Genomic DNA, 72,089 nt, shown 5'->3' with positions numbered 1-72,089 from the left:
CCCCTTCCCACCTCTGACTGATATTTTTGTCACCTCTTAAATGTAGTAGTCTTTGTAAAGTTCTTTCCTTCTGTGTGTTTACCCTCTAACCCTGTATGTCAGATACAACATTAACGTCTTTTGCATAATTTTCATAATTTTTTGGAAACTCATTTGGCCTCCAAAACTTGCTATCTGCATGACTGCTGACAAACTACTTAAACTCGTTGACCTCAATTTCTTCATATCTAAAATGGGAATAATAATGAACAGTGTCTTAAACCTTTGTTGTATTTAATGAGAAGATGAATGTGAAGAGTTTAGTCTAATACCTGACACTTGGTAAATAGTCAAATATTAGCTATCATCTTTAGGTTGGAATTATCATTTATTACCATCTTCCTCATTTTATTCGGTCTTGGAAGAAAATCCTAATGCATAACTTCACCATCCTCTAATATGCAGCATTATTATTAAAAACTCTGGTAAGATACTATAGTTAATAAATTATAGTTAATATTGCATATTTGAAAGTTACTAAGAGATTAAGTCTTTTTTTTAAGATTTTATTTATTTATTTGACAGACAAAGATCACAAGTAGACAGAGAGGCAGGCAGAGAGAGAGAGAGGAGGAAGCGGGCTCCCCACTGAGCAGAGAGCCCGATGCAGGGCTTGATCCCAGGACCCTGGGACCATGACCTGAGCCAAAGGCAGAGGCTTTAACCCACTGAGCCACCCAGGTGCCCCTAAGAGATTAAATCTTAAAATGTCTTATCACAAGAAAAAAAATTCTAATTGTTGTGGTGATGTATGTTAACTAGACTTCTTGTAGTGGCCATTTTGCAATATATACAAAGATTGAATGTCGTACACTGTAACTAGTATGTTATACGTCAGCTATCCCTCAGTGAAAAGAGAAGTCCAGTGCATTCCTTACATTCCTATGTAAGTAAGCTGTTCCCTTTCTCCCCAGTTTTCTCTCTATCACTGATGTTTGGAAAAGTCACAATGACTTACATGCCTTGTTTGCTTCTTCTCTCACCCATGGTGGTAGGCACTCAATTTAGCACTTTCGATCTGAACATTATTTTTTTTTCCAGTTCTGAGGATTTTTCTTGTACTACTTTCCTGATCATCTCTTATATGATTTTATTTTCTCTGCTCTCTTTCTGAAACTTCTTATTGGGTGGTATACTTTCAGGTTTGGCTCTCTAATTTTCTTATCAATTCTCTCCCACTTCCCATATCTTTCTGTTTTTATAATATATCCTAATATATTTTCCCATTTTTGTCTTCCAAACAATCGATTAAATTCCTCACTTCATCTACCCTGTTGTAAACGCCCACCGGAGGGTTTCATACACTCCGATAATTCCTGTTCCATAGCCTTCTTTCTTGCTTAATGGCTTCAGTACCTCCAAGCATGTTTGAGAAGCTGAATGGCTGTTCTTTCATATTTTCTTCTGTTATTTGCACTGTCTTCATTTTCTCTGAGTTCTTTTTTTCTGGCTTGTTTTGTTATTGCTGTTGTTTCTTGTTTTCTCCCACTCTATCATGCAGGTTGGTGGCTTTTCTCTACTCAGTCTTAGCTATCAGATCAGACTTATCATTTAGCCTAGAGCTGAGGTCTTCAGTCATCACCAGGCATCTAATGAATCATCCAAACCAGACTCTAGAGTCTAGACTATTTGTAGGAGAGCCTCAGAACACCCATCTATAGTCTCCTGTGGTGAAGCCATGAAGGGTTTGGTCAGGAGAAACTGAGCGACAGAGCCTGATCGTTTTTAGACAGAGGGCTTCCTTTCTCTTTCAGACAAGACTCTGCAAAACATCCCCAAGCACTCCTTTACAAGACCCAGTCAAGCCCATGCAAACTTTGGGGAGAAATGTGATCCCTATTAGCTAGTTTCCCTTGAATTTCTCAGCCCTCTCGGGCAGTTTTCCTTCCTAAATAGACATCACAGTTTACTCCAATTTTTTTATTTAAAAAAATAATTTCTCTCCAAATCCAAACAAAAACAGTAAAACAAGCAAGGGCGTGCTTTCTGGAAAAAACAAACAAAACAAAACACCACCCACAACAGAAATAGGGGTGTCGTGGTAGCTCAGTTGGTTACGCACAGAACTCTTGGTTTCAGGTCAGGTCATGATCTCAAGGTCTTGAAATGAGAGGACTTCAGGCTTCAGGCTCTGAGCTCAGCAGGGAGTCTGCTTCCCCCACCCCCCTTTCTCTCTGCCCCTCCCCCCAACTCATGCACACACTCTCTCTATAAAATAAATAAATAAATCTTAAAAAAACAAAACAAAACAAACAACAACAAAAAAAAACCAATAATGCCAAATCAGAAGTATTTAAGGATCATGGATTAGGGCACAGGGCAGGAGGATGAGAACCAAAACTCATAACAAGGTGACATTTAGTAGACAGAGTCCTGACCTGATGCTCAGATATCCTGGCTCAAGGGGCCCTGAAAAGAAAAGGTGCAAGGCATCAATTTGGTGGGAAGTGGCCACCAGCAACCGAATATTGAGTAATTCTGTGGAAGAAATTAGCATACTAAGAAGGAAACTTTAAATATTAACAGTCAAAAAGGAGGTAGATATATTAAATTCCTTCCAAAATTTGAAAATTTTTCAGAAGAAAATTATGGGCAACATTCCCATTCCCATTAAAATATAGCATGCTGGGATGCCTGGGTGGCTCAGTCCATTAAGCATCTGCCTTCAGCTCAAGTCATGATTCCGGGGTCCTGGGATCAAGTCTCATATCGGGCTCCTGTCTCCCTCTGTCTGCTGCTCCCCCTGCTTGTACTCTCTATCTTTCTCTCTCTCTGACAAATCAATAAGTAAAATCTTTTTAAAAAAATACCAAAATAAAATAAAATAAAATACACCATGTTGTTGGAGGGAGATTTACTTCCCATCACACACCCTTTGCCAGACTTCTGTGTGGGCAGCAGGAGTGTCTGCCAGAGACCCCACCAGCCAAGCAGGAACTGCAGGTCTGGAAGCTACAGAGGTGTATGACCTGGTATGCCTCTGTGCCAGAAGGGAGGACTAGCTCAGCTGAGCAGCCTCAGGGCAGAATGAGCGAGAGGCCAGCCCTACAAGGCACAGTTTCAGTGTACTATCACAGCGTAGAACCTCCCCTTTCCCTGGGCCAGCTCAGGCCACATCTGGATGCGGCAACCACTCCCTTTCATTGAGCAGAGTGGCAGATACGGGAAAGTAGAAATCAAAAGGAGGCGGGCAGTCCCCGCAGGGCACTAGCGCATCCTGCAAGTCACTCCCCGACCTTGGCCACTGCTCTTGCAGGTGAAGCAGGTGCGGCAGTTTTCCCATGAATACTGACAGTTCTCTCCGCACAGGGACATGCCCACACCCGCTCTTAGTGCTCACTCTGGTCCATCTGCCGGATCCAGTCTCCAGGTTAAAGGAATGGCATAGAGGCAGGTATCCCAGATGAAGGGGCATTTGCAGGAGGGTCCCATTTCTCTATGTGGTTCCAGTGAGTCTGTACAGGCAAGACAGGTCCCGTGGACTTCCTGGAACAGCCAGCATCCTTCCAGGGACTGCACTACCCACGCAACTTATCCCTAAGTCTGGCTTTTCCTTATGGTACTTAGCATCCCTCTGGACATGAGAAGGTCGGTTCTTGCCTGCAAAGTCCAAGGCTGGGTGCCCCCATCACAAAGGCTAAGACCCGAAGGAGTAACCACCGTGCTGTCGTCGATCTGGCCACGTCAATTTGAATTCTGCAACAAACAGCCTAGGATTGTCAAATCCTCCCAAGATTCCAGCAGGTCCAAGCTCTCTGGACACAAACCTTATGTTTAATCCTTGACCTTTTCAAAAAATTTTATTTCAAAGATGAACAACCTAATTAAAAAAATAAAGCGTATGTATTCCCAGTTCACCAAAATGAACAAATGAAAAAAGCAAACGGCCAATAAAATATGAAAAGATACTAAAAAATTTTGTCAGTGTTTGAATATGATTACATTGTTCTGTCTTTGTAATAAGAATAAAGGTTGGAAACTAAAATTTTCTCCAGATCCCATATATTCATTGGTTTTCGAAAGCCCATAAATGCCTTTCCCTTGGTTCATCCTGTTTTTTTCTTGTATCAGAAGAGCAAGTTAGGCTCACAATTTCAAAATGAAAACTAACTCTAAGAAAGAAGAGCCAAAACATGTTCACCTCTTTAGTCATGCCATCTATCTTCTTTGATTCTTATTATCCATAGTCTGATTTATTTTGGTACTGAGTTCATGCTAATATCTGAAGCTGATATAATTACTGACATAATTACTGATGTCATCTTACTGTGATGGTTTGTTTTAAAGCTGGACATTTCTATATTTAAAAACAACATAACGCCTCACAGTTAAAACTACACTTTTTTTTAAAGTATAGGCTAGCAGGCTACCTATCACATTTTCTGACTTTGCTCTAATTTTTAAATTATGTTATAGAAAGAGATGCATTCAGCTCTGTCCTCCACAAAGAACAATAGGAGGCAGAGGAATTTAAAAGTAGAAAAACACAAGGAGCGCCTGGGCGGCTCTGTCAGCTGAGTGACCGACTCTTGATCTTAGCTCAAGTCTTGATCTCAAGGTTGTGAGTTCAAGCCCCGTATTGGGCTCCACACTGGGCATGAAGCCTATTTAGGAAAAAAAAAATAGAAGAACACAAGAGAAATATTGAGGATGGAGTGTGGATCACGTACATCTGAGGTTTAGCTCCTTCATGTCTTCAGCAGGACTTTGGGGTAGGACCCCAAAGAATCAAAGTTCCATCTCGTCAACACCTAACATAGCCAGAATCTCTGGTTATAGGATATCCATATCCATCTGAGTTGTCTTAAGACCTTTGTAGGTCCTGAGCATTCTTACTTTGAAAGCCCCACCTCTATTCTTAACAAATCCTTTAAAAGGCACCCATGTCGTAAATACTTATTGAGCCTTGTCCTAGGCATTGTTGCAGAAATTTGGCATATAGAAGTGAACAAAACGAAGATCCCTACCTTTGTAGAGCCTTTATTCTACATAATTCATATACAACTATAGAGGAGTCAGGTTGAATTGAATTAAGTATAGTTGAATGGTTGGCATGTTACTTTAGGTAGAAGCTTGTACACAGTTTAGGCTAGACTCTGCTGACGTAACAAACAATCCCGCAAATCTCAGTGGCTTAACACAACAGAAGTGTATTTCTGACTCACTACATTTCCAGTGGAGGTTGGAGGAGCTCTTCTGTCTTGGGAACCGGGGCTTCAGAAGGCATCATCAACCTGTAGCTGCACCAGTGAGAACATATGACCTCTTCAGTCTCGTAACTGGAAAAGCATAACCTGGAGAGTCATGCACTGGCTCTTAAGTCTTTCATACCAGAAGGGACAAGAGCCACTTACAGTCATAGACAATAGCAGAACCAGCCAGAGTCTTGTCTAACTGCAAGGAAACTAGAAATGCAGGGAGCACAGGGTTATTCATGAGCGGGAAATGTCGCTGCCATAATGCTTATCTAATATTTATTGATCTTATTCTGCAGTTTTCCTTTTATAGTATAGAGCTAGTCAGTGTTTTTTCAAGCCTCAGATATTTGCACAAAGTGTTCATAAACCTTAACCACTGCTGTTATAATGGTTCATATTTACCAAAACTTTGTTACTGTTCTACCATATAATACTGATAAAATAAAATTTATTTTATCTAATAAAGCACCGTTTTTGGTGCTTTGTAGGCATGCATAAATGTGCAGCTCCTCTGCTCATCACAACAACCTCGTGACAAAGGTAATTAATCCTGTCCCCATTCTATGGCTGAGGGGATGGAGGCACAGAAAGGAGGAGTCACCTGCCCCAAAGGCACACAACTAGAAAATGGCAATGCCTGAGTGCCTACCACCTGTTTTCACTGCCTTTAACACATGAAGGAGAAGATGGCCTGTGGGCCATGCAGTATTTATCTTTTCTGCCTGTACTAACGCTTATAGTAACAATAATGAATGAAGAGAGAAGAGGAAGAGGATAAGCAAGATCCTTCCTGCCCAAGTCAAGCCCAGTAGTGAGTAACTCTTGTTTTCCTCTGGGTGTGTTTCTACCCAGCACAGTGCTATAAAGAAATAGGAGAAATAGGAGGTGGCCCATCCTTTGAAACCTACTACCGTCCACACTCCGGTAAAATGGCATAAAGCACTTACTCAATCAGTGCAGCCCAAACGAAGTTAATTTAGCTTTCAGAAGAACATCTAATGTGATTAGAGAACAGAAGTTGTTAAACAAACAGATGAAGTTCACTGAGGCAATGATTTTCATCATTGTGCCTGAAGCAAACATAAACGTAGTCTACTCACCCCAGACGTGGCCTTACCCCAAATGTAGCCATTAGAGATCTACAGCACATCCATGAGTCAGCACACGATTTCACCGTGCATGTTGATTATTTCTCGGTTTGTACTCGATGTGTCACCGAGAGAGGCAAACATGTCTCAGAGTACACAAGCACGTGCTAGCACACACACGCCCATTACCTAGAGCGAGAAACCACACTTGAGGTCTGTACTGCGCCACTCCATCCATAGGCAGTTGCACAAGTGGCAGAACTCATTTCTGGTGACGGACGTCAGAACAGTAATTACTCCTGAGAGGTGGCACGAGGGAACATTCTGAAGCAATGGAAATGTTCTAAATCTTGAAGTAGTTTACACATTAAAAATTCATCTAACTAAGCACTTAAGATGTGTGCGCGCATATATATATATATATATATATAGTATACTTCAGTAAACTTACCTCACTCCCCTACCTCACTGGAAATCACTAGTCAGGTGGTATAAGATTCCACCATAACAGGGTCACAAGCCAGGTGTTAGCTTTACCACACTTTTAGTTGGGTGATCTCGGCCAAATCACTTAAACTCTCTACATTCCAATTTCCTTTCCTGTAAAAAGGGTTAGTCACCGTGCCTGCCTTCAGGTATTCCTACTTATAGCCCCTTAGCCCTAGACACAAAATACTGTTATCTTCATTAATTCACATGGTTGTCTGTATATATCTAAATCTATGTTTCGGTGCTTTAACCTTCATGGCCCATCTCTATGGGAGACAGAATCATTAGCATCCAGCAACTGGTTCCTATTTCCTAAAGGCAGGAAGAACTTAACCTTCAAACAGCCCCAGAGAGGAGTTGAGGGGCAGGGGAAGCGACGGGTCGGGCGGGGGAGCTCAAAGAGCTACATACCTGGAATGCCAGCCTTGGGAGTTGACCTCGTACAAGTTATGGATACAAAAAGGCAAGAAGTGGGAAGTAAAGGGAGCCCTGCTGCTCTGGAAGCCTGTGCACCTCGCCAGGTCTGGGTCACTGTACTTAGCTATGTAGGCTACACATTGCACAGTGCCAGGGCTATAGTCCACGTGAATGGCGTCCCCTGCAGTTGAGTGGGGCAGGATCACTGTGAGAAGCTGTCAGAGGGCTAAGGTCTCACCAGCTGAATGTCACACCTTCTCCAGGAGAACCTCTCAGGTTAGATCACACCTGGCTGCTTCAACCTTCACCTGGTGATTTCTCAAGTGAGCAAAACCCATCATTGCAGTGGACTGACTCTCTTCCATCCCTATCAGACTGCCCCGCTGCATTCAACTCCACCCTGTAGTGATCCGGGAACACCTAAACCCAGTGGAGGCCCTGGACAGCCACAGGGTGGAGGTGTGAAACTCTGAACTGTACTTGAGGGAATTCGGGAGCCCTGATCTGAGTCATGTGAGTCACACACATCCTCACTGTGTATCGTGGTAGCAGTACTAAGACTGATAACCCATAACTATAGCTATTAGGGTGCTCAGAAAGGTCTATGACATAGGACTGGGGTCTTATCATATCAGAATGCATCAATATCTGCATTTCTTAAATTTGTAAAACCTCAGAAAAACCAAATCCTTTATGCAAACTTTTTGGCAAATTTCTCCATCCTCTGACTACCAGGTGAAGTTACAAAGTGGTGAACCAGGGGCACCTGGGTGGCTCAGTGGGTTAAAGCCTCTGCCTTTGGCTCAGGTCATGATCTCAGGATCCTGGGATCAAGCCCCGCATTGGGCTCTCTGCTCAGCAGGGAGCCTGCTTCTTCCCTCTCTCTCTGCTTGCCTCTCTGCCTACTTGTGATCTCTCTCTCTATCAAATAAATAAATAAAATATTTTTTAAAAAGTGGTGAACCAAAATAAAAAACAAAACAAAACTATTTTCTCCTGGAAATACAACCCTGAATTTTACTGTCCACTCCAATGTTATAGCAGGGAGCAGAGAGGGGCACATTCAGGGCTTACAGCCCTCCTAGGGGGACACTTAGACTTTTGGGCAGCACAAGATGGGGACCCAACGCTTTGTGGGGCTAAGGGGGGGATGCTTTCTTCTTCCATTATAATCTGCTTTATTCCTTATAGAAACATGTTAATTTTAGAAAATAGAGGAAATAAGGTTTGCCTCACCACAGAAATGAATCCAGTGGGACCGCTCATCCATTTTTCTCACTCTCTTATTTTCTCTTTTCCTTTTTATTCTTTTATAAAACTCTTAGTGGATTTGGTACTGAAGTTGATTATTAAGGCAATTTTTAAAAATTGTTCAAATTTTCATGAATATCCACATGGATCCTACACCCACCCTAGGAAAATGAGACTTACAGCTTTGGGGAATATACAGATTAAGGGAAGTGGTACAAATGTTGAAAATTCTTGGCTTGGCAAGTTCTGCTTTTGTATTTCTCAAAGTATGTGTGTTAGAGTAGATGTGTGTATATAGTATACGTTTTATTGTTACTATTGTTGGGGAATAGTTCATGAAATAAGGGAGCCCCTTAGCCCTGGTCCACAGTTCAGAGAATAGTGGATATCTTGTTTTTTTATTTGGAATAAGCTGAATACCTGCCTCAATGTCCAAGGTCACCTTTTGTGAAAGCCTCAGATAAAAATGGTTATTATAATTGGCCTCACCATGAGAGTAGGTGAACCAGTCTATCGGTGACATCGGAGAGGAAAAAGAATGAGTGTGGGCTATAAAAGAATACAAAGGACTTAAGAGATGTAACAACCAAATACAATATATGGGCGTGGTTTAGATCCTGACTCAAATAAACCAACCATAAAAGACACCTATTAGGGATGCCTGGGTGGCTCAGTCAGTTAAGCGTCGGCCTTCAGCTCAGGTCATGATCCCAGAGTACTCGGACTGAGTCGCCCATCGGGATCCTTACTCTTCTCCCTGCTTCTCCCTCTGCCTGCTGCTCCCCCTGCTTGTCTCTCTCTCTGACAAATTTAAAAAAAATCTTAAAAAAAAAACTGTTATATGATACTTTTACCATTATTCTGTTATGGTCCTTATTCTGTTATGGTTCCATTATTCTGTTAATGTCCCTATCAGTTTACCAGTGAAATGATAATGTCTGATATTTGCTTTAAAATATTTGCAGAACAAGTGTTGGCCGGGGGCATATGGAAGCAACAAAGTTGCTTACTGAAACTAGACTGTATTATTGAAACTAGACTGTAGGAGTTTACAGCACTATTTTCTTCATTTTTGGGTATGGTTAAATTTTCCATAATAAAAAATGTTTAAAAAGAAGCAATAGAGGAGTGTCAGGGTAGCTCAGTCAGTTAAGCAACTGACTCTTGATTTCAGTCCACTGACTTATAGAAACATGTTAATTTTAGAAAACAGCTCAGGTCATGATCTCAGGGTAGTGAGATTGAGCCTTGTGTCAGGTTCCACCTGGGCATGGAGCCTGCTTAAGATTCTGTCTCTCCCTCTCCCTTTGCTCCTCCCCCCAGAAGAAGAAAAGAAGAAGAAGAAGAAGAAGAAGAAGAAGAAGAAGAAGAAGAAGAAGAAGAAGAAGAAGAAGAAGAAGAAGAAGTAATGGAAAACAAATAAACTGGTGATCATAACAATTGAATGAAAAAATAAGTAACTAAACCTCTTATACAGAAGAATCTTAAATAATTTATGTAGATGCTTTGCTCTCTAGGAGGTAGAACATAGCTTCCCACCCCTCAAGTATGGGATGCTCATGGTAATGTCCTTCTAAGAAGCACACAATGGAAAAGAAGAAAAGAAGAGTAACTTCAGATAGAACTAATGAACATGCTCCAGCCAGGTGCTAAAGGTCAACATCATCAGTGACAAATCATGCTAACAGCATGTACCCCTAATAGATGTGATGAGAAGGGCACCTCACCTCTGTGAGCTTCCTCCCCTAAACCCATAATTACTGTCCAACCATGAGAACATCAGACAAACCCAAACTGAAGGGCATTCTACAAAACACTTGCATAGGGTTTCTCAAACTTGTCAATGTCATCAAAAATAAGGAAAATCTGAAAATTCTAGAGGAGCCCAAAGAGAATGACTACATGTAATGTGGTATCTGGATGGAATCCGGGGACAGAAAAAGAATGTTAGGTTAAAAACTGTAAATCTAAATAACTATGGGCTTGAATTCATAATAATGTATCAATACCAATTCATTAGTTGTGATCAATGCAGCACAGTATTAACAATAGGGAAAACAGGGTACAGGGAATACAGAAACTCTGTGATATTCTGGCAACTTTTCTGTAAAACTAAAACCATTCTAAAACAAAAAACTTATTTTTTAAAAAAAGACTACTTCTTAGGAAGTGAAAGAATCAAATGTAAAGGTGATGTAATAGCAAAACTGACTCCAGGTCCCTTAAATCAAAATCCCTGGGGGTAGATGTCAGGCATAGTTTCTATAGTGCCTGAGAAAGAGAGAGAGACACAGAAGGACATAGAAAAAGAGAGATGCATATGTAGATGTTATGGACTGAATTGTGTCCCCTAGAATTTGTATGTTGAGGCTCTTTCCCTAAATGTGACTATATTTGGAGATGGGGCATGAAGGAAGTAATTAAGGTTAAATGAGGTCCTAAGAGTGAGGCCTTAATCCAATGGGACTGATGTCCTTCTAAGAAGAAGAGACCAGATCTCTCTCTCTCTCTGTCTTTTTCGGTCTCTCTCCATCCCTCCCTCCCCATGTGGACAGAGGAAAGGCCACGTAAAGGTACACTGAAAAGGTGACTGTCTTTAAGCCAGGAAGAGAGAGATTTCACCAGAAACCAACCTTAACAGCCCCTTGACCTGGGACCTCTGGCCTCCAAAATTGTGAGAAAATAAGCTCCTGGTGTTTAAGCCACGCAGTCAGTGGTATTTTGTCATGGTGGTCCCAGCTGCCTAATACAATAAACACATGGCAACAGGAGTGGCAGACGGGAGACAGAAACACAGTGATTGCATTCTATAGACTGTGCATTGTTTGAGACTGAATTAAAGTTACTAATTACCTTCATCAAACGTACAATTTATATCTTCGTACACATTAAAGAGTAACTAAAAGAAAAAAAAACACCTATTTTCCTCTACACAACATTTGGTTCTGACACCAAATGTGTGAGAGTTTTCCCCATAATAATCTTCCAACTTTCCAGACACCAGCTGGGTGTCCTAGAATCCAATCATGGCATTAATTACCTGAAGCGAGTGCAGACCCTGCAGGTTAAGGGCTTGATCCTGCAAGTCTGCCCCCACTTTAGACGCCAGGGACAGGTTTCAGGCCATCTCTTGTACTTCTGAAAACTTGACTACAACTTGGAGGTTCCCTCAACCTCCTCCTCAAGTTCAATAATTTGCTATAATTGCTCATAGCACTCAGGGAGAGACATTTATTGATTCATTGTAAAGGAGATGATGAAGGATACAGATGCAGAAATACAAGGTCCAGAAGTGTTCCATGTGTAGTGAACCTGGGATAAGCCACCCTCCTGGCATATGGCTATGTTCACCCAGAAGTTCTCTGAAGCCCATAGTTTAGGGATTTTTATAGAGGTTTAATCACATAAGCATGATTGATTATTAACTCCATCTCCAGCCCATCTCTCCTCCTAGAAGGTTGGGGGCTGCACCTACAATTTTCAAGTTTCTAATAATGCTTGGTCTTTCTGGTGACCAGCCCCCATGCAGGGCATTAGAACAAAATATGCTTCTATCACCTAAGAAATCCCAAGGCTTTGGGGAGCTCTGTCACGAACCAGGGGTAGAAACCAAATATATACTCCTCTCATGTCACAGTAACAATGAAAGAACAATAATAGGATGTATACCGTCAGAACCAGAGGATGGAAAACTAGGGAATAAAGAAAGCTTCATATATCCAATGGAAGGCAGGAAGGAAAGGGGGGAGGAAAGCAAAGACAGAGAGAAAAGCACAGTAAATAAAGGTCACTATATAAAATGGTAGAAAAATGAATGAAAATATATCAGTAATCACAAATTCACCTTAAAAATGAGAAGGCTCTAAGAGGCACATAAAATCTAGTGATGCAGCAAGGCTGAAGTAAAAGGATGGAAAATCTACCACATGGATCAGTCTGGATCCCAGCAGAATCCAAGTCAGATGGTTCAAAAGACTTTAGGGACAACCCACAGAGGGAGGTAGAGGTTTATTCAGGGAATAAATCGGGAATGAGAAGCAGAGAGAACCTGTTGATACTCAGGGCGCCTGGGTGGCTCAGTCCATTAAGTCTCTGCCTTCAGCTCAGGTCATGATCCCAGGGTTCTGGGATGGAGCCCTGAGTTCGGCTCCCTGCGCAGCGGGGAGTTTGCTTTCCCCTCTCCGTCTGTCCCTACCCCCACAACTTGTTCTGTCTCTCAATAAATGAATAAAATTTGTAAAAGGAAGAAGCTATTGATACTCTCAGCCTAGACATGACAAGGGGAAGACAGTTTTACCAGACTTCAAAGGATGCCAGAGCCTGGGGAAAGGAGTCTCCATAGCCCTACAGTCGTGGCCAAACACGGCACCTGCCAGATAATGCAGTTTAGTGTGAGGGGGAAGAGGCAAGAAATACTTGACCTCTCTTCTCCACTCTTACGTCTCCTCCCTCCCCTTGGCAGCCTAACCATGGGCAGTCAGCAAGAGAGTCAGCGTGACAGTTTGTGGGCCAGCAAAGGAGAGAAGAGAGAAGGTGGGCAAAGGCATGGCAGTATTCCATGCCCGGTAAAAAGAACTTAAAGACACAAATCACCATTAGGCAGGAAAAGGGGTTTTGCATAATAATAAAACAATTTTTCTAGAAGATGTAACAAACCTGTAGCTATATGAATGTAACAACGGAGGTTTCTCAGTGTATCAAGAAACTACCAGTGGGGGCGCCTGGGTGGCTCAGTGGGTTAAAGCCTCTGCCTTCAACTCAGGTCGTGATCCCAGGGTCCTGGGATCAAGCCCCTCATCAGGCTCTCTGCTCAGCAGGGAGCCTGCTTCCCTTCCTCTCTCTGCCTACCTCTCTGCCTACTTGTGATCTCTCTCTGTCAAATAAATAAATAAAATCTTAAAAAAGAAAGAAAGAAAGAAACTACCAAGGGGCACCTGGGTGGCTCAGTGGGTTAAGCCTCTGTCTTCAGCTCAGGTCATGATCTCAGGGTCCTTGGATGGAGCCCTGCATCCGGCTCTCTGCTCAGCAGGGAGCCTGTTTCTCCCTGCCCCACCCCCCTGCCTGCCTCTCTGTCTACTCTGATCTCGCCCTCTGTCAAATAAATAAATAAAATCTTTAAAAAAAAAAAAGAAAGAAAGAAAGAAAAGAAACTACCACAGGGGTTATATGGAAACAGGAACAAATATACCATCATAGTGGAAGGGTAACATACCTCTCCCAGAAAGTGTCAGATCCAGGGATCCAACACACAAGAATTTTGTAAGTCCACAGAAAATTTAAACAGCACAATAAGCTTCATATAAGGGATGTGTAGAGAATTCTACTCCCAATAATTTAAAACAGTGTTCCTGAAAACCATACAAATGTCTTTCAGTCAGTGGATGGGTAAACAAACTGTGGTCTCTCTATACAAATGGAAGACTATTCAGCAATAAAAAGAAATGATTACGGATAGGATACCTGGAACAACGTGGACGAATTTCAAACACATTGTGCTGAATAAAAGAAGCCAGACTCAAAAGGTCAGGTACCTACAGGATTCCATTTATATGACTGGAGGAGGCAAAATGAAAGGTACTGAAAACAGATGAAAGAGAGCCAGGAGCTGAGGGCGGGGGAAGGGTTTGACTGCAAAAGAGCAGTGGAGAGTGAAAGAACCCATATGGCTCGGTCACGGCAGTTACCGGACTCAAGGCTTCTGCTAAAACTCCCAGAACTGTCCCTCCAAACCAAGGAATGTTACTCCACACAAACAAACTTGTAAACCGAATTTTTAAAACATCGTCTGAATATTCAAGTTCAACCAGACAGGAACATAATTGACCACGTGCATGGTCCCAGAAGGAATCTCAAGGGCCGTGAAAGGTCAGTATTATACACACCAAATCTTCTAATTACAGTGGAGTAAAACTCTAAATCGGTTGTAAAAATTTAGCTCCCAAACATCATACTTGTGGAAACTAAGAAAATGCATTTAAAAAAAAAAATCAATGGGTCAAAGAAGATCATAATGGAAATCACAAAATAGTTCCAGCTGAATAATGACAGGAGTGTTAAATATGAAAATGTGTGGCATGTAGCCAAAGTGGGCCTTGGAGTAAAGAGCTGACTCAGAGAGGACAGGCATTATTGTTGTTGTCGTTGTTTAATAATAAGGTAACCATTTTGCTCAAGAAGTTAGAAAATGGACAATGACAATTTAAAAAATGGAAAGAAGGAAATAATACACAGGAAAACAAAACTCGCCCTAATTGCAAACAGGCACACAGCAGAGACGACTGGTGATAAAACGACAATAGGACTGTGGCTGCCAGCCAGACAAGAGAACTATGAGAAGAACGTAGAATCTGATCAGGCAGAAAAAAAGATCAGTTGAAACTGGTCACGTGGAAAAGGAAATGAGGCGTATTGGAGCGAGGAGTGCAGAAGTTCAGCCCCTGAAATCAAGTGATAAAAAATAGATTACAGTGACAATTGGTATCCAGGGGAAGCACTTATTAATAAATCTCAGCCCACCTGAGTGGCTATCGGGCCCGCCACGCCCGCTGACCCTGGGATAGATAGGGTCGTCCTGAGAAAGGGCTTAGTATGTGCCGAACTGTGGCTCAGGGAGAACTGGCCTGAAACGGTCCTCAGGACATCAAAGGGCTTTTATTTTCATGAGCTTTTACCCACCAATATTTAATGTATTTGAATTTAAAAATAACAAAAATATGGGCGCCTGCGTGGCTCAGTGGGTTAAAGCCTCTGCCTTTGGCTCGGGTCATGATCACGGGGTCCCATGATGGAGCCCCGCATTGGGCTCTCTGCTTAGCAGGGAGCCTGTTTCCTCCTCTCTCTCTCTCTCTGCCTGCCTCTCTGCCTACTTGTGATCTCTGTCAAATAAATAAATAAAATCTTTAAAAAAAAGGACACCAACTATATTTTTAAAAATAATAGTCACAAAAATAAATTCACTACAACATCACTTACAAACAATGCAAAAATGAGAATGACCCAAATATCCACAAATGTGGAAGATCATGAGTGAACTATACTTTATTTGTGCAATAGAATACTACACAGCTTATTTCTAACTATAGGTAACAATATAGATAAATCTCAGGAAAAAAAACTTGAATGGAAAAAGCAAGTGGCAAAAGAACGGAAGATAACATACCATTTATGTAATTTTTTTAAGGTAAAAAAAGAATTAATTGGTAGAAGCAAATCTTTGAAGGCCAGGTTGAATTTAGACTTATTTCAGCAAACAGTGAGCCCCTATTTTTGAATGAGTGAATCATCAAAAGATTTTGAGCAGGAAACCCACAGGAAACCCACACTTCTGCTGTAATAGCAGTCTGGTAGCTTCTTAACCTGGGGTCCACAGAATAATGCAGGGGCCTTGTATGCTTGCATGGGAGAAAAAAAAAATCTTTATTTTTTTTTTTTAAAGATTTTATTTATTTATTTGACAGAGAGAGATCACAAGTAGATAGAGAGGCAGGCAGAGAGAGAGAGAGGGAAGCAGGCTCCCTGCTGAGCAGAGAGCCCGATGCGGGACTCGATCCCAGGACCCTGAGATCATGACCTGAGCCGAAGGCAGCGGCTTAACCCACTGAGCCACCCAGGCGCCCCAAAATCTTTATTTTTAGGAAATGAAACGTTTCCTTCAAATAAGTGAAGTCAACAAAGCACAATGGTATTGGCAGTGTAAGAGTGGGTTAGCGTAAGTACAGCCATCTTAGCTTGGGCAGCCATCTCAGGCCCAAGGGTTGAACTTTCCCCGACTTTACTTTAGTTCCAGGGACCCGCCACCCTGCTTTAGTTCCAGGGACCCCCACCCTGCTTTAGTTCCAAGAAAGTACGCAACCCTGCAACATCCCACCTGCAGCTAATCAGCTTAAACCACCAAGGCGATCACGGAGACCAGATATTGAAAAGAGCTTATCTTACTAAACCACCAGGGGGGTGCAAATCAAAAGTATGTATGGTCTCTGAAGTGATGGAAAATTACTGTGAGTTGGATGTTTTAAAAAATGCTATATAGGGGCGCCTGGGTGGCTCAGTGGGTTAAAGCCTCTGCCTTCGGCTCAGGTCGTGATCCCAGGGTCCTGGGATTGAGCTCCGCGTCCTGTGATTGAGCCCCTCGTCCTGGGATTGAACCCTGCATCCGCGGGAGCCTGCTTCCCCTCCTCTTTCTCTGTCTGCCTCTCTGCCTACTTGTGATCTCTCTGTCAAATAAATAAATAAAATCTTAAAAAAAATGCAGCCCAGTGAGTGGGCTTGTGAGGCTAGAAAGGAAGAAGGATCGAGGGGGATAGAAGGCATTGCCCCTAACCGAGCTGCGCTGCAGTGGGGTCCAGTACTGGAGTATGTAGGAAGGATGGGGATGTGCAGTGAGCCCGCCAACAGGAAAGGATAGCCCAGAAGCACACAATAATCTCACTGATCTTGTTCCAAATTTGCCTTTTCTCCTTTTTACATGAGACTCTTGAGCCGTTGCCACAAAGTGCATTTGTCAGTCTTCCTGCATGTCTCCTCAGAAGCAAGTTGGGACAAGGCTTTTCCCAGCCCAGAACTTCTTTCGCAAAGAATGGCTTGCCTATCTGACACCGCCCAGACAAGCCCTGAATCTGGGTCCAGCATCAGAACTAAAGAAAAGCCAATTGGATTTCATATGGGTTAATTTTATGAGTCAATTTTTGTGTCAATTTGACAATCACGTGCCCAGGTATCTGGTTAAACAGATAGCAACAGAGTAAGGCAAGCTCACATGCCTGTCTTCGAGCTAGGACATCAGTCTTCTCCTGTCTTCAGACTTGGACTCAAACTGGAACTTATACCATCTGCTCTCTTGGTTCTCAGACCTTTGACTCACACTAGAATCACACCACTTGTCAGCTGCTGGTCTGGGGACTTTTCAACCTTCATAACCACAACCGATTGATTGATTGATTGATTGATTGATGATTCTGTTTCTCTGGTGAACCCAGACCAATGGAAATGACCTTTGCCTATAACTCTCCACCAGTGAAAATGTTACAAAACAACTGTTACAAATATTATAAATTCAGAAAAAAAAATGCTCCTTGTGTTTTATTAAATTTGCTAAATCAACAAAGAGCATCAGTAAAAACAATGAACTTCAACAGAACTTAAGTTTGGCTGAAATGGTAGAGGGGAGGAGGACTGCCTTAGAGGAGAGGAAGAATTAGGGTTGTCTGGGGCATGTGTACACACACACACACACGCACATGCATGTGTGAGATTTATGTCCTTCTTGTGCACTTTTCACGACCCCTAGCAACCAGACTTCCACCCTGACGCTCTACCCTTGGTCACCTCTAGTCTCCAAACTCCAGCCATTCCCACTGTGCTAATGATGTACATCCCTAGCCTTGAGCTTTCCAAAATAATGGAATCATCACAGGCAGTCTGATTTCACCCAGTACCTTCATATCACAGATTATAAAACTGAGCATCTTAGAAACCAAGAGCTGTGTCCAGAGTCATATATGTGCTGGCAATTAGCAGAGTTGAGACTAGAAGCCAAGTTTGCTAAATACCAATCTAGCACTCACTTGGATAACCTGGTTTTCTGTCTGGTCTATATCCTAGAGAGTTATGAACTATTTTCAATTAGATAGCCTCAACTCAGACACTACAAGCCTCAGCATACACTTGTAAAACTGTTGAGTCTTGAGTGGACAGCTAGGGGAAAGTCTTTGTCACACAAATGGTCAAGGGGTTAATATTGTTAATTTGTAAAAAGAGCGTTCATTCAACACATGTTTCATTGAGGGCTCACCAGGTCCAGTGTGCTAGACAGTGAGAAAACAATGGTGAATAAGAATAGCATGGTTTCTCCTTGCACAGACTTTACTGTCTAGTGGGCACAAACAAAACAATCTGAAATTACCACTGGGAAAGGCAGTCATGTGCCGCTTCTAGCTTCCGGCATAGGAGGGCAGCGTCTCCTTACAAAGGGATAAAGAGCCCTTTTGACCTGTGATGGGTATCGCTCTCTGCTCTGAAATATCTTTTCCTGTCCCACGTTTGAACAGGTGTCCTTCTTTGTTCTGCTTCAGCATGGATCAAAGACCCTTGGGCAGGACCTCAGCTTTCTGTTCTTCAGACCCCGTGGGGGAGGACATGAGGTCTTTGGCCTGAAATGCAAATGGAATCTGTGTGCAGACCATCTCCCCGTGTTGTCTGGGCGAGGAGACCCGCCGAGCATAGGAGACAGACACTGGCTATTGAAGGGGATCTTGTTCTGTCTCTTCTCCATGTAAGTAAAATATTGTTCAACCCAGAGCCTGTGTGAGTCTTGTTTCTCCCAGCAACTCTGATACCTGCAAACTACACAGGGTGACCGACATACTGGGACTGCTGCACCTGGTCGTAGGCAACAGGTGCCACTCACTGGACAATTATCGTAATAAAACACTAACTGAAGGAAAGGAATGCCTATGGCGAAGCGTGCTGCTGAGGGCCTGACTCATGTTGGCTGTGCGACCCGGACTGGGGAGTGTTGGGATCTATCCATGAAGTTCTGAGCTGAGAATGAAAGTATAAATACGAGCTAATTAGGGAAGGATGGAAGAAGGGGCAGACACCACATGTCATAGAAGTTCTGTGAAAAGGCCCTGTGGCATATTTGAAAAATTGTAAGAAGGCTGGTATGCCCTCAGGGCATAAAGAGAGGAGCAGAATGTGGCTCAAATGAGCTTGGAGAAGGAAGCAGGGACCAGACAGTGCAGGACCTTCGAGGTCACCGTGAGGATATGAATCTGTATCCACTGAGGAATGGACAGCACAGAAGTTTGCTAAGGAGAAGTTGACATGGTGAGATTTGTGTTTTGAAGAGATGAGGCTAGTGGCAGTGGAAAAGATGGATGTGAAAGGGAGAAAGTAGACACCAAGAGCTAAGTGAGACCATTGCCAACATCTAGGAGAAAGAGAGTGGTAGTTTTGGCCAGTGGTTCTCAACCAGGGAATTTCACCCTCTGAAGACCCTTGGCAATCTCTGGAAACACTCTTGAGTGTCACACGGTGTGTGGGAATGTTATGACTTTTAGCAGATTAAGGTCAGGAGTGCCACTAAATGAACATCCTACGAGACACAAAAAGGACCCCCTAGCCTGAGATATAAATTGTGCCTAGATTGACAAATTCTGGCTCAGGCTGTGGTGGTGGCGGAGATGGGACACATGGGAGAGATAATTAAGAGGGCAAAGCCAGCAATCCTTCGTGACTGATTGATGATGAGGGACGAGGGAGCGATTAGCAAAGAGAACCCTCAGCTTTCTGGCTTGCTCACTTGAATGACTGGGGGTGCCGTCCGCTGAGACAAAAAACATTGGAGAAGCTGATGGTTTTCTGGAGAAGGATGAGGAGCTCAGCTGGAGACCTATGAAACTGAGATGCCTCTAAAATATCCAAAAGAATTCAGGCCATTCTCTAGGTCTACAGCTCAAGAGGAAAAGCCTGAGCAGAACACATGCATTTCAGAGATTTCCTTAAGTAGAACGGAAGCCAGGGGCAGGGATGAGGTTACTGAGAAAGGGGTACAGAGTGAGGAAGAAAGAGGGCCCAGACAGAATCTTGAGAAACTCTTGGGAGAGGAGAACAAGCCAGCAAATAGCATGTAGGGGGCATCCGGAGAGGTGGGAAGAAAACCAGGGCATGTCACCTCCCAGAAGCTTCAAGTGGGACTGTTTACCCCACATCTTCTCCAACACAGAGCACTGCAGATATTTTTAAAGCTTTGCTAAACTGATCAGTCAAGAAAAATCTAGTTTAAAGATGTCCAAGTTCTGCCATGTTGGGGTAAGTAATGACATTTAAGCATCTTTGCCATGTTTACTGGCCATTTATACTTCTTAGGTCCTTTGTCCATTTTCTTATTCTATATATTCCTATTTTTCTAGACTGGTTTGGCCTCACTATATATTGTGATTTTTCACTCTTTGCTGTCGCATTATTAAATATTTCCACACCATTTATCCTTTTTATTTAAAGATGTCTTTATCCATTCACTTATTTTACATTTTTTTTTCCTGCAAGATTGCTGTTGACTTTATCTTCCTGCTTTGATTTCATGTTGGAATAGGGTGTTTCTTCCCAAGGATCACAAAAATGTTCTATATTTCCTTAGGATATCAAATCCTTTTTAACATTTAAACTTTTCATCTATCTAAAATCTCTTTTTGTGGGGCGCCTGGGTGGCTCAGTGGGTTAAGCCACTGCCTTTGGCTTGGGTTATGATCTTGAGGTCCTGGGATCGAGTCCCGCATCGGGCTCTCTGCTCGGCAGGGAGCCTGCTTCCCTCTCTCTCTCTCTGCCTGCCTCTCTGCCTGGTTGTGATTTCTCTCTGTCAAATAAATGAAATCTTTAAAAAATAATAAAATAAAATCTCTTTTTGTGACTGATGAATGATTGGGATTTTTTTCTCAGTTCAGTTGAGAAATGTGTTCTTCCAGTCTCCTCTTTATGTTAAACTAAATCCTATATCCATTAATCTCGTATTGACCTATCTTTTTTGTTCTTTAGAGCTATTGGCATATTCCTGTGCCCAAACCAGGCTGTTTTAATTACTGTAGCTCTCTGGTATGGTTTGATATCTGGAAGGTACATTTGTATTATTTTATTTTATTTTAAAGATTTTATTTATTTATTTGATTAAGAATGCAAGCGAGACAGCACAAGCAGGGGGAGTGGCAGAGGGAGAGGGAAAAGCAGGGTCCCTGCCAAGCGCGATGGTCTCAAATGAGGGGCATTCTTCTCTGAAGACCACCCCTGCCCCCAACTGTCAGTGGATTCGGTCCCATCTGCACCGGACAGGAAACTAGAGGCATACAGCATCTAGGTCTCCAGGGGAACAGGCAGACCCAGGACATAGCCCAGACCTTAGCTCTTCCTTCCAGCTATTCAGGACCACCCACGAGGAGGGGTCGTCCCACAGAACTCTACTTAGGCCTCTTGGTGGATCATCCAGGAGTCCCAAAGGGCCTGCTGATGCATTAAAAACAAGACCCCTGGTGCATCGAGTCGGTGCATTTTTGTCCTCTTCCAGGATTAGCTTGTCTTGAATCTTAGCCTAACCATACCCATATAAAATGGGGTTGCGGGGAGCATTGCTGAGTAAACAGTGAGCGGATCTCTGGGCATGGCCAAGGCAGTCAGTCTGAAATACATGACAGGGAACGTCTCTGTAGTACTTTGCTCTCCTGGCCCAGGTGATTCAGGAACCAGTGTGCCTGCTAGCCTCACGCCCAACATTACAGGTGTTTACCAGCCTCCACTCCACGGAAAGATGGGGCACAGGGCCCACCTGTGCACATCCAAGAGTGCCGGGTTTCTACACTCTGCCCTGCCCCCACTCCCCCTCCAAGTAGTCTTGGGGTGAGGATGGAGAAAACCAAAAGAGAGATCAAAGGGTCCTTGGCCTTGACATCGATGTTTGATGGAGTCATGCAGTGAACACCCTCCGGACCTTCCCCAGGTAGGGCCGGGCAGCATGGGGGTGAGGAGGACCGGAAGGGGGAAGATGAAGCAAAGGTGCTGGGCCTCGACCCGGCCGAGGGGGCGGTCCCCGGCCCCGACTGCTCCGCCCCCGCCCCGCCCCGGGGCCGCCCTGCCTCCCCTGCCTCCGCAGAGCCTCCGGAGCGCTGGCCGCCGGCTGCCACTGCGGCAGCGCAGCTCGCCCTCCCCCGACCGTCGGCGCACAGGTGAGCACCGGGGACCCCGCGCCCGAGCCGCTGAGGAAGGAGCGGAAAGCTTCGTGGGGCTGGGAGCTGGGAAGGAAGGAAACGAGATCGGATTTCAGAGACGGCCGGAGAGAGGGGCCGAAGGGTGTGCGCCCCAGTCTTGGGAGGCAGGGAGGTGGTCCCTGCCAAGCCCGGAGAGGTGGACGCGTCCCCACCGAACGCATCTGCGGCTCCGGAGATGGTCTGGCGCTTAGCTATCCTGGCTGTGTGGAGACACAGTTCCAGAGCGGGGCCTCCCAGTTCCTGGGGCGCTGGATCCCGGGGGCCCGGCATCCCTTTGCAATTGTTTCCAACCAGCAGCTAAAAATATCCCTCCTAGGTCTTTCAGGGGCGACTTTGGTCTCGCGGGTGCCCAACACCCACAAAAACCTCCCTTGCTTCTGCGATTTGAAGAAGAGCCCTGCCTCAGTCCTGTGAGTGTTGCTAATAGGTGGAAGATTCCTTCTGCCCCAGTCGGTTTGTACAGGTGGAAAAAATCTGCAAGAAATGATTGACTTATTGTTCGGAAATTTTTCTATTTAAAATTTCAGCAGACCTATTCTTCTCGTTGCATCTGAGGAGGTGACACCAGAATTTAAGCCCAGCTTTGGGTGTCTGTCCAGAGGGCTCCGTTTCTCCGTCCCCCGAGAGGTTTTGATTTGGAAGAAGTGAAGTGGGTTTGAAAGCAGGTTTTGCTTCCTGACGGGCTTTCCGGCTGGGACAAGAGTTTGCTTAAGGTAGTCATTAGCTTTTTACCTGAAAACTGAGGACCAGGAGGCAACCACGTGGTTGTGGTCAGGGGACTGCCATGTATCACTCCCCTTCCTCCCTGGACAGATGTTTTTTTAGTCGTGCCCCCAAACTGGGCTTAACACTGCTGGTTTCCCGAACTGAAGTCAGGGGCCAACGACACACTGTCATTCTGTGTTCTCTTGCCTACAGTTGGGAGGAAAGATGTTCACTGTGCTGACCCGCCAACCCTGTGAGCAAGCAGGTTAGTATCTCCAAGCAGGCAGCAGGTGTGGTATTCTTCAGTCACAGCCCAGGCTTCAGCCCACAGTTCTTCATGCGTGGCCCCTGCCATTGAGTTTAACGTCTGTGGTTTGAGACTCAGTCACTTACTGAGCTTTCACCACCAGCATGCCTCAGGTAGAAGTAATGCTTTTGATCAAAGCTACACAAAACAAGGACTAACATGCATGTTTCGCTTAAATGGTTTTTCCGGTTTGCATAATCCATTAATTTGGCTGTTTGTGGTTTCCCTTACCAAGCTGCGTGTGGGGTTTGCTTGAGAATATTGTTGCTTTTGTAATGCATGTAAAGTCCTTAGATCTGTCCTCTTCTTCCATCCCAGTGTTGTTGCTGGCACAGTGTCTACAGGTTCCACACTCTGCTCCCCCACCCCGGGTCAGCGTCCTACCCTTGCTACCGGAGGCACATGTGCAGAATTCTCACACAAACGCACACACACACTGCCAAGCTTGCCCTGCCTGCCTGCCTCTGGAGCACGTTTTACGGTCGCTCATGTGGAAGCCCAGAAGGGTCTGGCCTCTCCACTCTCAGGTAGACACCTTGTAATTACAGTGTTTGTTCACTCCTAATGACAGCACAGCTCTGGGCTGCATTCCCTAAACGAATGAGACCTGCTCTAGTCCGTTTGGCTTCGCAATAGGCTTTTCTGCTGGGGCCAGGGTTTGCTGCAGGTAATCATAGCTATTTACCTGAAAAGTGCTGAAACACAGAGGACTGGGGAGACCAAACACACAACTGTGCTCGGCAGACTGCTTATGTATCACACCCCCTCCTGCCTCTGGATAGATGATCTTTAGTCATGCCCCCAAACTGGGCATTCTTGTCTTCTAAAAGGATATAATTTTAGGGTGGTAGGGGCAACTTAGACAAATCTTTTTTTTGTAAAAGGAAATTGTACCTAAGGAGCTAGTTCACTTGGATTTTCAGGTTTTCCTTAAAGGACTTTGAAAGGTTTGATGAATTTTGACAAATGCACACACCCATATACCCCATAATCCTAGGAAGATATAGAGCATTTCCGTGACTCCAGAAAGTGCCCCTGTATTCCTTCTCGGTGAGTCCCTGTCCCCATCCAACACCCAGGGTGGTCACTGTTCTGATTTCTGTCACCTGCCTGTTTTAGAACTTCACATGAATGAAATCATTTCAGCATAGAACAATATTTGTTTCTTTTTCTGAAAAATGTATTTGCTACTTTATTTATAAAATTTCCATTAGCCCGCACTGTTTTGTTAAGACCCGAGGAAATATCTGTTCAAAATCATCTAGTTAAGCAGTATTAGTTTAACTTTAATACATAGACATAGTCCATTATAGTAATTGAATACCTTACACAATACAGATATAATTATCTTACTTCAGAGGCTTTGTATTTAGCTGAAGATTATTCATAGGCTTCATTATTATTATTTTGCTTTTAAATGGGTACAGTTTACATGTCACAATTAAAATACAAATGCCAGAGATGATATGACCCCTTTGAACACATGGCTTAGGGTCTAGCTGTTCTTTGAAGAGGTAGGTGAGACCCTATGGCTTCCCTGTAGACATAGGAAAAATGACTGAGGTTGACTTCTTTCTGGGAAACGAAATATTTTAGAAATTCATATGTGTTACTGTTTGCAAGACTGTATGTCACTGTGTACTGAACTTTATAATCATTGGTTATATCTGAAGTATAGCAATAATTTATTTTATCTGATTTTTTTAAAATAAAGATTATTTATTTAACAGAGAGAGAGAGAGAGTATAAGTAAGCAGAGAGGCAGGCAGAGAGAAAGGAAGAAGCAGGCTCCCCACAGAGCAGGGAGCCTGATGTGGGACTCAATCCCAGGACTCTGGGATCATGACCTGAGCCAAAGACAGCTCCTTAACCGACTAAGCCACCCAGGTGCCCCTGATATTATTTTTAAATGAAATATTTTATCACCTGCTTAATAGAAAACCCATATTTTTTAAGTCTACATTGGAATAAATGTTATTGTAAATCATCTCAGTGACAACGAGTAGTATGCTTAATGCATCTGGGGAGATACCAGGAAACTAAACTATGCACACCCTCTCTGCAAATGATGTCTTAGGCTACTCTTTTGGAGGAAAGGTAAATGGTTATTGGAACCCAATCCCTGTTCCACCTTAAAAGTGTAGGTCTCACTAAAGCCACAGGAAATGACATATGCACACAGTTATGTCCCAATCTATGGATTCTGCAAAGAAAGCTGGTGCCTCATTCCTACTTTCCCCTCATGTGTCTTCTGGGTCTTCCCATTTTAGGCTTCAAGGCTCTCTCCCGAACCCCAGCCGTCATTGCCTTGGTGGTCTTGCTTTTGAGTGTAGTAGTGCTTGTGGCCATCACAGTCATCCAGTTTCACCACAAAGAGGTCCTCCTTCCAGGACTGAAGGTAAGTGTGAGGGGATTAGCACTGAAAGGATGAGCTATGATATCAATTATTCTAAAGTCATGAGTTAGAAGAAAACCCTTTCTCCAACTGCCATGGGGCAAGACCCAAGGGAGAACCCAGGGGTCTTTGGTGTAAGACCTCAGGGAGGAGCTCTGGACATACTGGTTTTGTGATGTTTGACACTAGAAAATGTTAATGGTGACAACTTCTCTGAGAACTATGTGGCCTTGCTTTGACTCCTGACTGCTAGAACCAGAGCTAGATTTTGTAGCCAAGAATTGCAGATGGCTCCCAAAGATCTACCAGCTCGTGCATTCCTCCAAGACTGTACAACCCTGCTTGTAAGTGGGAACCAGGAGACCCAGGCTCCTCTTCTGGCCTAACCTTATAAACAAAACATCAAGGACTTGAAAAGGTCTCCTTGAGCTGTATTTGTGCTACCTCTCTTGAGTCTAGAAGTGTGCCATGATCCCTCTAATTCTTCCCCTCGAAAAATTACTGAGGATCTTGTGCTCAGTTTCAGAGGCTACTCTTAGCCCTTGATAAGTCAGTCCCCATGGGGCCTTTCAGTTGATGTCTGATGGTCTGAAAACCATGTGTGTCACCCCAGCCTTGGCTGCTAGGGTGAGGGGAGGTGATCCCATGAGGGACTTGTCAAATGAAAGAGAATCCTTTGGGTAGAGTTTGGCACACTTTCTGTAAAGAGCTAAATAGTACATATTTTAGGCTTTGAAGGTCATTTATAGTCTCGGTCATGTTTCTTATTCTTCTTCTTCTTCTTCTTTTGGTCTTCTTATGATTCTTTAAAAATGTAAAAACCCTTCTTAGCTAGAGGGTCATGGGATCCAAGGAATTCAGCTCTTATTTGAATCTCATTTATCCTTTGCCCTTGACCTCATGAGTACTTTCTACATCTTCCTGCTCTTAGTGACTGTTCAAAGGCTATATCTGAAATAAAAGTTTTTAAAGTTTTTAAGGAGAAAAAAGAAACGAGTATTGCCTCAGCTTTGTGGGCAAGTTTGACCTACCATTCTGAGACTGCTCTTCAGATTAAAGTAAAATCTCCCATAGATAATGGCATTTGGCTCTTTTATAGGACATTTTATTTAAGAATCTCAACACCCTCCCTATGAATAACACAAAGAAAAAAGAAAAAGAAAAAGAAACCTTATACAACTGTCCAGTGATGAGGAAAAACAAATTATCTGGTTGTCCAAAGACATTCGCCAAGGCCTAGAGAAGCCATTGTCCCAAGCTCCAGGCACTGACTTCTTGTCATTCTATATTTCTATATTCATTATAGAAAATCAGGATTGCAACTGGAAGTAACACCATCTCGTTATACTTTGTAAACTGCAGTTCAGTTTAGGGAACACTTTTCCCTGAATTCTCTCATGTGGTATTATCTGAATTATCTCAGATGAGATAATTCCCTGAATTCTCTCATGTAACTCTTGTGGTAGCTATAGCAGGGGACAAAGTAAGCATTGTCACTATCATCTTGCAAATGAGAAATCATAGGTTTGACCAGTGGATGGCAGACCAGAAATGAAAACTTGTCTTCTTGTTCCCAAAGCCTTCTTTTTCTTCACTCACCTCTCTCTTCTCCCTGATCCTCAGTTCAGAATAGGGGACCCAGGAGAAGGTACTACCTCTGACAGGGGAACTTGTCCTCTTTTGCACAGGTGGGAAGGTAGGGAGGTTGGGTGTGGATGCAGGAAGTTTTGCTGAACTGAGGGATGGAGGTATCCCCCAAATGAAGCTAATAGCCCTCTTAGACCCCAGAAATCACTCTTACACCCCATATTTCAGAGGAACCAGCTCGAGTTGTATTTCAGGGTTATCTCTCTCCAGAGCACAAGGGATGTGCCCACCCAGAGCCATGCTTCCCCCTCTAGAACAACTTGTGGTGCCTGGGACTCCAGAAGCCAGGGCCTTTGTGGGCCTCCTCCAGAGGACTGTCCTCACCAGTGGTCTGAGGGGTTGCAAAAGAGCAGCTCTTTGCAGCGAGTGTAGACAGAGCAGAGAGGTGGAGTCTGAGCCGTCACACCTTCTACAGGCAATGTGTAGGTGCATGAGGCTCTTTATTCTGTGGATCTGGAGCCCAATCCCTGGAGCCCAGGGATGAGGACAGGTGGAAGTTGGGAGGGAGAGCAAAAGTCTGCATTTATAAAATTTTCCCTACAAAAGTTAGGGATGGGCTGGTTAAGGCAGTTGCCAGCTGCTGGCTTCCACTTGTTCCAAGAAGTAAGGGGTAACTCTTCTGTTCATACTGGAGGGACATGGAGGAATTGACAGAAGACTAGAAGGGCAAACTGAGTAGAGAGAAGTAGACCCCAGCGCAGTAAGGAGACTACGGCTGAAGGAGGAGAACGCACATGTTTCATGCTCCTGGGTCAGGTGGGTTCCTCTGGTCAAAGATGTGAGTAAAAGTAGGCCATCTGGGAATGACCCTAGGAAGCATAGGTAGGGGGTGGGAAGGCAGCTGGTGGAGGGCCTGCCACCCAGTAGGTGACCACTGGAGGCAGCGAGGGCTCAGTTCTGCAGAGGATCTCTGGGAGCCAGTACAGAATCCATCGCAGGGTTGTCCTCTACCAAAGGGTGCCTAGAACCACTGCCTCACAGGTATCCCACTCGAGGACATACTTACACACTAACTTCTGCTAGTCATTGGTTGAGCGGCTGCGCCATGGAAGACATTCACTCCTTAGTGTTTCTGGCACATTGTATGCTCAGGTAGGCTCAGGTCCCCGGAGAAAGCCTTTAGGCAGGTGGAAAGTGCATGGCTGGGCATCACCGTGCTAAGGCCTGAGGGATATGGTCAGGGAACCCTCAGTGACTATTCTACATAGATATGATTATTTTTATCCTCATTTTGCAGATGAGAAAATAAAGGAACAGAAAGGGCAGACAGTTTCTCATAGTTAAATGGACTGGAAATAGCAAACGTGGTGCCCAAGGAACAAAAGAGAGCAGAGAATGTTGGCCTTAAGCAAGGGTTTAGAAGGATCAGAGGACACGCCCTCACCCATTAGCACACAGTTCAAAGAGGGGATTTTTGATCTTCTCAAATTCTGCCGCCAGGTCCTGGTCACAGCTGTAGGGGACAGGAAGTTGTAGAACATTGGAATACTGGCTCAGAAGACCAATTCTGCTTAATTGGGTGGATTAAATGTGAGAAAAGACAGATGTTCTGAGCCAGTGGAACCAAGAGCAGAATGGCCACTTGAAAGAACATTCCACATGTAGCTCTTTTCAGAGTGAGGACAAGCCTCTTTTTTTGTTTTGCAGTGTGTGCTAAGGGTGGGAAGGGCAGTTATGGGAGTGAAGCTGAATGAATACAAGGGCTTTTAAACTGTTCTGTTTATGTTTCCATTCCTTGAAGTTTGTTTTGCCTTGGTGTGCCGCTGACAGTTGGTTATGAGGGGACAGCTCCACAATGGCCTATCTGAGGGGCCCTAGACTGCTCCTTAAGACCCTAATCATGATAATTGGCTCTTAAGTCCAACCTTGGCCTACCTAACCTTGGTTTATTTGAGTTGAACAGCAGAACTATTAAAACTTAGTCAAGGATCGAAGTGTCCCCAATTCCATTTTCATTGTTACTGGTCTGACCTGCCCTACCAGCCTGAAGAATAAACATGATGGCATCACTTTTCTTTTTCACTCAGGCCCCCACTTGCTTTATTGTCATTAAGTCTAGTATCATCCTTTTGAGACCTTGTCCTCCCAAACCCCAACCACAACTGTCTAGAAGCCCTATGGCTTCCCAGTCCAATACACTCGGTATCCCATTGCCATTGTCCCTTACAGCCCCATGACATCATTATTGAAGAGGGGCCTACATAGTCCCTCTCAGGTCACATTAGATCCCCATGTTGGGTCACTCTCCCATGCTTGGCCGTTACCTTCCAAAGCACAGCCACAGGACCAAGCTTGCTAAAACCGTTCCCTTCTAACCCTTATTGTTTCTCAGGCATCAGCCTGGAGCTCTGGTGCCTTGCGGCCCTCCCTGGTTTACCCCTTGGAGAGTGAGAGTTAGATAATTGGTTTCCTCCTTTCCAGAAAGATGCAACTCCTTCATCACCTTGGTCCACCTCCTCTCCAGCCAGATCTGCACACTACTCAACTACGAGTTTGCTTTTGAGGGACTTTATGTCTGAACAAAAGATCTGTGAATGCACACCTTATTATGAAACAGTCAACCCTGGTAGACCTGGTTTCCTTGGAACTCAGTGAAAGCATGGCGGCTCTGTGAACAGGATTGATGTTCTGTTCGACTCGGGCTTGGGGGCAATTATTTACCTCTGTGAGCCTGTTTCCCCATCTGTCAGGTGGGAATGATGACAACACCTGCCTTCTGAATGCAACACTAGAGCACTTTGTGCAGTGCCTGACGTATTATAAGTACTCAGCAATTGTTTATTACTACTATTCCTATTATTATGCTAATAGTGATGATGATGATGATGGTGATGGTAGTAAATCTAAGAAAGCTGATCTTATGATCCTTGCTTTTGTTTTGTTAGAAGCTCACATGGTCCTTGAGTTTTGGATTGTGCAGTTCATATAGAAGGCTGTTTCCTTTTGGTTAACCCACTGAGTATGTCTTCAGTTCCACATTCTAGCCATATTTTTTTCTTGCCACTGCATTGGACAGAGGGTAACTTATTGCTTTCCATTTAGCTGAACTGAATGAAATTCAGTCCCCACCTCGTGCCCTCCACTGAACCACATTGAGTGTCACTGATCTAGGCAAACGTGCTCTGAAAACTGGCTAAAGCCAATTTTCCCATTTTTGAAAATGTCAGGGGATGATGGTGGCTACTCACTCCTTCTGAGCACATTGGCAGGTGCCCAAGGGGTAGCCATTTCTCCAGGCTCCTTGTGAAATGTCTCTGGCTGCTCCCACCGTGATAAAAACTGGATCCCAGCTGGGATGAGGATGAGAATGAGAATGGCCCTTCTTCCTCCTTTCTGATCTTGGCCCAGCAGCCCCAAGTTCCCTTCACAGGGAAAACACACGCTTTGTGAAGTGTTGGGTTTCAGAAGATATGGGAAGGGTGGGAACCTGTGGAGTGGTTGCTCTTGTGTGTGTACTCCCTCCTCTGGTCAGCACCAGGTGTGGAGGGGCCGGGGGAGGGGCGCCAAGGGGTCAGCGGCAGGTGGGAGGGGAGAAAGTGGACTGGTAGGGAGGCAGATCTCTTGAGTGCCTGATTTCCTTCGGCTCCACCTGTGTGCTAATCTCCTTGGTGAGTCTCTGCCCAGAGCAGGCTGTGAACAATGCCTCCCTTGTTTGCAGGGTCTATCGTGTCAAGATCCCTGTCAGCGTTCATCAGATTGAAGGCTGAGATTAAGAGGCTGTCCAAGTTCAAATACCAATGGACACAGGATGTTCCGTGTCAATATGATGGGGAAGCTGTGATTGAGGAGCTGGAACAACATGTTTTTATTTGGTCCCATTTCAAACGAAACAAGTGCTTGTTAATAGTGGGAAGTTGGAACCCTCCCAGATGTCTAGAATCAGGGAATTGGTGAAAATGATGATATCAGTATTTTTACTGGCAGGGAGAGATGTGCATGATATGCTTATTGAGTAAGAAAAGAGCATTGGAAAAGACTATGTACAGTGTAATCCTGTATCAAATTGAAAACATATGTCTAGCCACATATTCACATGTGTAGCAATAGACACAGAAGGCCGGTAGAAAAGATACATAGGAAGATGTTAGAACAATGGTGGGATTTGAATTTGAGGGGTGTTATTTTCTTTTCTTTCCTCTTTTCCTTGCTTTGTAATTTTATTTATTTTGCTTTATTAATAGGTCTTTCTATATAGCCTGTACTTATTGAGCAAACATTGAGTATCAGATGTTTGGCCTCCTATGGACTTCTCAAGGTTGAGTTGTCTGAAGATAAGGAAACCCATAGAGCTTAGGCCTCCTACCCAGGGTCATAAAGCAAGCATTCACCTGAGTCGCCCTGCCTCCAGAACCCAAATTCATCTTCCTCACTGAAAGGAGCAGCCTAACCCAACAGTGGTAGAATGGGGGAATTGCTGTCACCCAGAAGCCTCTGCTGCCCTGGGCTGACTCCAGGTCCAAGCACTCACAGACCTCAGTCAGCATCACTCATTCTAGTCCCCATAGAATGTGTATGCTCATTCCTGCTCAGGCTTGATGCAGGGCCTGGTCTAAAATGACCCTCAGGGGACACTCCCTGGTGCTTCCCTCTAGCTGGAGAGGTGGTCCAGGGCTCCTAGCCAGCAATCCCCAGTACAGCTAGCCCTGGCAACACCCTGTCTGTTCATGTACTATGTTACCAAAGTGGGACAGTATGTTAACATTAGTTTGTATCGTGGGGCTTTTCTCCTTAATTACGAATACTTTTCTTCTGAGGGTTAATACAGGTATTGATGTGTCTCTCCCTTGTGATAACTTCCTGTGTTCATTTGGGCAGCAGGTGACTGACTATTTATTTCCCTCCTGAGACCCAGGTGGCTTTTGTTCCCCACCTCAGAGGTCTGGGTGAGAAAGTAACTGGGGATGGGCAAGATCCTTGGAGTGCTGATTTTCAACCTTGGCTTCATACTGGGTCACCAGGAGAGCTTTAGAAACTGCCGATGCCTTTGTCCACTCCAAGAGTCTGATTTAATGGGTCTGGGATGGATCTCAGAACTGGGGGTTTCAGAAACTCCCCAAGTGATTCTAATGTGTGGCCAAAGCTGAGAACCAGACCCCACCTGGTCTGGTGTTCACCTGACCCACCTCATCCCATCCCTTTCCCCCACAGTCCAAGGAGACAAAGTTGGTTGGTTTGGAGCAAATCATTTTTTCCCCTTGGTCAGCCCCTACCTAAATGATGGGGCGTGGATTAAGCTTATGAGAGAATTCGGGGTTCTCAGTTACCCATTGGAAAGGAGTTCTCAGAGAAGCCCAGCCCATTTCTGACTCTCCCTTTCCCCTTTTGTTCAGTACGGAGTCGTGCTGGATGCCGGGTCCTCTAGAACCACTGTCTACGTATACCAGTGGCCAGCGGAGAAGGAGAATAATACTGGAGTGGTCAGTCAAACCTTCAAGTGTAGTGTCAAAGGTAAGGCCCAGAGTGTGTGCAGGAGGCCCATAGAGAAGCACGGGAGAGTCCCAAGGGCCTTCAGAAGCCTGGAGGGATCCCAAGAAGCTGCCTGGAGGCAGAGAATGAGAACAGGACGGGGCATCAGGAACGTAAGCAATCCTGCGCTAGCGCCTCATCCATTCAGTGACCTCGGGCCCCTCGCCTCCCTTCCCTGGGCTTCAGTTTTCTCATGTCGGAAACATCACAGTGCATGGTGTGGGATTTGACCCTGCCACACTTGCAAGAATGAAGGCGGTGGAAGACACATGTCTCCAGGGTCAGAACCAAGGACAGCTTATTGCTCACAGTAATAGCATTTTCTTGAGCTGGTTCTCTAAGCCTCACTTTGCACAAGATGATGTAAAGAGGGCCAGATAGTACTTGCTCACACAGTGAGTCGTATTACAGAAGACAAACCCCGAGATTAGGGAATCTGAAACATTTATAATACCTGCCTTTTGATCTGGGGAAGAACACTACTTCTATCTTCTGAGTCTGCTTATTATGCAAACATCCTTGAGAATATTATCCAGAACAGAGGCAGTCAAGCTCTCTGCTTATAAGATAAGCAGAAAGATGAGCAAGTTGTGGAAAATTATATTCCAGTAGGGGAATTGTGTTCTAATTGGCTGTGTATATTGGGAGTGGTGTGGTAGAAAGAGATGGACAAGGATGGACAATACATAAACAGATGGGTATGGTTCTATTCCAGTACAGCTTGATTTATGGACCCTGAAATTTTGAAGTTCATATAGTTCTCCAATGTCACAAAATATTGTTTTAATTTTTCCTTGTTATTTAAAAATGTAAAAACTATCTTAGCTCACAGGATGTATTAAAAAAAAAAGATAATGAACCAGATTTGGCCTGTGAGATGCCAACCCCTGAAACAACATTCTCGGCATCTCCACAACAGAGCCTGAATTTTATATTCACTGTTCTCTTGTTTTTCTTTCTAGTTTTGTCCTTACACATTTAGTTTTTCTTGTTCTTTTTTTAAAAATTATTTTTATTAACATATAATGTATCATTTGCCCCAGGGGTACAGGTCTGTGAATCATCAGGCTTATGCATTTCATAGCACTCACCATAGCACATACCCTCCCCAATATCCATAACCCAACCAGTCTCTCCCTAGTTTTTCCTGTTCTTGAAAATGGAATCAAATATGTATTTATATAAATGAAATCAAATATTTATTCTTCTGTTATTTGCTTTGTTCACTAACATTGGGTGTTTAAGATTCATCTACATTGATAGGAGTAACTGAAGCTCATTCATTTTTCCCTGTGGGACATTTGTATATCCATGTTTATGGAAAGGGTGGTTATAAATAAGGTTGAGTATATTTATATTTTATTTATAAAATTACAAATTATAAATATATTTACATATTTTATACTTATATTTCGTATACTTATGACCATTTCTATTTTTGTGAAGTGCCTGTTCATGTCTTTTGCTCACTTTTCTTCTGAATGCTTGATTTTTTTCTCATTGACTCATTGGAGTTGTTTATAAATATAGTAAATCTGAGCGCTTTGTTGGTATTATTATGTTGTCATCCTATCCCCTTACAGCTCATGATTCGTCTTTCTAAGTCTCTTCATTGTGCCTTTTGATGAACAGTTCTTACTTTTTATGTAGGAATAGCTATCAGTCTTCTTTATGATTTGCTCTTTTGTATTCAAGATATCTTTCTTAGCCTGAGGTCATAAAGATATTCTTCAATCAAAGTTTTATAATTTTGCCTTTTATAATTAAATCTTTAGTACTCATAACAAACCCCAGTTAGTGATTGTGTGTATGTGCGTACTTTTTTTTAAAAAGCCACCTTCTTAAATTATGCTTAGTGAAATAAGTCAATCGGAGAAAGACAACTATCACATGATCTCCGGGATATGAGGAGGTGGAGATGCAACGTGGGGGGTTTGGGGGGTAGGAAAAGAATAAATGAAACAAGATGGGATCAGGAGGGAGACAAACCATAAGAGACTCTTAATCTCACAAAACAAACTGAGGGACTGGGGGGAGGAGGGTGGGGAGAGGGTGGTGAGGTTATTGACATTGGGGAGGGTATGTGCTATGGTGAGTGCTGTGAAGTGTGTAAACCTGGCGATTCACAGACCTCTACCCCTGGGGCTAATAATACATTATATGTTTATTTAAAAAAAAAAAAAGCCACCCTCTTTAGAGCATCATGATCTCTGACTTGGTGTAGAGCTTCCTGACTAGTGCGTCCTGAATCTGTTAACAGGCATACCCGTGGCCCATAGGACAAGAGGTTAGAGACTCTGGACTGGTCTCCCCAGCCCCAAACAGCTTCTTTCATTTACCTCAATGAGCTGCTCAAGTGGCATGGAAAAGCTGGAGGGCAGAATTAGCCTTTCCTGTAGGGAGACTAACAGACTTCTTTGAATAACAGAGTGAGTTCTGATCATCTGCCCTTCCCTGGAGGGCAGCTAGGAGCTCACCTACCCGGTACATAGGTGTCTAGGTTAGGTTGTCAAGAAGCTGATTCTGAGCTAGAGTTTAGGATGCAAGACAGTTATTAGAGATCCACACCTGTGGAAGAAAGGACGAAGAAGGAGGATTGGTCAGAAAGAGATGTCAAACAGCCACGGGGGCATGACCAAGCTTCAGCTGATCAGAGTTATCCGGCATGGGCTGAGTTAGCTAGACTGTGATACCCGTGTTGCCATCAATTGTTGGATATTGCCATTCTGGGAAGAGCAAGACATTGAGCAAGGCAGCTCTCTGCAGCTGAGGCAAACCACGCAGGAGATGACAGCTGAGACACTAAGTCTTTATTGGAAAGGGCATCTGCTTGGCGTCTCTCCGGGCTCCACACCACAGGGGACTTAGATGTCTTCTGAGTACTGTTTGCATTGTTATCCACAAGACACAGGTCTTGCTCAAAGCTCAGTCAGAGATTCCATCTCTGTTGTCCTAACTTCTGAGTCATTTCCTTACCTTAGGGCATGAAAGAAGGCAGCAGGATACTCACTTAGAAAGGTGAAACCAGCCACTTCAAGAAAAGAGGGTAGTGTAGGATAATAATTAATACCTCACATCACCCCTCCTGTGTGAGCTCTGGGGAAGTTTCTAACCTCTCTGTGTCTTGACCTCTTCATTTATAAAATAAGCATAATGAACAGTAACACCATCCCATAGGAATCATTTGAAGAATCAGTGACATAATATACATAAAGCAGGTGGCAAATGCAGGGCATACAGTAAGCACTCAATTAGGTGTTAGCTATTATTATTCCAGGGGCAGCATACTTTAGAGCTCCTGGTGGATATTCTTGCCAAGAAGTTAGTCTGTCCCAGATCTTTCTTTAGACCCAGAGAACAATTCAGCCAAGTCAGTCCTGGTTAGGGGGAGATGTGACCTTCATGGAAGAACACAGGCAGTCTGTCAGAGGAGGGGGCCCTCGGCCACCCTGGATGTGATTTAGGGGAGGGCAGGGTCATGGAGCCCACACCACATCCAGAAATGGGTCTTCCCTTTGATCGCAGTAGCCTCAGGGATCCATATATATACTCCAGATGACCAGAAGACCACAAACTAAAGCTCAAAATACAGAATTAAAGTTTGGCAAGTGTTGTCCCCTTGAAGACACGTGGCTTCTCCAGGGATAATTTAGGTTTCTGGTTTCCCAGCTGCAAATTTCCCAGGACTCCCCTACCTTGGCCAGTCTGAGGGGGTGATGAATGCTTGCTTGCCCAGTAGTGTTTCCCAGATACCCAGGCTCTTGGAATTTTCTTTCTTGATGGGGGTGAAAGGGCCTTGGTGAGTATCATCAGTCCTCAGTTATGCTGTTTTCCTGAGGTCACTGAGTGCTGCCTTGGGTGCTGGTCCCCAGGCTGGCGTCCAGAGCTCTGGCTGCATGTTGTAAAGCCATTCCCTGGAGGGCACTGGGCCCCTCCATGCCCCTCATCTCTTTCATGGTGTGTGGTACACATGGCTGGTGCTGCCTCCTCCCACAAAACTTTCATGTGTTCCCTTTAAACCAGTGGTTAAATATCTTTAAACTCCACTAGAGCTTAAGTGTAACCATCTCCTCCATTGAAATACCTTGAAGTTGCACTGGGTTCCAGACCACTATGGTGTTGAAAGCATCCTTTGCTTGGGCACCTATCTTCTGCTTCTGTCCCACCTCGAGTAAGGTTCAGTCATCTGTCAGCCATCTTTCCCCAGATTGAAAGAGTGATTTCAACCTTCCCTTCTTGGGGTTGTGAATCCTAGGATCCTGTGAGCCTAGACCCCAATCTTGTCTTTCCTTTAGGAAGCTTATAGGACCTTATGCAAATAGGTCTCAGATACCCCAAGTTTTGACATTCCAGCAAGGCCCCCAACCAGTCCCTTTCCAGAGACTGCTCTGGTGAATCAGATTGGACTACATGATCCCCTTAGTATAGACATGCATGCTGGTTTGAAAATCTCCTTGACCGACTGATTCATTTATTTAGTAAATATGTATTGATTATCAACTGTTTGCTGGCAACTGTTCTTGACACTGGGAATTCTAAAGTGAAATATGTGAAGTCACTACTATTGTAGAACTCACATTCGAATCAAGGAGATAGATCATAAAAGCATATATAACATGTCGGGAGAAGTGCTGTGAAGAGACATCAGGTGAGGTAGGTGGACAGAGAATGGTCATGCTCTGTTTGGAGGGGATAGTTAAGCAGAGGCAAAAGTGAAAGGAGAGTGTGAGTCATACACATTTTTGAGGGAAGAACGTGCTGAGCAGGGGGCGTGGCGAACAGAAAGGTTGGGGATGGAAGCTGCTCAGCATTTTCTAGGAAAGCCAAAGGGACCAGTGTGGCTGGAGCAGAATGAGTATGAGTAGGAAAGGTGAGTGGTGAGGCCAGGGCCATGGTCAAGGCCAGCTCAGAGAGAGCCCTTGAGAGCAGTGAGAGGTTTGACTTGTACTCAGATGCATCTTCTTCAGAGTATCCTGGGAGGTCATTAGCAGATTCTGGTTAAGGAACTAACATGGATAGGACTTATACTTTTAACAGAGCACTCTGGATGTGGAACATGTAGTCGGAAGCTGAGATTAGAAGCAGGGAAACCAGGGCTATTAGAGCAGTGCACATAATGATGTCATAAACTTAGAGCGTTATGGTGGCCTGGCTGAGACTGTGTTTGTCAGTGTTGGGCGACTTGGCTTCCCAGGGAACATTTAACAATGTCTGGGGACATTTTTGATTGTCACTACTGGGGTTGGTGGTACTGCTGGCATCTAGTAATAGAGACCAAGGACACTGCTAAACATTGTCCAATGCACAGGATGGCCCCACAAAAAAGAATTATGCGGCCCCAAATGTCAGTGGTACCGAGATTGAGAAACTCTGATCTAGAACAGTTCTGGGGAAGGAGAGAATGAATGCTCAGATTTGGGAGCTGTTTTGAAAATAGACCCAACTCGGTTTTATGAAAGATTCAATGTGAGACGTCTAAGTTGGTGATGCCTGAGCACCAGTTCTGATCTGAGCAACTGCGTGCATGATGGTACCACTTCCTGAGAGGTGAACACTGGAGGTGGGTCAGCTGGGGGCATGGCAGGGATTAAAGAATTTGGTTTTGGGGCACCTGGGTGGCTCAGTGGGTTAAAGCCTCTGCTTTCAGCTCAGGTCCTGATCCCAGGGTCCTGGGATGGAGCCCCGCATCTGGCTCTCTGCTCAGCGGGGAGCCTGCTTCCACCTCTCTCTCTATTTGCCTGCTTCTCTGCCTACTTGTGATCTCTGCCTGTCAAATAGATGAATAAAATCTTTAAAAAAAAAGAGAGAGAGAATTTGGTTTTGGGCAGATTAAACTGGAGATGCCCCCATAAATCATCTAACTCCAGGAACAGCAAACTTTTTCTGTGAAGAGCTAGATGATAAGTATTTGTTACCTGTTGGCCATATGGTCTTTGTTGTAACCATTCAGCTCTGTCACTTTAGTGCAAAAGCAGCCACAGACAATGTGCAGACAAATAAGCATGTACATATATATGTTTCAAGAAAATTTTATTCATGGATGCTGTACATAGGGTCCATAATGCCTAATGGGATATACCCTAAGGACAAAAAGAACTTAAAAAAAAATCTTAAACTGTTTTCAGTAACCATACAGTTGGTGGTAGTGCTGGTATTTTCATACTAAGATCGTTGTGCATGGGTTGTGAAAGAAGCAAGTGAGCTTTTCAGTTGAAGTTGCTGAGAAGCAGGATTTCGAGCATAGGAGAAAGAAGGTCAAGACCAATGTAAGTAAAAACCTGTAGTTTTAAAGTAGAAGTACCAATAAGAGTTCATGATGCATTTTCTCTTGAAACAAAGTCTTTCCTAGGTCTGTCCTCTGAAAATTCTTGCTTCCAAATTTCAGACACTAAATACCATACTCAAAAAGGAAGAAGCCAGTACTCCTTGGAGAAATGGCTGATTCCAGAGCTGGGGCAAGAAGTGTATAAGATCACACAACTAATATCAGAGAGCAAAGAATCTCTCAAAGTTTTCTGGGACCACATCTAAAGGACTCAGGGCACATGTTGAAGAGAACTCCACTGGCCAACAGTGGGACCGTTAATAAGAATAACAGCAATGAATCGAAACACATCAAATATATCTTCAAATTCATATGTTCCGGGGCGCCTGGGTGGCTCAGTGGGTTAAATCCTCTGCCTTCGGCTCGGGTCATGATCCTAGAGTCCTGGGATCGAGCCCCGCGTCAGGCTCTCTGCTCCACAGGGAGCCTGCTTCCTCCTCTCTCTCTGCCTGCCTTTCTGCCTAGTTGTGATTTCTCTCTGTCAAATAAATAAAATATTAAAAAAAATTCATATGTTCCTAAAGATATACAACAAACAAATAAAATCCCTCACTGAATAAATTAGGAGGATAAGGGACATGCAATCCCTATTTCTTAAGCTGATGAAGGAGAAGGATTCAAGCACTTATCCTGCCTTCCCTGTACAAACTGTACTGTAGAGTTACCAAACAGTTGACCAGAAAGAAGTTTTCCTCTTAGGAAAGCATTTGGGTAATAAGTGAAGCAAGAAAGATGGAAGTAAAACATCACCATTTCATAAACCCTACTGGGCTAATGAGTCCAAGCAATGATCTCTGAAGCCTGCTCACAGCACAAAGAGAAGTAGCCAGATGTGTGTGCCTCAGACTCAAGTGCACACTAATCCCTATAAATTACTGCTTCTGAAAAAGTCCAAACCTGAATCTGACTGAGCCTCTGCATTTGATTACCAATTTATAGGAAAAGCCGGAACTCAACAGCATGTTACGTGAACCATTGGGATGCGGTCAGCAAATTCTAGCCTGTGGGAAACTCCATAAGACAAATGAAATTGCAAGGAAATTTTTTTTTTAATCTCAAGGGAAAAATAAAAAGGGAGGATGGAACTCATGGATAAAAGAGACTTAAGAAACATAGCAGCCAACTGCAATGGATGGAATTTATTTGGACTCTAATTCAAACAAACTGGTTGGAGAGAAAGAGAGAGGTAGGGGGAAGGTGGGGGGAGGAAAAATATGAATATGGAGAAAATGTGCACCTTCACTAGAATTTGGTTCTGTTAAAGGATTCTTTTTAATTTTTATAGGCATAATAATAGTGCAGTGGTTATAATTCTTTAAAAAAGAATTCTTGCGTAACTCTACTTTCAGTTCTTTCTGTGACCATTCATTTCAACTTCATGGAGATTTCTCTTTTTTTTTAAGATTTTATTTATTTATTTGACAGATAGAGATCACAAGTAGGCAGAGTGACAGGCAGAGAGAGAGAGAGAGGAGGAAGCAGGCTCCCTGCTGAGCAGAGAGCCCAATGTGGGGCTTGATCCCATGACTCTGGGATCATGACCAGAGCCAAAGGCAGAGGCCTTAACCCTCTCAGCCACCCAGGCACCCCTTCATGGAGATTTCTGACCTAACTGAGGAACTCCGTCATGGGTTTGTCTGGGTTATATGTCTCTCTAGGTATGTTACTTCTTTGGGGTAGGATGACGTCTTGTTAAATCATATATAGGTATACCAAAATGTTTCCTGAAGACAAATCATGACAAGATTCCTTTATTCCCTCTATGTTTGAACACATGGGACATAGGTTTGAATTTTTGTTTCCTTTTTTCTATTCCACCTTGCACTATGTCTCTAAACCTATTTGGTGCAAGTTCTGTCAAGAAATGAACTTCCCAGAGCTCCTGGCTGGCTCAGTTGATGCAATGTGTGACTCTTGATCTCAGGGTTGTGGGTTCAAGCCCCACATTGCAGGTAGAGATTCCTTAAAAATAAAATCTTTCATAAACAAAACAAAATAAAAAACAAGTGAGCTTACCAAGGCAAGTAGTGTGAAAGGAGACTAGAGAAGCAAAAAGCCATTAAGATGGATTATTTCTGAACAACAGCAACAAAAAGAAATTTTGTCTGTTAGTGAAACATACTGAAGTGTTTAGGGAATGAAAGGATACCATATCTGCAGTTCGCTCTGTGGGCAGAGAGAGACGAAACAAGAGTTGATCCTTGTGGAAGCTGGGAGATGGGTGCAGTGGGGTTCCTTATACTCTTCTCCTGACTTTTAGTTATATTTGAAATTTTCATAATGAGACCTTTAGTTTTGAGTTTTGAGTTGAATCATCAATGTGACCACATGGGACTTAACATATCCACCTGTTTTCAACCCCCCGTACTCAAAACCATTAATTTCCAAAGTTGATTTGTTTTCTATTTGGAAGTTGTACAGCTCTTGTTAGTTCCTGGGAATGCTAAGAAGTGGTGACTGCTTTGCTTTTCAGGCTCTGGGATCTCCAGCTATGGGAAAAACCCCCAAGATGTCCCCAAAGCCTTTGAGGATTGCATGCAAAAAGTCAAGGGACAGATTCCAGCCCACCTCCATAGATCCACCTGCGTTTACCTGGGGGCCACAGCTGGGATGCGCTTGCTGAGGTAAGGTCTGGAATGGCCTCAAGGAGCCCATCTGATCAAAATAGCCAAGAATGTGTTGAACCCTGCCAAGAATGTAACTCTATTTCTGGGAACGAATCCGAAAGAAAGAAGCCCATATTCCGCCATAAATGTAGGCTTCAAAAGCTGGGAAATTTTCAGGCTTTATTTTAACACCCAGAAAGAAATCATTCTAAAATGGATTCCCTCCCCGTTGGCGATTTTCCTGATAACTCTGGAAGAAAGGAAGGTAATATGGAATCTCATGGGGTGTACCTCTAATTCTTTAGAAAAGTGAAAATTGTTTTTCATGCCTGGTCTTTTGATACCTGTGTGCAACCTGCTGCATTGAGTGCAGCCCATATTTATGTGGCTTCTACCCATCTGCACAGTGCCACAGGAATCTGCGGGAAAACAGCGGAATTTCTGCACTTTACCCCAGTCAAAGTCTTTGGAGCTATTAGGAAACTAAGAGCTCATTTCACTCAATTAAGAAGATCCTTCTAAATTTGTAATGATAACTTTCAGCCCAGTTGCACTGTCTTTGAGAGCCCATTCTGGTTTTTTTTTCCATTTTTGTATTTCCTTGACCTTGAAATAAAAGAAAAAATAGTTTTTAAAACAGCAAACTTAAATCTACCAAGGGTAGAGGCTGCTCCAAACTTTGAAAATAAAGCTTTAGCCCCCAAAGATGACACTCACCCTGCCTCAAAGCCACTTTGTCTATGGTGCCAGTAACATAGAATTATACGTGTGGGCATGAGGAAGATACACAGGAACAAACAAACAGAACCACTTCAACATGATCATTAAAAGAAATCAGGGAGCACCCTCAATTGGATTGGGCCTTTTCTTTGTGGTTTTTCTCTCCTTGTTTCTATTCCTATGTCCTGGTTGACCAAGCAGAATGTGGGAGAAAGTTGGATTTCTTTGCTCCCTCTTGGAATCTGCAGTGTGTTTCAAAATTATTGTGTTCACCTGAAATAGAAATGATATAGAAATTCCTTCCTTCTGCCTTTTCTTTCTTATGCAGACAAAGCACCCAAATTTTTCTTAATTGCTTTTTCTCTCAGTCCTCCCAGTAAGGAATAATTGAAAGACTTTGTGATTCATAGCCCATGACAAAACCAGGGACTAGGAAGTGCACCACTTGGGAACACAGTGAACGTCCCATTTTAATAAATTAAATATTATCTCCTCCTTGTAAAACATTCTGATGGTGATCCATTCCTTCTAAGGAGCTAGCTGACATTTTAATTGCTAGAAAAGTCAAATATAAAAAAAAAGAAATAACGAGAATCCTCTGGGATGGAAGCTGATAAAACTAGGAAAACTCTCGAATTATTTTCTGAGCAGTGATAATTTGCTGCGGAATTAGCATGATCTTCTGGTTGTGACGTGGTTCGTTCTTCTTGAGCCAAGAGTGAACTGGTACCCTTGGCTTTCTTAACCCACTGATGAAAGGGAAAATAATCTCCCAAGTGAATCTTCTTCCATAAGGTAAAATGGCAGCAAATGAATGTTATAATGTTATATCATTGGGTGACATAGGAGTGCTGTGTTGCCACTCTCCTGTGGATTAGCACACTGATGGATTTCAATCCAGTGACAGCCATGAGGGCCATCACACCCCTCATGATGAAGCCCTCCCCAGGAGCAAAGCAGGGACTGCTAGAAACTCAATCCTCTTCCTTCCCCCCTCCTCCTCAGATCCCCCTTCCTTCTGGGCTGCTGAGAGCTCCTTTATGTGGTGCCCCCAGGACATTATGGCTTCACCAGTCCCCTTTCCTGTGCTGATCTGAGACAGAGCAATGGTGGTTAAGCAGAAGGCTCTTTTGGTTAACTGGTCGTTAGAGAATGGGATGGGCACAGGTGAGGGAGGAGAGGATGAGGGATATTTTTACTCTAAGCTATTTTTCTGATTGGCAGTTTGACAGGTAACAAGGGCATCTGCCTTCACGGATGCCTAGGAGGCTTCAACTTGCAAAAGGGTTGCCATTTTTGCATGCATCTGGAAAATCGTCCCTGCCAGCAGACAGGTGGGGAGGTTTACCTTTTCACCTGAGTGAGATGACTTTAAGACTCTCTTGTCCAGGCACTCAGCCTTTTGTGTTCTGTGCCTTGCATAGGTTACAAAATGAAACAGCAGCTAATGAAGTCCTTGCAAGCATCCAAAACTACTTCAAGTCCCAGCCCTTTGATTTTAGGGGTGCTCAAATCATTTCTGGGCAAGAGGAAGGGATATATGGATGGATTACAGCCAACTATTTAATGGGAAATTTCCTGGAGGTGTGTGAAAACAAATGCATGGTTTTTAATCTTGCTCTTTATCTCGTCCCCCGTGGGTGGTCACTTAAAGCAGAGGTGCATGCTGACAGGGGCATCTGTCCTGTGTCAACCCTATCACATAATGCATTAAAGAAACACCTATGAGACAATAGCTAAGAAAAGACACATTTGGCTGGGGCAGAAACCTTGCATCATAAGCGGGACCAAAGCACACAGGAGAGGGAATATCATCACTTCACTAGCTAATAGGAAATTGGAGGTGGGAAGGGTCTAAATCTAAAGCCTATGGGTCTTTTGAAAGGTAACTGGAGAATGACCCTTCCCAAAGCTTCACAGCCCTCTGAAATTTCTGGAGACCTCAGGCTTCCCAAGTCACCCTGTGTCCCCAGGTCCCTTACACTGCAGTCCCCACATGCCCTGCCCCTGTTCAAAGGAATGCCAACTCCAAGAGATAATCACCATGTTACAGAGGGCATAAACCATATCCAGCCCAAGGGCTCTTTTGTTCCCCTTCAAATATACTCTTAAATTTTAATTAATTGCCACAAGTAATATTTGGAAATTTCATATAAAAATCCACATTTCTAGCTTATCCTGACCCCACACAGCCCCAAAAGTTGGAAGCACTGGTTCAATGGACTCACATTCCGCACGACAATAACTGGAACAGAGTGTAGCTCATGTAGTCCCCGATTTGCCACAGTCCTCACCATTTCTCGATTGTCTACACCTAATCTTCACTCATTTATGTTGCCTGCCCAGCCTCTGAAAGCATTTGAGTTCACCACCCTTGAAATAAAAGACAGATTTGGCCCCCAAATGTTCCCCATGTCATACTTCTTAGCAATAAGAGATGGGTCTTGGGTGGAGAGCCTTGGGCAGACAAAGATGGTGCCTCTCGACTTTTCTCTTGCTTCCTCTTCCCACTGTGCAGAAGAACCTGTGGCATATGTGGGTGCGTCCAAATGGAGTGGAGACCACAGGTGCCCTGGATTTAGGTGGCGCCTCCACCCAAATATCCTTTACGGCTGGAGAGAATGTAGGGCTGAACACCAGCCACATCACGAAAGTGTCGCTGTACGGCTATGTGTACACGCTCTACACGCATAGCTTCCAGTGCTATGGCCGGAATGAGGCTGAGAAGAGGTTTCTGGCAATACTCCATCAGGTACCTGAGCCGGGGTGGGAAGGTGGGGTGTCTTGATGGGAGGGGGCCTTGGCTGCTGGGGCCTGTCCTTTCCACTCCAGTTAGAATGTGGATAGAAACGAGAGCATGTTCCAGTTTACTTGTGGGGTCCAAGCTCTCTCTCTCTCTGTTGTATTGACCACTTCCAGTGAACTTGAGTCTGAGGTCTAGGGAAATTCCAGGGCACCAGATGTTTTATAAATGATTCAAGACCTGGGATCCCTTTAAGGACACAATCTGTTTTAAACCAATAGCTAAATAAGCCTGGGAATTTTGCAACTCCCCTGAGTGCAGAACAAATAATAAAAGTGGTCCCAAGAGAAATACTTGCTGACAGGGGAAAGGACCGAGCCTTCCCGGGGCTCAGCGTCCTTTTAGATGGGCCTATATTAGGCAGGTTTGATGCCCTTTATATGGTGGGATTTTGAGTAACAGAATTCCATCACATAGGTCAGTAGCTCACATGGTAAGTGTTCCACGTCCCAGATGGCTAGTTCAGGCATCAGCTGGAAGGCTGCCACTGAGGTCAACTCAGGGTTAGGGTGGTGTGTGTCAGCAAGCACAAGCTCCATGGATGCGACCTGAGACCCCAAACCTTAGTGATCTGGGGGCATCCATCTCAGACATGCATGGCTGAGAAAGGAAAATGAAAGATGAGGGGAAGGGACTTTGACCACCTAGAGGGGCAAGAGAACAACCAGAGGCCACAGATCCTGGCGTTTGGTGGGACCCAGGGGCAGGGGACAAGGGCTGGGCCAGCCTGTGAACATAGTGGGTACAGCACCATAGGTTAACCCCCACCCCTCCCACCTAATCTGGCAATAAAGAAGGAAGCAGTGTTTTCCACACCACTAGCCTGCGGGGGGAAATGGTCTGGCTCACCAAAGTGCCATCAGCAACACTTACATCCTCAGACTCCTACATTTACCGAGTTGTCACGCAGGGCTGTGTGTGAGAATTCACCCTCCAGATCTGGCCCACCCCAGACGTACACCACCTCCCCTTGGCCAAACCAAACCCCACAGGGGACCCCATCAATCCTCCCTAGCAAGGTCTCCATAACTACCATTCCTCTGGCTGGCTCACTCACGTGTGTCGGCCAGTATGCTTCTTTCCAGGACAGAAGTTCTGGAAACACCTCTTTTCTCCATCTCCTTTTATTTCTAGCAATGCTTAACGCCCCTCCTTCCAGCTCTAGTCCTGACAAGGATGGAGGGCAGGGTCTCCTCTGAACTTGAAACAGGAGGAAGGGAGCAGGTGAAATCATCCTTTTCCCAGGGTGAGTGAAGGTCAGAGAAGCTCACCTCTTAAATTTGGCTGGCCCTGAGGAATGTTTGTGTGTGTGGTTTTTATTTTTATAATGATTATTAAAGCGCGATTATCCAAGAAATCTGTAATACAGACGTGAATACTACACCTGTCTGAGGTCTCATTTGGGTTTGAGAACGTAGATGTGAGCCCAGGCCTGGGGACAGAGGAGGGAGACCCCAAACTCTACTGTGGCCAGTCAGCTCACAGGGACAGGGGCAGCTCTCCAACTTGCCTGGTAATCTCTGGACACCTGAGAGGGTGGTTCTGCCCTCAAAGCCTTCTGACTCAGGTGAGGAGAAGGATCCAGGTGTACTGAGGATCACCCACAATTGCATGACCAGACTTGCCTGACCAATACTTTCATGTGCCAAGTATGTGTTACCAGGCCCCGACTTAGAAGGTTCACAAAGATGACTGCATCGTGAACACTACTGGCTGAGTAAATCCTGCCAGTCTGGGTCTGGTTTCCTTATCTGTCAGAGTGTGGGGAGAATGAGTTATAACCCTTGCAAACTGTCTCTATATGAACAAGCCTCCAGTTAGCCCAGTGCTGGAGTCTCGGACAGCCTGTTGGACACTAGGGACATGCATTGACTATCCTGCCTCCCCTCTTTAAGGAAGTTCTTTCTTTTGTTTGTTTGTTTGTTTGTTTGTTTGTTTTTTATTAAAGATTTTGTTTATTTATTTGACAGAGAGAGAGATCACAAGTAGGCAGAGCAGCAGGCAGAGAGAGAGGGGGAAGCAGGCTCCCTGCTGAGCAGAGAGCCCGATATAGGGCTCGATCCCAGGATCCTGAGATCATGACCCCAGCCAAAGGCAGAAACTTAACCCACTGAGCCACTCAGGCGCCCCATGTTTTTAAAATAAGACATGTTGAATGAAAAAATTTAGAAAAAGCAAACACAAAAAATATAAATAATAAAACAAAAAACCCTAGAATTAACCACCTTAAGCGTATGGTTGCATTTTTCTTCCAGTTCCTTTTTCATGCATGAATATGTCAATTTACAAATTTGGCTTCATATGGTATATATAGTTTTATATCCAGCTTTTCCTTTTACCTAACCTACTATTTCTTTTATCTAAATATTCCATGAGCAGTTTCCTATGTTGTTCAAGATCCTTTGAAATCATTATTTTTATAGATACATAATATTCCAAGTACTATTATTTAAAAAGAAAAATTGTATTGGTCCTTTCGTTATAAAAGAAAGCACATTTTTATTGTAAAAATGTCAAGCTATGCCAAAAATGTATTAAAGTAAAAATGAAACACTCTCCAACCCTATTCACTAAATGTCTTCACTGTTCACAGATTGATAACGTCGTGCTCTTGACTTTCCAGATTGATAGCTAACTTATTTTCTTTACCCTTTAGTATTTCACAGTTTGTCAACCATTCCTATCCTGATGGACACCGGGCTATGTCCTGTTTCGCTGCAGCAGTAATAGGCCAGTAAAGCTTCTTGTGCATATAACCTTATGAACTGGTGATTTTGCTTCCGTAGGATAGAATCGAAGGATAGGTATATTTTTTATATAATTGGACAAATACGCAATCTTCCAACAAAACTAATAAACCACCTTGGGCATCTGGGTGTGTCATGGTCTCAGAGTCCTGGGATAGAGGCCTGTTATCTGGCTCTCTGCTCGGCGGGGACGCCTGCCTCTTTGCCTACTTGTGACCTCTCTTTCTGTCAAATAAATAAAATCTTAAAAAAGAAAAAAACCCATCCAGACTCCCACCAACAAAGTTGTAATGACTTTTTGCAACCTGATAATTTCAGGGGTTCTGAGACATCCCACTAATAAGTCCTTGGATAAGGAAGTTCTGTTTCTAGATTTCCTGTTCTGTTCATCCATTTCTCCATTCTTGAGCCAATTATTCTAGTTGCAGTGGTTTGTTTTTCTGGTCTCAGACATTTATTCTGAACTTCAAAATCATTTTAAGCAGTAACAGGAAATTTTTTTTCATTGAGATTATGATGGTAGTTGCATTGACTGAAAATGAATATGGTAAAAAAAATTAGCTAATCGATGATATTATGAATCCCCATATAGAATTATAAAATATCCTTCCAATTATTTATCCTTGGTTTGTATCCTCCAGTAAAACATAGTTTTCATTATTGGTCCTATACCTTCCTTTTAAATTAGTTTCCTGGTGTGTTCTTTTAATAGTTTCCATCACTATTGAGGATAGTTCCTATCACTATTTTTTCACTTTTGATGGGATTTATCCTAAGACCAAGTTATGCTGCAGTTTTCCAGGGGAATTTTTTGCCCTCAATCCTAATAGTTAACCCTTTAGTACCAGTGCCATGCAAACACTAATTTCAGGGGAGATTTGTTGAATGTTGAGGTCCTGAGCAACTTGGACCATTGGCAAATTATATTTAAAGAACGAAATCACAATCATTCAAACTCCAGAAAGAGTACAGAAATGATCTTTAGGGTCGCCTGGGTGGCTTAGTCAGTTAGGCATCTGCCTTCATCTGGTGCCACACTCAGCAGGGAGTCTCCTTCTCTCTCTGCTCCTCCCCCTCCTCATGCTTGCCTGCATGCACGCTCTCTCTCTTTCTCTCAAACAAATAAATAAAATCTTAAAAAAAAAAAAAGAAAGAATCTTTACTGAGCTTCTTCTATGTTCCAAGCCAGAAATAATTGATATTATCTTGCTTCTCCTCTAGGCCAAGCCAGAAGCAATTTATTTTATGTTAACTATTTAAAAAGTACATCAGATTTGGAAGGAGAAATTAAATAACCAGTTGATTGATTTCTACACCCCCAAACCAATATTTCAGCCATAGGGTGACCCTGGTGTGACATGTTACAGTAGACATAGCAATTTTTGAAAATCATGGGTTTTTTTTCATACCACTGAAGCAGAAAGAAGCCTCTTTGCTGCCTCCACAGAGTCAGTCATATTAAAATATTCTAGAGGATTGTCATTAGAGTTACATTGAATGAGTGTTGGACTTCTTTAGGCTTATGTGTGGAGTCCTGTCACTGGCCTTTGTTAAATGATTCATTACTTCATTGTGTATCTCAATTTCCTACATCATTAAATTGAAAGACTTAGAATAAGTATTGTCCGAATCAAGACTTTACAGCAGGAGATGCTTAGTGGCTTTGAAATTGGACAGAGTTCAAATCCAGTTCCCTGGAAAAGGGAGTCCATAAATAGAACCAAACACGCTTTGGGATTTAGCATAAGATAAGAAGAATAGGGGCACCTGGGTGGCTCAGTGGTTTAGGCTGCTGCCTTCGGCTCAGGTCATGATCTCAGGGTCCTGGGATCGAGTCCCGCATCGGACTCTCTGCTCAGCGGGGAGCCTGCTTCCCTCTCGCTCTCTCTGTCTGCCTCTCTGCCTACTTGTGATCTCTCTCTGTCAAATAAATAAATAGGGTCTTTAGAGGAAAAAAAAAGATAAGAAGAATATTTTTCACCAGTACATAAAATATTGGGTAGTCATTTGAAAGAAATGAAGTCAGGTTCCCTACTACAATCTTTACACCAAATAAGTTACAAATGGATCAAAGATTTATATGTAACAAGGATATTTGTTGTAGCCTTGCTTATAATGGCAGAATGATTGGAAACCATCTAAATACTCATCTTCATATTTCTTATCTAAGGAGTCTCCTCTGTAGTTTATTTGTACAGTGGAATGCTATGCAGCCTCTAAAAGAAGAGGCCATTTTATATGCACAATGGGAAAGATGAGAAAGGTATATATATATATATTTTTTTTTTAAGATTTTATTTATTTATTTATTTAGTCAGAGAAAAAGAGAGTGCGAGCACAAGCAGGCAAAGTGGCAGGCAGAGGCAGAGAGAGAAGCAGGCTCCTTGCTGAACAAGGATCCCGATGTGGGACTTGATCCCAGGACCCTGAGATCATGATCTGAACTGAAGGCAGTGGCTTAACCGACTGAGCCACCCAGGCGTCCTGAGAAAGGTATATTTTTAAGTAAGAAAAACAAAGGGCATAACTTGATAGAGTAGTACCATTTATTGTTTTTAGAAAAAGGAAGAGGGAGGAGAAGAAAAGATATTTGCGTATGCATGCAAGAAATATCTCTGGCAGGAAATCACAAAAATTGGCAATCATGGTTACTTCTAGGGAACGGATCTGGTGACTAGAAGTAGTTGGGAGGGAACCTTAATTTTCATAATATACCTATTGGTAACCTTTTGGATTATTTTCTTGGGTGGATAGGTAATACTCTATTAAAAATGATCAATTAATCTAGGGGACACCTGGGTGGCTTGGTTGGTTGAGCAACTGCCTTCAGCTCAGGTCTTGATCCTGGGGTTCCAGAATCAAGTCCCACATCAGGTTCCCTGCTGAGAGGGGAGTCTATTTCACCTCTGACCCTCCCCCCCCCAATTCTCTCCCTCTCAAATAAATTAAATTAAATCTTTTTAAAAAAATGATCAATTAATCTAAACATGTCTTGTTTTCCCATCCAAATGGATTTCATAAAACCTGCTTCCCAGGACTGTCTTAAGGGGTGGGTCAGATAATGTGAAAAAGGACCTGGCATCATGCCCAGTGCAGGTTCACCCACACCCACTGGAGTTGCCTTCAAGTGCACACTGACACAAAATGGCATGTTTTCCATCCATGTCTCTCTTGGCATGGGAGGGTAGCAATTGTAAGGATTTGCAAGAGGGAAACACTTTGGCCCTCCACAGAAGAGTGGTTTCTGACACCTCCCTCTTGTACCCACAGAATTCTCCCACCAAAACCAGTATCATCAACCCCTGTTACCCTCGGAATTATGTCACCAACCTCACTGGGGGCTACATATTTGACAGCCTGTGCACAGCAGACCTGAGACCTGTAAATTATGGCCCGGATGACATCATCACTTTTGAAGGAACTGGGGACCCATCATTGTGTAGGGAAAAGGTTGCCTTCCTGTTTGACTTCAAAGCTTGCCATGACCAAGAAGACTGTTCCTTTGATGGGGTTTATCAGCCAAAAGTTAAAGGGGCATTCGTGGTAAGAGCAAAAACCACCAAAAGTTTCCCTTTCTTCCCCATTGAAGATTTAGCTTTCCCCTTTCTGTTTCTCTTCTGCTGCCCTGTTTGCCCACTTTCTTATTCCCCACCCCGAAAGCTCCATAATGTATCCCGTTCTGAGAACTGACTTCCTTCTCTGCAACTCCCTTCCAGGCTTTTGCAGGATTCTACTACACAGCAAGTGCTTTCAATCTTTCAGGGAGCTTTTCCCTGAACGCCTTCAACTCAAGCACCTGGGATTTCTGCTCAGCGAGCTGGAGTCAGGTCAGTATTTAAAGGGAAAGGGGCAGCATCCCCTGTACAACACAGTGAGCAGAGCCAAGTGTATTTCATTTGTGTGTGGGTGTGTGTGTGTTCCGAGTTTGGACTTTATGCTGTTGTGCTTTCACACATCCACAAAATGGGGTAGTAAGGGAACCTGTCTCGTACCTGCATTGTGGATGAATATTCTGACCACAGGCATGATGGTTACGACAGCATGTGGTGTACCCCGTACTGCAGAGGGGTATTTTTGTTATGATGTGGTACAATTGGATTATTTTATGGTGATGGTATTATGAAATTCTACAGGATGAGATTCTTAAAAATGTGTTCTGAAACATGCGCTGTCAAATATGCCTGCTTCATCTGTTTGGAACCTCCTCCTTAGCTCCCGCTGCTGCTCCCCAGGTTTGATGAGGTGTACGCCCGCTCCTACTGCTTTTCAGCCCACTATATCTACCACTTGCTTGTGAATGGATACGGATTCACTGAGGAGACCTGGCCCCAAATACATTTTAGAAAAGAAGTAAGTCAAGGCACAGGTTGTTTTCTCCTCTTCCTCTCTAAAGGTTTGTGTATAGGTGCAGAAGAAATGTAGATGTTTGGAGGGTATTGGTGATTTCAGTTTGCTGGGGGGAAGCTGGAGAGACTGGGGTCCCTTGTGAGCTTTCCAGAGGGGATGGTGGAGAATCCAGAGGAGGTGTCCCTGGGGGACCCTTCCACATGGGGGAGGGATCAGAGGCCAAGAGCTCACAGACCCTGAGCTCCTTGAGCACAGGACCTGTCTCATTACCTTCCGCACAGGAGCGAGAAGATAGAAGGTGTTTACTGAATGTTTGTTGGGTGTATGGATAAATATTTTAAGGATCAGCCTTTTCATCAGGAAAAGAAACTTTAAATAGGGCAGTGATTCTTTAAGAGGCTGGTAACTGCTGTCCATTTTACACAGATGTCAGGGTAGCAGAGAGTATGAGGGATTTACAACAGCATGAAGTAAGGAATGTGCCTGAGGTCACTGGATTTACGGTCAAGTGTCCAGGGTGGCCTGAAGCTGGGATCACCAGGTGTCACCAGGTGGCTCTTTGGCCGGTCACCCTCCAGGCTTTGTTTTCAGGAAGGACTCAGCCTTGCTGATATGAATCCAACTTAGGTTCCTCAGGTTCAGGGAGAATTTTCTCATCTCAGAAATAGCTGATATAAAGCCTGGAGTCCGTCTGTTTGATATTAGCTTTAGGAATAATTAGATTAAACCAATCAATAGCCAGCATTAGGCCTGTGACTGTCTACTTTTACATAAATAAAATTAAGTCATCTACAAAAAGCTAAGGCTGTCTGGAGACATACAAGGACTCTTGGTGGCATGCACTCTCTAAGCTTTGCTTCTTAATGAATCTAATTAGCAGGAAAGTACATTATGAGAACAGAAAATGATGTTCCCTTGGATACCAGTTTGGATACAGAATTCCAGCTTTCAAATCCTTTTCCTTTATTCATAAAGAAGTTTATATACAGCCAAATCGGTATTCAAACATGAAGGCCTAAAAAGACTTAGAAGATTTGCCACATAGGGATGCCAAAAATATTTTTGGAGGAAAAAAATCAAATAAGAAGAGGAATAAATCCCGAAAATGTTATAAAAATATAGGCAGAAAGAATAAATGATGTGGTGGCTTAATATGTGTATTTTAAAAAAGGAAAAAGAAAACTTAGACTAAAGAAAAGTAAAAGATTCCATCCATAACAACCCAAAATTCGAAGATATCTGATATCCAGTGTGAAGGGAGCAGGGTAAGGGGTCATAAGAGTGGCCTAAAATGCTCCCTTTGTAAAGGCAGACTTTATTTATATAACACTTTTAAGGCAAGAAAGGAAAAAAATATAAAAAAAGGAAAGTAGCACTAATTAAAAGTTTAAAACTAAGATATTAGAAAGAAGTAGTCCAAATATATCAACAATCACAATAACATAAATGGACTAAACCTACCAGTTAGAAGACAGATATTTTCAGACTGGATTGTTAAAAATCAAGCATATGTTGTTTGTAAGAGAAACCCTTATGTGTTAAGGGTAAGGACATGGAAAGTTTGAAATTAAAAAAGAAAAAATTAGGAACGCCTGGGTGGCTCAGTCGGGTAAGCGTCTGCCTTCTGCTCAGGTCATGATCTCAGCGTCCTGGGATTGAGCCCCACATAGGGCTCCCTGCCCAGCGGGTACCCTGCTTCTCCCTCTCCCACTCCCTTGCTTGTGTTCTCTCACTGTCTGTCAAATAAATAAATAAAATATTTAAAAAATATATACATATATTTATGTATGTATGTATATAAATATATAAATAATTTAAAAATTAGCTATCAGGCAAACATTACCCAAAAGAAAACAGTATAGCTAGTAGCTATTTAATATTGACCAAATAATCTTTAAAATAAGGAGTATCATTCAAGATACAGAGGAGTACAACATAATGATACAGAATTCCTTCTGAAGATGACAAATTTGAAACATTTTTTATGTAATAAAACAGCCTCAAAACATGGAAGCAAAAACTGATGGAACTTACATAAGAAATTGACAAAGTCCGTTTCTTATTTAGACTGACCCCTGTGCTTAGAAACTGGTCCTGGGTTCAGTAAACAGCTCGTTACCCTCTTTCTTTAGCCACAGACACTTTTGTACTGGACAGTAGAAAAACTCCCACTGTTATTAACTGTGCCATCATCCCACTTGGCCGTGACGAGGTTGTGAGGACTCTGACGGTTTTCTCCACAGTCTGAGGGTAGGGCCTCAGTGACCTGGATTCTAGCCCAGTCTCTGCAGGGTCTGAACTTGGGCAAGTCTTTGACCTTAGGCCACAGTTTCTGGTGGGTGTTTCATGAGGATGACAGTGGTGTATGTGTGTTATTCCTGCCTGGGGCCCTACCCTGAGAACTAAGCCATCTTTCTACCATACAGGTGGGGAACAGCAGCATAGCCTGGTCTCTGGGCTACATGCTCAGCCTGACCAACCAGATCCCAGCTGAAAGCCCCCTGATCCGCCTGCCCGTGGACCTGCCTGCCTTTATGGGCATCCTTGCCTTCTTCACAGTGGTGGCCTTGCTGTGTCTGGCATTTCTGGTGTATCTGTATGCTTTGTCCAGGAAGCAGAGGCGCTCCCAGCATGCCTTTGACCACACAGTGGATTCTGAGTGAGCTTTGTGAAGCAGCTTCCAGAGCCTGAGGGCTGCCCAGAACCAGCCTGCGCAGCACCAGACAATGCAAGCAAAATGTCCACCTTCAGGAAATGCACCTAAAGTCAAATACCTAGGTCCTGTGCCTCTCCAAGTCTGATTTATGCCAAAGAACCTCTTGGGGAGTCCCCCAACTGTTCTGGGTACATTGCTTCACCAAAGACCCTACCACCCACTTGCTGACCTGTTGGGGAACTGAGAAGAGACCTGCCTTCAAGGTCAGGCTCTTTATTCCAAGTGCCCTAAAGGAACAGTGAGTTGAGACTATGACAGTTTGATGTTGAAGCATTGACCTCAGGGTTCAGTTTGCATTTTTCCTTCCTCAGAAATGCCGTATGCCTCCTGGCAAGTTTGGAAACTGGCAGGCGGCCATTAAGCATTTAACACAATTAGATATGTTGTGTTATGGCTTCCTCCCATTGATTCTTAACTCAAGACTTGGCAATCCCATAAGCATTGAGCTCCCTCAGACTAGTAGAATAGAGTATCTGGGGAAGAAGTTTCCTTTACCCCCATGACAGTAGCCATGGCCAGGCTCTATCTTACAGGCAGAACCTGAAGGACAGAGACACATAGAAAATCTCCCCAGAAACTGCAGTCCATTTCCAGAGTGGTATTTGCACTCAGGGCCCTGGTCAGTAGATTGCAGCCTATGTGTATGTCTTAATTCTCACCTGCCCTTCACATGGATGGGTCCTCTCATAAAATCCTAGTGAGGCTATCACGTAGCAGATCTTTTTGCCTTTGCTAAGTTTTTGCTTAGGGCTCTTTCTCCACTGACAGCATGGTGTGTATGTTTTGCCCACTGTTCCCACAAGTGTACTTGATGCCGTCCTGAGATAGCCTTGCTGACCACATTCCTACATGTGATGAGAAAGAACTCCAGCAAGTCCAATGGGGACAAACTAAAAATCAACATGATTTAAGATTGTTGTTGGTTAGCAGAATATGGAATAAAGGACTCTTATTTTGTTTTGACTTGAAATGTGTGTGTTTGTTACCTTGCAAACAGTATTTTTTCTCCTAAGGACCCAAGGTGGTATTTATGAGAATAAGTTCTTAAAATGAGGAAAATTTTCTTAGGAAATCTTTCCTAGTGAACTAAGAAAATTATGCATTTATCATCTTTATTCCAGAGAAGTAAAAGTACTTCATTTTGATAAAACTTTGGCTCCTTGAGATAACTGATTCAAACATTTCTGTATTTTATCTGACATTCAAAACTTCTGTGAGGTACAACCTGCCACTCAGATCTTGATTCCCAGCCAGAATAGCTGCTTCCTTCCCGAAATGCACCTTTGCTCACATAATTCTCCCTACCCTGCCTGTGGGCCATCCTCCCAAACATCCAAGTAATGCATATTTCTCAAGGCCTAATTTAGCTCTGCTTCTTCCACAAAGCCTTCCTTACAAACACACACACACACACACACAATGATCTACTGGACCACCTTTTAAAAACTGGTGAGGAACAGGCGCATCTGGGTGTCTCAGTCATTAAGCGCCTGCCTTCAGCTCAGGTCATGATCCCAGGGTCCTGGGATTGAGCCCTATATCAGGCTCCCTGATCCATAGGAAGCCTGCTTCTCCCTCTCCTACTCCCCCTGCTTGTGTTCCCTCTCTCTCTCTCTCTGTGTCAAATAAATAAATAAAATCTTTATTAAAAAAAACTTGTTAGGAATAAATAAATACATACATAGATACTAGTTAGGTAAACTCTTATTTATCTTGTGTGTACATATGGCTTATTTCTAAAATAGATAGTAGGTTACTTAAGGACAAATCCCTTTTGAATTCCATTCATCCTCATTCATTCAACAAAATTCTAAGAAATACCTACTAAGGGCCTAACACCTTGCCAGATGTGATCTTGGATTTGGGTAAGTGAATATGATATATTCAACATATTTGTTGATTACTGTTATCTCCATAAAGGAAAGAAGGGTGGACAATGAAGTATGGAGATATCAGATAAAAATAGCATCCAAATCACCAAGAGTTTGCATGAAAAAACAGATATGTCTGTGCAGGGAAGAGGGCCAAGATTCCATGAAGGCAAGTCATAGTCAATGTTTCTAGCTGATTTGGGAACTTGGAATGAGCTGATGAAGTAGTTTGGGTTTTCTAACATAGATCAAAGTATTCTTACCAAATAGATCATTGTGAAATCTGCAGGCAAAGTAACATATCTAGTAAGACTATGGTAAGCAGAAGTCTAACATGGTCCCCATCACCTTGCCCCCTAGTGTTACTGGAGAGATTATGTCGTTACATGGCAAAAGGGATTTGCTGGTGTAATCACCAATTAGCTGACCTTAAAATGGAGAGATTATTCAAGTAAGCTTTTCCTCCTCACATGAACTCTTTAAAGGCAGAGGATTTGCTCCAGAAGTCAGAGGGATTCAAAGCACGAGAAGGATTCTTTTTCAAAGAATTTATTTATTAATTTGAGAGAGAGAGAATGAGAAAGAGCATGAGAGGGGAAAATGTCAGAGGGAGAAGCAGACTCCCTGTGGAGCTAGGAGCCCGATGCAGGACTCAATCCCAGGACTCCAGGATCATGAACTGATCTGAAGGCAGTTGCTTAACCAACTGATCCACCCAAGCGCCCACATGAGAAGTATTTGATGTGCTGTTCTTAACTTGAAGAATTAGTCCAAATATATCAATAGGAGGAGGCCAGGCATAAGAGAACCCAAGAATGGCCTCAAGAAACTAAGAGAAACCCTTGGCTGACAGCCTGCAAGAAAGCAGGGGCCTCAGTCCTACAACTGCAAGCAACTGTGTTCTGCCAGCAACTTGCATGCACTTGAAAGCACTGTTACCCTGAACTTCCAGTTAAGAGCTCCACCAGGTTTAACACATTGATTTCAGCCTTTTGAGACCCTAAGCAGAGAACCCAGTTGAGCCCACCCAGACTTCTGACCTCTAGAACTGGAACGTAATACGTGGGTGTTGCTTGAGGCCACTAAGATTATTTTAAATTTGGCAATTTGTTAAATAGCCAATAGAAAATTAACACTACAGAACCCAGGCCCCGAGCCTTCAACCAAAACAAGTGCTTCCATTTGAAATATGAGGAAAGATAAAAGTGATGAGGTATCACAAATTGTGTCTATTCCTTACAATGACCATGCAGGAAAGGCATGGACTCAGAGATAAAATAACTTGCCAACATCAGCCAGCTAGGAAGTGTTTTTGGAGGGGGAGACTGTGAGTTGAGATTCTGGTCTGGTTGAATCTAAAGCCCATTATGTCTGTTACATTTCCTGTCGCAGGAAAAGGCAGTATCACATGGCAGATAGGAGGTTGGCTTTAGAATGTCATTCACATGCAGAGATTTGATTTATGACATGTCAGAGAAGCAAAAAAGATGTGGGACAACTGGATTTCCATATGGAAAAAAAGGAAATTTGATCCCCTTCCTCACACCCTTTTCAAAAATTACTTGAGGTCAAACACCTAAGTGTGAAAGATAAATGTATAAAGGTTTTAGAACAGAAAAGAGGAGAAAAATTTTAAGATCTTGAATAAGAAGGGTTCCTTAAGCATTACACAAAACACATAAACCATAAAAGAATATGTGATACATTTGATTACACTAAAATTAAGAACTTCTGATCCTCAAAAACACCATTATAAGGGTGAAAAGACAAGCCACAGAATACAAGGAGGTATTTGCAACATACCTGATATAACTGACATAACTGATAAGGGACTGGTTTCCAAATTATATGGAGATTTCTTACAAATCAGTGAAAAAAAGGCAAGTGACCTAATTTTCCTAAATGGGAAAGAGCAGTGAAAAGCCATTTTACAAAAAGGAGAAATCTAACTGTGCAATAAATATAGAAAGGTGCTCGACCTCATTCATAGATCAGGGCAATGCATATTAAAACCATGATAAATTAACATAATATACCCATTGTTTGACAAAACTAAATGACACTACATGTGGGTGTGGGACAACTGGAACTCTTGTGCAATGCTGGGGCGGGGATATAATTTAATGTAACATTCTGGAAAACTGGCATTATCTAAAAAAGTTGAAGATATGCATACCAAATGACTCAAAATTCCAGTCTGAGGTATACACCATAGACCTACATATTCTAATGTACAACAGGCTACATGCCTAAGGATGTTTTTACCAGATACCTATCGCATAAAATGGTAGAGTATACAGGGATATATCTGTACTAGAAAACACCATACAGCATGAAAACAAAAGAACTGCAAATCTATGCTCAAACAGATCTTGCCAAGGTGACATTGAGGATAAAAGGCAAGTCACAAAAAATACATATACATATAATTCCATTTATACCAAGTTTAAAAACAGGCAAAACTAAACAAGGCAAGCAAGGAAATTATTACTCTTAAATTTGAGGGTAGATGGAGATAGTGTTTGGAAACAGATGCTTGAGTGTCTTTGTGTGCTAGGGCCACCATGACAAAGTACCGTAGACCAGGTGGCTCAAACAATCCATATTTGTTTTCTGACAGTTCTAGAAGCAAGGAAGCCTGAGACCAAGGTGCCAGCCAATTCAGTGCTTGATGAGAGCCTTCTTTCTGGCTTACAGATGGCCAGCCTTCTTCCTGAGACTCCCTTGGCCTTTCTTCTGTGCTTCTGTGGGGAGAAAGACAGTGAGATCTCTGGTATCTGCTCTTTTGAGAGCACCAATCCCATCATGAGGGTCTGACCCTCAGGGCTTCATCTCATCCTAATTACTGCCTAAAGACCCATTTCCAAATACCATCACAGTGAGGGTTAGGATTTGATATATGAATATTGGGGGATACAAACATTTGGTCCATAACAACAGGATTTCTGGGATGACAAGAATGTTCTATCACTAGCCAGCAGTTATAGGTGTTCCCTTTTTCCAAACATGTATACGTTTTGTGTATGTTTTATATAACATTTAAAAAATAAAATTATAGGGGCATCTGGGTGGCTCAGTAAGTTTAAGCGTCTATCTTTAGCTCGGGTCTATCCCAGAGTCCCAGGATAGAGCTCCAAGTCAGGCTCCCTGCTCATTAGGGAGTCTGCTTCTCCCTCTCCTTCTGCTCCTGCTCGTGCTCTCTCACTCTCTTAAATAAATAAATAAATAAATAAATAAATAAATAAATAAAATTTTTAAAAATAATCTCTGTGCATTGATTTTATATCCTGACACTTTACTAAATTCCTGTAGAAGTTCTAGCAGATTTGGAGTGGAGTCTTTTGGGTTTTCCACATTAAGTATCATATCATCTACAAAGAGTGATAGTTTGATGACTTCTTTGCCAATTTGGATGCCTTTAATTTCTTTTTGTTGTCTGATTGCTGAGGCTAGGAATTCTAGTGCTGTGTTGAATAGCAGTGCTGATAATGGACATCCCTGCCGTGTTCCTGATCTTAGCAGAAAAGCTCTCAGTTTTTCTCCATTGAGAATGATATTCGCGGTTGGTTTTCATAGATGGCTTTGAAAGTATTGAGGTATGTACCCTCTGTCCCTCTTATATGATCTCCCTGTTATGAAGAATTTGAGAGGCAATGTGGGGGGTTTGGGGGCTAGGGAAGGAAAAAATGAAACAAGATGGGATCGGGAGGGAGACAAGCCCTAAGAGACTCTTAATCTCACAAAACAAACTGAGGGTTGCTGGGGTTGGGGGTGGGTAGGGATAGGGTAGCTGGGTTATGGACATTGGGGAGGGTATGTGCTGGGGTGAGTGCTGTGAAGTGTGTAAGCCTGATGATTCACAGACCTGTACCCCTAGGGCTAATAATACATTATATGTTAATAAAAATTTTTAAATTTTTTTAAAAAGACACTAAAAATTTTTTTAATAAAATAAAAATAAAATTATAGATCTAGGTTAACTCAAAGACTTTCTGCCTTTATGATCTTCATAAAGCCTTTCAGTTTCTTTGAGCCCTGATTTCCTCATTCAGAAAATAAGGATAATTCCTACCTTATGGGATGGATATAAGAAAATAGAAAATTTAACACATAGCCAGTGCCTGGCACAGAGTATAGCCAATGAATACAGGTCGAAAAAGTATTTCTTTCACCCATTTACTTATTCATTCATTCACTCACCATACATTTTCCAGAAGTCTACCAGCTGCTGAACGCTGGGCTGAGTGATTGAGGTGGTAGGAGAAACCAAACTTCTTTCCTCTGGCAACACAGGAGATATGAGGCCCTCTGCTGGCACCAAGGAGAAAATTCTTCCCAAACTTTTTTTCCCCTCTACCCAAGTAAAGAAACTGGAAAAAAAAAAAAAATCAGTAGTTCAAAAATATTTTTAGTATTGGGGTGCCTGAGGAGTTCAGTCATTAAGCGTCTGCCTTCAGCTCAGGTTGTGATCCTGGGGGTCCTGGGATCGAGCCCCACATTGGGCTCCTGCTCAGCGGGAAGCCTGCTTCTCCTTCTCCCACTACCCCTGCTTGTGTTCCCTTTCCTGCTCTCTCTCTCTCTCTCTCTCTGTCAAATAAATAAATAAAATCTTTAAAAAAATTTTTTTTAGTATTATAAAGTAATGTGACAACTGGAGGTCTGAACATTTGATGATATCAAGGAATTGTTTTTAAATTTTGTTCAGGTAAGATGATGGAATTGTGGGTTGTTTTTTGTTTATTTTCAAGAATCCTTACCATTTAGATATTTGCTAAACTATTTCCAGATGAACTGATATGTCTGGTGTATCAGTCAGCGTTCATCCAGAGAAGGAGAACCAGTAGGAGGTACAGGTGAAGATCTATGTGATCGTGGCAGTGAAGGCAAGTCTGAAATCCACAGGGCAGGCTGTCAGGAGGGCAGGCTGGAACTCCAGGGCTTGAGCTCACACTTCCATCCACAAGTGGGCAAGTCAGCCATTTCATGACCCGGTGGTAGGGAACTCTAAGGAAAGAATACAGTATATGCAAAGACTAAATGTGGAATTCTTCTTGCTCAGGGAAGCCCTGGCTCTGCTCTTAAAGAAGGTCTTCCAACTGATTTAGTTTGGTTCACCAAGATTATCTAGAATAATCTCCTTTACTTAAAAACATCTGATTATTGGCTTTAACCACATCTACAAACCTTCACAGCAACACCTAGATTAAGTGAATAACTAGGGTCTGTACCCTAGCCAAGTTCACACATCAAACTGACCATCACATCTGTGAGTAAATGGAATAGGGCTGGCACACAGTTTGATAGTCCTTAAGACTGGGGTGACAGGTACAAGGGAGGTTCATTATACTGTTCTGTCTGCTTTCGACTTCTGCCTGTCTGTACTTCATAATTGTCTACAGTTAAGAGGTTTTAAATATACTTTAAAAAACACTCAGAAAGTCACTGCTTTATAGTTGATATTTTTTTTCTGGATCTTTTTCTCTTATACATACTTACATAGCTAAGATCATACTGGAGTTACTATATCTTACCTCTTTAAATGTGTTATACCATTAGCACTTTCACACTTCATTAAAATTCTTCCCAAATATCAAGCAAAATTATTAGGAACTCAGACTCTGACACCACACAAACCTGGTTCAAATCCCAGTTCTGCTGTTCATTGTTGAGTGATCTTGACCTAAACTTCCTAGGTTCTCTATGACTCAGTTTCTTTTAATAGAATCATTCAACTCATTCACCGATATTAATTTAATTTATCCTCTGAGTCAGCTCGTGTTCTAGGTGCTGTGGCTATACCAATGAACAAAGCAGACAAAATCCTTGTCTTGATGCAGCTGACATTCTAGTGGGGGAAATAGATACTAAGAAACTACATAATGCACAAGGGTTGGTAACTAATCCAGAGAAAAATAAAGCAGGGTGAGGGGAATAGAGAGTGCCAGAAGTAGGCAATGGGGATTGCTACTTCATATAAATAGTCCAGAAACGTCTTTTCTGATGAGATGACACGTGAAGAAAGTGAAGGAATCAGTTGTTTGAATATCTTGTGGAAGAGCATTCTAAGCAAAGAATACAGTGTGTGCAAAGGGCCTGGGGTAGGAACATGTTCAAGATACAGAGAGGAGGCCAGTGTGGTTGGAGCAGAAGGAACTAGAAGATGTAGGAAATGAAGGCAGAGAGTTAACAGGAAGAAGACAGAATAAGAGGGAGCCACTGGAGGGTCTGAACAAAGGAAGAATATCTGGTTTCTGTTTTAAATGGTCTACTCTCTAGTTGCAGTGGAAAAAATAACATGAAGTGTATAAGGGCAAAAACAGAAAAACTAATTGGTAGGCAATTAGAGTCATCCAGAGGAGAGATACTGGTAGCTTGGACTGAAAGGTAACAGTGAAGCCTGTAAGCAATGGTCAGATCCTGCACATATTTGAAAATAGAGCCCATAGGGTTTGCTGGTGTGTGTGGAGTGAGATACAGGAGGATTCAAGAATTACTCTAAAATTTTGCCTTAACAACTGGAAGTATAGTGTTGTCATTAACTGAGATGTGAAAACAGCAGAGGAAAGGGTTTAGTAGGGAGAGGGTTAGGATCCAGACTGCTTTTGAAGAAGGCTGTCCATACCAGCACAAATCCACAAGCATGGAGAGAACAGGAGAAAAGAAGGCAGCAAAAACATTTTGTACCTGAAATGCTGACCAACCAGGGTAACTGACTTATCAGACCCAAGATATCCTAATCCTAAATCAATGAGGAAATTAAGAATCAACCAATTAAGCAGTAACATCCTCAAAAAGCTCAGGAATTTGTGGATTAGGTACAGCTGGAAGTTGGGTTGGTAGGCATAAAATAAACATGATTAGTTTAAAGTTGTTTGAGAAGTAAGAGCTCCTTGGATCCCTTCTCCCTCTCTTCGCTGATGAGAGACTCCCTCTCTCCAGTGCAGACAGAGGAACTGGAAGACACAAGTTAGAGTTGAGGGTGAAGGCATCATACCCCAAATGGCAGGATTAAGGGAACTGAGGCATATTCAGGGGTTAGACTCCAAGCCTTCTACCCCCATCAACCCTCGGGGCCCTGGGCTACATCTGCCCAGAACTTTGGAAGAGTCTTCTTTTATGGGGAATCCAAGCAGCCCATGAAGGACAAAATATGTTGTTGGTGAGGCACCTGGGTGGCTCAGAGGGTTAAGTGTCCAACTCTTGATTTTGGCTCAGGTCATGATCTCAGGGTTCTGAGAGCCAGCCCAGTGGTGGGCTGGATCTCAGGGTTCTGAGAGCCAGCCCAGTGGTGGGCTCACGCTGGGCATGCAACCTGCTTAAAATTCTCTCTATCTCTCCCTACCCTCTCCCACCCTCTTAAAAAAAAAAAGTATTACTGGCACCGGCCCTCTTCCTTCCTAAGAAGTAGTGGTGTTGCAAGAGGCCTCTGATTTTGTTTTGTTGCTTTGCTCTTGTCTATCAAAAATTCACTTCTGAATCATCTTAGAACTTTACCTCTCAGTGGGGGAAGTGTCTCATTGCCTTTCTCTGGATTTCAGAACCATGGTCAGGGATAAAAATACACTGGTGTGAAGTGAGCTCCATCACACTTTTATATTATCTTTGGCTGCTTTTGCATTAAAACAGCAGAGTTGAATAGCTGTAGCTGAGATGTTTGGCCAGCAATGTCTAAAATATTCACTATTAGGCCTTCTATAAGAAGAGTTTGCAGATCCCTGATACGGATTGTCCCATTCAGTCCTAACAGCCCTTGAGGCTGACATTTGTCATCCTTGTTTTATCACGAAGGAAGCTGAGGTTGAGAAAAAGCAGATAACTTGTTCAAAGTCATAGAAAGTATTGGTAATGTCATCAAAGTGTCTGTTGACAATAGTATATGGTCTCCTATCACAGTCATTTCCCACCACCCAGGACCTCAATAAGGCAATGCAGTAGGTCAAAGAAATCAAATGCTTAAATGAGCACAGAGGCAAGAATAAACCAAATCCTACTTTCTAAGAAAGAGGCTGCCCCAGGCTACGGAGCCCAGTCCTATCAGGTGAATTCATCCCAGGCTGCAGCACGGAGCTGCAGAGGGCAGTCTCCTTAGAGAAGAGCTATTCCACAACTAGAGCTTTTGGAGAGCAGAGGCCGTCTTATTGACCACAGGGCCTTACTTAGAGCAGGGCTTGGCACATGTAAGCAACAATAATAATATAATTATTATTATATTATAGTATATATTATATACTATATATATAAGTATATATATATTAATAATATTATAATTTTATTATTATTATATTATATATTATAATAAAGCTATAATAATTATGCGTGCATATGAATTACTAAATAAATGAATCAATGAGTAATGGTCTCACAACAAATATTTTAGAGTAATTAATCACATATACAAACTTACAATTTACAAAGTATTTTTCACATCTTCTATCCTAGTTCACCCTTTCAACAATGTTTAGGGAAATACAGAGAGCTCTCAAACCTCAATTTCAGAGAGGAAAGGCCATTAAAAGGTTAAGTAACTCAACCAAGATCACACAACCAGAGAGGGACAGAGGGGAGGTGAGAACCCAGGGCTGACTCAACAGCCTGTGTTTCTTCCAGCAAAATCACACTGTTTCTCTCAGCCAGAACCCAGATGCCCCCCTCACCATGCACAAGTCTCTTTTCACTCTTTCTCTATCTCTTCTCTTCTCTCTAAAAGTCCCCCTTTCCCCCCCCTTCCTTGTCTCAGTTCCCATAAAAGGATTCCTTGACTGTACTAATGATTAGATATTGTTGCTTTAAAAAAAAAAAAAAAAGTGTGCTTGAGTTTCTATCCAGGATTTCTCTGCAAAGTTTTAACCTAATAACAGCAGGTACAGAAAACATACAAAGTCACTTGAATTTAAGAACTCCACACATAATTCTATTCTCTTTACTGAACCACAGTGATTGAATTTTAAATATTTTGAGCACCCCTGATGCTTTTTATGCAATAGTCCTTCAACCTGACCACATTAAAGGTTAACAGGATTTACCTCCTCTAGTACCTGACAAGCTCCATTTACATGGAAAGCCTTTTTAAAACAATCACAGAAATCAAATAGTGAAACCCAAAAATATGTTCAGCAGACACATGTGCCCTGGGGCAAGTTCCAAGTACCAGTTATAAGCTCAGCTACTCAGACAGCCTGCCAGCCACTCTGGGTCAAAGTCATCCAAGACCTGTTGCCCATCAGATGTCCTGAGGAATTCATGTCAGGGCCAGCCCAGGCAAGCCTTTGCTCCCTTCCACAGTGCCTCATCAGATTCAGATTCTCTCCTGCTGCAGGTTGGACATGAATAGGCATAGTGGCCAGTATAGTGGCCAGGACAGAGAGAGCTGTACTAATGCTGGGGTAGGAAATGAAGTTCAAGTGTATGGCAGCAAGGACATTATATGGCCACTCCTGCCTAGGAACATCCAACCATTCAGCCATCCACTTCTACAGCTCTGCTCTATACCTGTCCAGGTAGGGACAATCTCCTTTGAATGCCTCATGTACTGTCACCTCAGGCTCATAAATCTCCAGCAGATGCAGATGGTGTGGGATAAAGTACTGAGCAATGAATCCCAGCAAGCATTTCAACAGCTGCTCCTGCACCCCAGAAATGTCATGGTTCAGAAGGGGATGAACAAGGACTTTCTGTGGTTCTCTTGGAGGCCTGTGGCTATGAAGACATTATGGGGAATTTGTTGGCCACACAGGATGGGGAAAGTGTGAGGGGATTCTTCGATTCTCGTGCTTTACTTCATTGTACCTGGGCACAAAGCCTGGATCCCAATTCCCCTCATCTCCGGGAACATCTAATGAAGGTTGGCTTCATGAGACAAGCGAATGGGGTCAGCCTGTTGCACATCCTGAGGAAAGGACTCAGTTCATGAAGATGTCCTCAGCACAAAGCATCATCACCATAAGGTCAAACTTGCTGACAGAATTTTTTTTTTTAAAGGCCTTTCAGCCCCCGTGCAGATGCCTATTTTCTGAAAAACTTTTTTTAAAAGATTTTATTTATTTATTCAACAGAGATTACAAGTAGACAGAGAGGCAGGCAGAGAAGCAGGCTCTCACTGAGCAGAAAGCCCAGTGCAGGGCTCGATCCCAGGACCCTGGGATCATGACCTGAGCCAAAGGCAGAGGCTTTAACCCACTGAGCCACCCAGGCGCCCCTGAAAAACTTTGATGGTGATTCTACACTTTGTTGTGAAGAGATTGAGACCCAAAGAGTCTGCCCCTCATGGCATCTTCTCTGATACTATTCTCCCACTCCTCTACCTTCTCCTAGGATGTCCCCTCCTCATTAGGAATGCCTGCAGCAAACCCAGCCAAGTGGTGAAGTGCTCTAAGAGTGCCATTAGGAGTCCATGACTTTGCCCACAGTGTCTAGAAGCTTGGTAACTGGGTCCACTGTATAGGACCAAATAATAGCTGAAACCATCTCCCACATCTTAAAGGTCAAGAACAAGACCTCGGGAAAGCTGTCACAGATCCTTGACAGTTGGTCATTGATGGGTAAATGAAATCCCCCTCTGGTAAATTCCAGATTGATATTCTCTGGAAGAGATTCTCAGTCATGTCAATAGCCTCTACAAAATCAATCAGATCTTACCAAAGTTCTGCCTTACCTTCTGTACTCTGGTGAAAACACACGACGAGGGGGAGACTTCCTTTGGGAGAGATACCAGTGCTCCTATCTATAATTACACTAAAGAATGTATCAGCTTTTATCTGTTCCTAGAGCTTGTTCTAGATTTAGGGCCCTATTAGCTTGACCAGTTCATTTTACAATTGTTCAGCTGTTTCCAGAGTACATAGCTAACATTTTCTTTTAACAGTGGGTTCAGTTCTGTAATATAATGTGAGAATGTATATATAATCTTGGTGTTAGTGAGCTTTCCATGTGGATGTGGATGTGGATGGGACTAGATGGTATTATGCTGAGCAAAATAAGTCAATCAGAGAAAGACTACTATCATATGATCTCTCTGATATGAGTGATTTGAGAGGCAGGGCAGGGGGTTGTGGTGGGTAGGAAAGGAAAAAATGAAACAAGATGGGATCGGGAGGGAGACAAACAATAAGAGACTCAATCTCACAAAACAAACTGAGGGTTGCTAGGGGGTGGGGGATAGGGATAGGGTGGTGGGGTTATGGACATTTGGGGAGGGTATGTGCTATGGTGAGTGCTGTGAAATGTATAAGCCTAATGATTCACAGACCTGTACCCCTGGGGCAAATAATACATTATGTGTTAATAAAAATAATTAAAAACAAAAAAACATCCTCATTGATAAAGCCTTCAGAGTTCTTTCCTTCTATATGTATCATCAGCATTTATGTGACATAAAAACTATTCTGACTGATAAAGTAAAATCTATCTGCATGGCTCTTCCTTTAGGCAGAAAAAAAAGATACAATTAAAAATAGTTATAAGGTTAAAAAGAAACAATATGTCTGCCAAGAAATACTACAGCTATAAAGTATCATAATAGCCTTCTTTTTTGAGCACTACTGCTTTCTTACTCACCTAGAAACTTTGTCTCAAGAATCAAGGACTCTCAGAAACTCTGGTGTTTGAAATTTTATCAGCAAGAATGAAACTTTCCTTTTTTAAGATTTAATTTATTTGAGAAACAGACTCTAAGCTGAGCAGGGAGCCAGATGCAGGGCTCCATCCCAGGACCCTGAGATCATGATCTTAGCAGAAGGCAGGCTTAACCGACTGAGCTACCAGGCCCCTAAGAATGAAATAATTTCAATTTACCACTCAGATACAAAGATTCAGAAAAGGAGTTTCTACACAAAATTCTCAAAGAAACAGGACCATGGGTCCTTTTGCTATCTAGGACTGATGTTGACCCCTTTACACAGTCCTGCTTTGCATTGAGCCTATCAAAACAGTGTTTCATTTAAGTTTCATCTAAACTTTACACCTGCCCACAATTCTGTAACTCAGTCTTTTCCTTCCTTTGGTTAAATGCCCCATGGTGTGTCTGGTGTGCAGTCTCCCTCATTACAGTGAGTCAACGCACCTGATTTTGCTGGACTACAGGTTTTCTCCCCAATGGTTTTAGGTTGATTGGGCTGAGACACTGTCTTTGGGGCTTTGGGGCTCCTAAGATGAAACTTTTGAAAGCAGATGTAACATGCACTTGTTTTCACTCCCAAATATATCATGCGAGGTGGGCATACATATGAATACCATGCCATTTTGGTCATAACTGGGATGTGTTCACATCTCGGAAAGGTTACAGGAACAAGAAATAAGTCAGAGGTCTAGGTAGCTTTCGGTTCACTTCTTGAACAGGCCTAGATTGCTCTTTTGGTCACTCGACAAACATTTTGTCTGCCAAACTGACGCTTCCATCCCCTGTGACTGAAAGAAACAAACGAGACACACCTACTCGGCTGACGCTGAAACAGCTATTGTGGGACCCATCTGGTTACAGGCGAACAGCTCTGGACAAGCTGACAGCCGCAGGGACTCTAAGGGTAAGTGGGCGTGTTGCTGCCGTACTCCGCGTCCCCGAGCTGGGACCCGGGACCAGCGTTACTCCTCTGCTCGGTGCTCCACGGCAGAAACCCAAAGCTGGGCGCCCGCCTTGCCCCGCACGTCCATCCCTCGCGATAAGCAAGGGCAGGGGGCGCGGCTTCAGACGGTCATAGCCCAAGATAGAACACGCGAACGACCCGCGAAGGATGCCAGCCTAAGAGCGTCCGGAGGCTGCCACGTGTAACAGGCAAAGACCTGGGCTCCCCCTTTCTCTCGGTGACTAGACGAGCAGGGACCGCGAACGGCGGAGGGCGTGGTCCGCAGGGAGGAGCCGAATAAACCGGTGAGCGTGTCCATGACGCCATCTTGGATCCTGGCGTGTCCAGTAGTTGCCCTTCCTCCTGGTGATTGGACGAGCCCGAAGGGTGTCCCGGAAGAGGCGTACCCAGCCAGCCTGAAACGTGCGCTCGGTCGGGTTGGTCTAGTTTGTGAAGTCTGTAGTTGTTAATGATTTTCCTGCTCATTCTTGAGCGCCCGCGACCTCGCGAGGTACATAAGGCTTCATTGGACTTACCTACCCAGGCGTCGAAGAAACCTGAAAACCGTCTTGGAGTTGCTTGGGGAGGAATCTTTAGATGCTTCTTAATGGGCGTGGTGTTATTCTTCAGGGAGCGTGGGGATCATATTCTAGGAAAAGGAGACACACCTGCATGAATAGCCGCGAGACTTATAGCTATAACGGGATTAGGGGTGAGGGACGCAGGATTGCCACGGGGGGAAGCTAGGAAGGTGTTGAGGTGAGATTTGGGGGAGCCTTGAATGCCAGGCTAGGGAGTTTGGACTTTATCCTGTGGAAGAGGGGATAAAAATGAACATTTAGAGGACTTTAAGCGGGGGTGCCATAATCAGATAGTGAAATTTAGAAAAATAATTCTGTAACTGTGGAGAATCCCAAGGTGTTTCTTTAAGTGTGTTTCAGCGAACAGTTTGGGGAGCTTGTTTTTAAGTGCAGTTTCTTGCCTCTCCCTAGACCTGCGAATCAGATTCTCTGGTTGTAGAGCTAGGAAACATACATTTGGTGAACAGAAATACACAAATCTAAGAATGAAGATTTGAATTGTCACAAGCTGAACACACTGGTGTAACCAGCACCCAGATGAAAAGACATCACCAACAGCCCAAAAGCCTCTTACTCCCCAGACACTGCTGCCCTCACCAAGGTTAAACATGATCATTACTTAAAAAAAAAAAAAAAAAAAAAAAAAAGATTTTGTTTATTTGATAGAGAAAGAGATCACAAGTAGGCAGAGAGGCAGGCAGAGAGAGAAGGTGAAGCAGGCTCCCTGCTGAACAGACAACATGATGCAGGGCTCAATCCCAGGACCCGGAGATCATGACCTGAGCAGAAGGCAGAGGCTTTACCCATTGAGCCACCCAGGAGCCCCTAACATGATCATTACTTCTAACAGATTGCCTGTTTGGAATTTTATATTATTAAATCATACAGCATATACTCTTTGTATCTGGCTTATTTTACTCAGTGTTTTGTGTAAATTCATCCGTATTCTTTTTTTTTCCTTTTTAAAGATTTTATTTATTTCACAGAGAGAGAGAGAGATCACAGGCAGAGCAGCAGAGAGGGAAGCAGGCTCCCTGCTGAGCAGAGAGCATGATGTGGGGCTCAATCCTAGGACCCTGAGATCATGACCTGAGCGGAAGGCAGAGGCTTAACCCACTGAGCCACCCAGGCACCCCTGATCTGTATCGTTCTTTATAGTTGCTGTTGACTCCATTCCTAACAACTTTTATCCATTGTCTTATTTATGGCCTTTGAGTACTTTCCAGTTTAGGGCTATTACCAAAAAAAAAGTGCTGCTATGAACTTTCTTATTCATGCCTTATGCTTTGAAAATTTTAAAGCAATTTCCCAAGGCCTAAATACTAACTCATTTACTACCCATTTATTGAGCCTACTGTACAAAGAAAAAAAAAATGGCCAAGGTCCTCATGGAACGTATTCCAACTGGTACAGAACTATAATCTCTGTGGACAGAAAAATAAGTCAAACAATAGCAATTGTGATGATAGCACTGAGGAAATAAAGTTGAGCTAGAAAAGGAGGAAAGGGGAGTGCCTCAGTGGCTCAGTGGGTTAAAGCCTCTGCCTTCGGCTCAGGTCATGATCCCAGGGTCCAGCTCTCTGCTCAGCAGGGAGCCTGCTTCCCCCTCTCTCTCTGCCTCTCTGCCTACTTGTGATCTCTCTCTTTCTGTGCAATAAATAAAAAATCTTTAAAAATTTCTTTAAAAAGGGAGAAATGGGACTAATCTATTTTTAAAATGTGCTAAGTTAAGTCTCTCAGAAGAGATATCTGGAAAAAAAATAGGAGAGATGGTTGGCACTGCCATGCAATGAGTATGAACAAAGGGGAGAATATTTCTGGCAGGGGGAGTTACCATGTGAAAAACTCAGATCAGGAGAGAACTTGACCTGTTCAAGACCAGTGTAGCTGAGGCACAATAAAGATGGGAAAGGAGGAAGGGCACAGGTGTGTTTGAATATAGGAGAATATGATGCAGGGCCTTGTAGGCTAGAGTAAGAAATTTAGATTTTATTATTTTTTAAAGATTTTATTTATTTATTTGAGAGACAGAGCATGTGAGTGCAAGTTGGGGGAGGGGC

The 72,089-nt window shown here is 43.3% G+C and overlaps 1 protein-coding gene across 6 annotated transcripts; it reads left to right on the top strand.

Annotated features, from left to right (window-relative positions):
- Positions 1 to 22,133: 22,133 nt before the first annotated feature.
- Positions 22,134 to 55,977, top strand: ENTPD3 (ectonucleoside triphosphate diphosphohydrolase 3). 6 transcript variants are annotated; one of them, XM_046001322.1, is made up of 13 exons: positions 22,150 to 22,194; positions 22,553 to 22,646; positions 22,818 to 22,949; positions 23,155 to 23,206; positions 25,519 to 25,646; positions 32,621 to 32,738; positions 41,555 to 41,705; positions 43,832 to 43,991; positions 44,926 to 45,159; positions 51,228 to 51,500; positions 51,674 to 51,784; positions 52,170 to 52,307; positions 54,731 to 55,977. In XM_046001322.1, the coding sequence occupies exons 4-13, from the start codon at positions 23,167 to 23,169 to the stop codon at positions 54,965 to 54,967; spliced, it is 1,590 nt and encodes a 529-aa protein (XP_045857278.1). In that variant the 5' UTR covers positions 22,150 to 22,194; positions 22,553 to 22,646; positions 22,818 to 22,949; positions 23,155 to 23,166; the 3' UTR covers positions 54,968 to 55,977. The 6 variants fall into 6 exon arrangements, with proteins under 6 accessions (XP_045857279.1, XP_045857281.1, XP_045857282.1 ...); XM_046001324.1 differs by having other exon boundaries at positions 23,050 to 23,206; XM_046001325.1 differs by lacking the exon at positions 22,553 to 22,646 and having other exon boundaries at positions 22,140 to 22,194.
- Positions 55,978 to 72,089: the final 16,112 nt, after the last annotated feature.

This window comes from Meles meles, chromosome 4 (assembly GCF_922984935.1).
Source record: "Meles meles chromosome 4, mMelMel3.1 paternal haplotype, whole genome shotgun sequence".
Lineage (NCBI taxonomy): Eukaryota > Metazoa > Chordata > Mammalia > Carnivora > Mustelidae > Meles > Meles meles.
The sequence above is the reverse complement of the archived record's forward strand: the minus strand, read 5'-3'. Positions and strand labels throughout refer to the sequence as shown.

What these genes read in the sequence shown, in the direction of transcription:
- ENTPD3 (XM_046001323.1), top strand. Translation starts at nt 23,167, where the DNA reads ATGTTCACTGTGCTGACCCGCCAACCCTGTGAGCAAGCAG. An exon ending in TTCTGGCAATACTCCATCAG is followed by an intron (nt 45,160 to 51,227) that starts GTACCTGAGCCG and finishes TTGTACCCACAG; the next exon opens with AATTCTCCCACCAAAACCAG. An exon ending in AAATACATTTTAGAAAAGAA is followed by an intron (nt 52,308 to 54,730) that starts GTAAGTCAAGGC and finishes TCTACCATACAG; the next exon opens with GTGGGGAACAGCAGCATAGC.